Source organism: Syzygium oleosum, unplaced genomic scaffold (assembly GCF_021117445.2).
Source record: "Syzygium oleosum isolate NSW1041296 unplaced genomic scaffold, Sole_v2.1 Sole_v2.07, whole genome shotgun sequence".
Taxonomy (NCBI): Eukaryota; Viridiplantae; Streptophyta; class Magnoliopsida; order Myrtales; family Myrtaceae; genus Syzygium; species Syzygium oleosum.
This window is the reverse complement of record NW_026607491.1, coordinates 4,106,293-4,167,240: the sequence shown is the minus strand read 5'-3', so window position 1 is coordinate 4,167,240 and position 60,948 is coordinate 4,106,293. Positions and strand designations below refer to the sequence as shown.

The following is a 60,948-nucleotide window of genomic DNA, read 5'->3' as shown; positions in this document are numbered from 1 at the left end:
TCAGTTCCCGGTCCCATCCAGGAATTGGAATGACCGATTTTTAGTTTCAGGGATTGTGGACCGAATCGGCTGGCCTTGGGACTGAGGACTGGATCGACCGATCCGGTCTAGTCTGATCCAATGGAACTTGTCACTTCACAATGTTTCCAGCAAGAAAAACTACAGATGTTAATTTAAGCTTCAGAAATTTTTTTTTTTTTGGTCCAACAGAAGATTTGTCAAGTTAGAACACCATTTTCATCCACAAGAATCCGGGACAAAAGATTTAAGGAAAAGAAAATTTTCAAACCAATGATCTACTTTAAGCATCCCCTAACTAAACCCAAATGACCAACACAATACACTAATCCATAGGCTTAGAAGGCGAGAGGGAAAGCTGCGTCGGTCCGATTCCCACCTTGGAACGGGGAACCAGACCAAGGCCCCCTGGAACTGCCCAGAACTGGCCGGTGCGGGCGGTTCCCAATTTGTTCGGTTCATCTTGTTCACCCCTAATATAAACAAGGAAATCAGTGTATGTTCTAAACACTGTTAACACTGAAAAATATTTTGAACTTACCAAAACATTCAGCAAAAGTTACCTATCGATTCACAAGTCAGTAAATTTTTAACTTGAAAATTATGCGATCCACACTACGGAGCATATCAATCTCCATCCACTATTACTAAAGGCGATATGTGATTCATCGCCACATTTCGGATCTTCCGCGTACTAAAACGTTAAGAGTCCAACTAGCATTTCCACTTGTGTCGTTTATCGTTTACATTTTCTACATATTATAAATTGATGTAGGAATTTCCGAATGTCACATACATACCCGTGCTCTCTCAACCGAGCTTTCCTACCACCCTCCCCTGTTGCTAGCCACCACCTCCGTGGTCTTGGGAAGCCTCGCCGGCACCACTTGTGAGGTCGTGACCCCATGGCAGACTTCATATCAAGGCACCCATGGGTGGCGGTGCCTCCATCTGCAAGATATAGAGACGATCGGAGAGGACAACGGAGCTACAGCCATGAAACTTAGTTTAGCCGGCTTCATGCTTTGTCAATTGGGATTTGGATGTGGGTGGGCGTAAGAACACGGGGAGGGTCCTTTGTGGAAGGTGAAATGGCACTAATCTTGTCAATAAATGCACAAATGCAATTTTTCCTGTAACTAAACGTTACGGGACGTACTTTGACTTTTTTCTTTACGTTATACCTAAAACTTTCAAAATATGCAAATATCAACACGTATATTTACACATAAGTTTTTCCATGATTTTTTTAAAATCTAAATAACATCTTTAATTTTTGTGGGAAAATAAAATGTTGCTAATTTAACTTTTATAAAAAAAACCCAAACTTATATATCTATCCGTGAGTGCTGCCCTCCTTCGTTGGCGTATGTGGTGGACCGTCCATTTTTTGCGACTGAGCATTAAGCAGCGAGTTGAATTGCAAGAATGATGGCAAGCGAGGGTCGTCTGATCCTTCCGCAACCCGTTGATTAAGTCGTATGCTGCATTTTTTGTGCATTTCTCTGAGCTCATTTGCAAAACGGTTTGAAGATATAATTTGGGCCTGCAAGGAATCGAACAAAAATAGATTGCGTCTTGAGTACCGGCGGGACCCCCATCATGTGCGAAAGTGTAATTTGAAATATGTTATGCACAACATGCAACTTGAGACGGGACATGTACTGATCGAATGTAACATGTACCGGACGAAACGAAAATCAAACACGTGACATGTAGCGAACGATATGCTGTAATGACGTGGCAAATTAAATACGACACGTAGCGAACAGTATGGAAACGTATATGAATGACACGTGAAATGACAATGCAACCGATACCGCGATCATTCCAACTCGTGCGGCACGCGCAAAGAAGGAAACGAATTAATCGGTCGAGGGCGGACGGCGCACCGCCGTGTAGCACCCTCCACGCCCCTCCGTTAGGGGCGGCGGAGGAGGGGGATGCTGTTTCTTCTTGAGCACCGTGAAAACTCCCGAAGCAAAACTGGGCCAAGGCCAGCTCGAATTTGACCGGACGCAGGCCCAATCCATTACAGTCCCGAGACCCAACGAAGGGGAAAACGATTTCAGAAGCAGCACCAGCAGCAGCAGCAGCAGCGGAAGAAGAGGAACGATGCTGGGTTTCGCTTGTGCGTCTCGCTTCCACCCTCCAATTCCACAAGTTCCGTCGCCTCCTCTCGCAACCGCCCGCCGCAATCTCGCCTTCCCATCTTCCCTTTTCAGAGCCCCAGTCTCCACCCACGAAAACCCATCAAGATTCGCCGTCTTCGCCGGCGACGGCGACGTTCGCAACCAAGAACCGGGGAGCGTGGAGCGGCGAGAGAACGGGCCCGATGGAGGAGCGGGGGGCGACGGCGGCGGCGACGGCGACGTGAAGAGCGAACGGCGGCGGCCGCCCGTGTTCAATCTGAGGCTGGGGGATCTGCTGGACCCGGACCCGGACAACATCCTGGCGGTGGGGCTGACGGGTCTGCTGGCGTGGGCGAGCGTGCAGGTGCTGTGGCAGCTCTGCTTCATCTCGGCCGCCATCCTGGTGGCCGCCCTCAAGTACTCCTTCATCGCCGCGCTGCTGCTTGTCATCCTCATCACCCTTCTGTGACCCGAGCGAGCGAGCGAGCAAAACTCAAGCGTCGTCCAAGGCAGAACTGTACATCATAAGTTCTCTTTGCTTGATCTCTTTGCTTGTGTTACGACAGGATCATTATGCAAATCTAGGTTTGGATGTTTGAGTCAATGGGGGGGGGTCAACGAAATTGGGCTGGCTTTTTGCCTTTGGATGACAGAGCGAAACTCTGTGCCATGGCTAACAGGTCTTCTTACCTCCACCGGTGATCAGAGATGCCTGTTTCGAATTGGCACTTGCCCGCAATCATTACGAGTGGTTTCGAAATCGAAATGGAAGTTCTTTTAACATCTCATTCGAAGGTCATGTAAGATATTCACAATGTCCACGGCAGAAATTCCATAGTCTTGCACGTAATTTCGAAGTACGAAATTTTATGGATCTTTACTCGAATCACAAGTTCGAGAGAAGATATCTTATTGCCGACCGATCTAAATCGAGATGCAGGGGGACGCATAGCACAGCACGCGGGTAGAGGTGTCAAAATGGGGCATGGACCCATTATTATTCGATTCACATTTTTAGGATGAGGATGTACATGGGTTGTTTGAACATTTAAAGGGCTGGGTTAAAATGGGTTTTAAAAAAAATTAAGTTCAATTGGATTATTGGGTCTTGATGGGTTTCTAGAGAACCATTTTTGGCCCATTGTAAATACCAAGCTTTCACACCCGAAATGAACATCACTAAAACATATAGCGCAAATCTCGTTGAGGAGATCTTATTTTGATGTCTTCCAATCCATTAAGAAACAAAGTAAAACAATTAGATATTGTATCTCTAATAATTACATTATGATCTGTAAGAAAATCCGCTGTAATAGTTGAATCTAAAAAAGACTGCTGCAAAAAAAAAAAATTCGCATAGAACTTAGTTTGATGGCTTCGGTTATTCTTTTTAACATTGATATTCCCAGAAATGGTCTCTTTAGCTAAATTAGATCCAATTTATAATACGAGGAGAATTAACAGAATATGAGTTCTAGTCTCTTGATTTGTTAAATTTTTTATTAATTCTTAAATGCTAATTCTTTTCATGTATAATTTTTTTTAATTGATTAGTGCTTTTTTCAGTATGTTATTTTTGCATATTCAATGGGGAAAGTTGCTGAGAATTGGAGCCCCGGTTAGGTCCGGATCAGGTCGGGTCATTAAAATTGTATTGCATAAGAATGGATCAACACGGTAAAATGGGTCAATTTGGGTCGGACCCATTTTCAACTACTCAAACCTAACCGAACCCATGTGTGGGCAATAGTGATATAACTTGTTCTATATGACACTTCACTTACTTTTTTTTTTCTACTAATCTCCCTGATAGAATATTTAAATGTTAAACCACGCATTCATTTAACAACTTAAGTTTTTAGAACAGTTGATATTGTTCTCCGAAATCTCTCATCCTATCAGGGCATGAGATCTTGAATTTGAATCTTTTCAAGTCCTTCGTTATATAAAGTCTTTTGTTGCACGGCATTACAATGACAAGGTCACTGTCAGGGGACAATAGACGCATTCAAATACCTATGATATGGATTGTTCTGTATGTCCCACACAAAGCTGGAGCAATGCATCAACCACTTCATCTAATTCTCCCTCTCCTTTCTTCCTAATACTGTCACTCATTTCTTTTGCCTTCTTCCTCACACTGTCTCCATCTTTCTCCACCACCACATCTTTGATCACCTTCTCTATCTCCAATCTCTCACGCTCTCCACTCCTATTTCTCTTCACCTCCAATCCGATACCAACCTCCTCGACCATCTGGGTGTTCAACGGCTGATTGAGTTGTATCGGCATTGAGATGATCGAGACCCTAGACTTCATGTTCTCCATGATGGAGCTCCATCCACAATGACTCACAAACCCACCAATGCTTGGATGTGCCAGAATCTTTCCTTGTGCTTGATGGGGTATATCCTAAATAAAATCAAAACAATCACACAGATAATAGAAAAATTGACACACAAATTTATCCAGGTTCACTCCAGAATAGGACTACGTCCTGCAAAAGGATTCCACTATGATATTTAGTTTTTCAACCACAGCCTTTCGTTACAATGATCTCTCATACGAGTACAATATATATAGGACTTAAAATGGGCTCAAAGCCCAAGCCTATCTGAATCTCTTTGATCCCACAACAAACGGTTCAGCAAACCCGTTGTTGTTTCGGGGGCGCTGCCCCCGTCTGCTCATCGGGGAGCAGAACCTCCTCCCGTTGTCCGGGCAGCGGGAGCCCCGACATTCCATGCGTAAAGGTCACATGTCGTCCATTCATACTTTGGTTTCCCTAAACTCACATGGGCTTGTTTGATATGAGAAACAAGGGTCCCCAAAGTATTTGCCAACTCCAACAGTGGTGCCCATCCATCTATCACCAATCCTCTATCTCTCACTCTTTCTAAGAACCCCTTAGGCAATGCCTCTTCAAGCTCAATGCTCTCTCCTACAGGAAACCTAATGACCCAAATGAAGTTGAGATTGCTAAGCTCCAATCCATGAGCAATCTCCTCTTTCGTTCTTAATGAGAAAATATTCAGAATCAAATGACACAAAAATAGTAGACGATTTCTCTCTCTTGTCAAGCCACTCAATGATGCTATTATCTCCATCTTCCATGTTGCTAGGGTCTTCCACAGGTGGACCAACAGTTACCACTTTTTTCCCCATGAGACTTGAGAGATAATCCATGCACTTCCCATCCAGCTCTCTAAAGGTCTTCAATAAGATCAAGTTGGAGGACCTCTCAACACTTTGTAGAACACTATCTTTGTCCTTCACGCGGGCCGCAGAATCATCTGCCACCTTAATGATTTTTGCCAATTTGTAATCATGAAGATAAATTGCTTCAAACGGGAACTTACTGCCGGTGTTCTTGACCATATGGAACATAAAAGATGGCATCCCCGCACCAACACTGAAGAAGACGACCGATGGCAAGCCATGAGATTTTGCCGCTTCCGCCGCCCACGGTTGAAGAAATTCATGGATGAGCAAATCAGGGACCAGGCTCTTGACGGGAAAATTGTCAAATCAGTCCTAAACCTATTGTACGGCGGCCAATTCAGTCCTAAACCTTTTAAGTTTGCCAATTAAGTCCTAAACCTTTTAAATTTTTGCCAATTGAGTCCTTCCGGCCAATTTTGGCCGGCCGGCGCTGACATGGCCGCTGGCCGGCGCCGACCGTCCGATCGACGCCGACGTGACAATTTTTAATTATTTTTTTCCAAATTTTTAATCTTTTTTTTCTTTTTTTTTCTGCTTTCTTCCCTCTAGCTGGTCCGGCGGCCGGCCAGAGGGTAGGGCCGACAAGGTCGACCTTGCCGGCCTCTGGCAAAGCTCGCCTCGCCGGCCCCTGGCTGGGCGAGGCGAGGTCGGCCGCGCCTCGCCGTCGCAACCCAGGCGACGGCGAGGCTCGACCTCGCGGTCGCCTAGGTCGCGACAACGAGGCTCGACCTCGCCACGCCGTCGCCTGGGTCACGACGGCGAGGCGAGGTCGGCCTCGCCTCGCCAGATCTGGGTGAGGCGAGGTCGGCCTCGCCTCGCCCAACCAGGGGCCGGCGAGGCTCGCCCTCGCCGGTGGCCGACGGGGCGAGCTTCGCTAGAGGCCGGCGAGGTCGACCTCGCCGGCCCTTCCCTCTGGCCGGCCGCCGGTCGCCGGACCGGCCAGAGGGAAGAAAGCAGAAAAAAAAAAGAAAAAAAAAGATTAAAAAATTGGAAAAAAATAATTAAAAATTGCCACGTCAGCGTCGACCGGACGGGCGGCGGCCACGTCAGCGCTGGCAAGCCAAAATTGGCCGGAAGGACTCAATTGGCAAGAATTTAAAAGGTTTAGGACTGAATTGGCAAACTTAAAAGGTTTAAGACTGAATTGGCCGCCGTACAATAGGTTTAGGACTGATTTGACAATTTTCCCGGCTCTTGACGATATCACAGAAGCCGGGGCTCGGCATGTCGGAAGCCACTTTCAGGGTGTTCATAAGTTGAGAAGGCAAGCCTTTGGCTGTGTGGTAATGCGGAGGAAGGTCAGGCAGAGATGGGAGGTGAAGCTCGACAAGTTCAATGGAGGATGAATTTTTCTCGGAAATCTTGGGTTTGATGGAGCTAAGGTTGACAGGAGCGGAACACAAGTAAATGTCGAAGTTTCTCGTGGAAAGCCTTTTTTCTAGCTCTAGAAATGGTGATATGTGGCCATGAGCAAGCCATGGCAACATCAGAACTTTGATGGGTCTCTGCATATTGTCCATCTTGATCTCAAGTCTCTCTCTTGTTTCTTCTCTCTTAGCTATCCATCTCTAATGAGTATATATAGCAATGGAGAGAAAACACAAGAAACCACATGATAGAGAATTTGAGTGATCTTGAGAAGCCAGCGCAGGGTGAAGAGGAGAAACCTTGAGCTGCGACATAGATTTAGAATGTGTGCCGTCGGCTTCAAGTTCTGCCCCTGTTATCTAGAAGGTGTGGTTATACGTTTTAAGGGAAAAGCCTAGTTGAAGTTGGACTCCAAATTTGCATTTTTGGATTTGTCATCATGGATGACGCATATATGACCGAGGCCACAGCTGTGTTTTTGGAAAAATGTTTTGGCAGAATAAACGAATTTCTGATACAAAAGAGTACTCGGACTCGATAAAATTTTACAGAGCGAAATTCATATTTAATAAGTCATGGCTGATTCAAAACTGGCACGACTTAGCAAGTTCTCATTAGCTTAAATATATATTTTCAACCTTCTAAAATATTTTGGTCGTCGTACAAATCATAACACGAAAATATGACGGAATTGGAATAATAGAGCTTCATTACCTATTGGTTCAGTAATAGTAAAACAGTATGCTAGGAGAAGCGCAATAAAATTCTTATACTAACGAAAGAAAGAAATTTAACAAGGAGCTTAAAATATTCTGAACTATTGATGAGATTACCAATGGATTAAGACAAGTGAAACTGCTACGGGACCAACTTAGGAGAGAAACAATACAATGTGACCTCATGCGTCACCAACTTCAATTAGCTTTGTGATAGTTCATGAACCCCGTTTGGTTCAGCTTTGAGAATGGGCTTTCGACCTCGCAAGCGCCTTCCCAAAATGCTGAACCATTTGGTTCAGCATTCGGCCTAGCATTGGCCAAATGCTAGCATTTGTGGAATGCTGAACCCAAATTTTTTGTCTCCAAACTACCCTAACTTATTTTGGCTTATTTCGGTTTTGCCCCTCTTGGTACTGCTCATCTTCTTCGTGAGGTGGCCGGCGAGGGCGGCCGACACCGGATCGGACCAGCGAGAGGCCGGCAAGGTTGCACGACCCAGGCGACGGTCGCCTGGGTCGCGTAACCCTCACCGAGGGTCGCTTGGCCTCGAGCGACAACCGCCGCCGGCAGATCTAGCTCGCCGAGAGTTGCCCGACCTCGGGCGACAGCCGCCGATGCCAAATCTAGCTCGCCGACGGCCATAGGCCCTCGCCGGCGACCGTAGGCCTTCGCCGGCTCCGGCGAAGGGTAGGATAGGTTTTTTTTTTTTAATAAAAAAGATAATTCCCAAAGCCCTTTAGCAAAAAAAAAATTTACCAAACACTACTTGGGCCAAAGTAGCTTTACAAATGATTTTTTACCAAACGCCATTTGCATTTCCCCAAGAGACTTTAACCTAAAGTATTTGCATTCCCCCAAGTAGCATTTTAAAAGTTAAACCAAACGGGCCCGAATACTACGTTTGGTCGTCTTGTATTTCTAATTAAAATAGAATTAGTTATGATAAAGATATAAAATCCAAGAATTTTGTTATATTCTATCAACTGTTTGATGAATCACGGTAATAAAGTCAGATATTTTGATATCATATCCTATTTATTGTAAACGGCATATCAGTATAAATGAACCTTAAACTATACAAATGGAGATAGTAAGAATCTCTTATGATTCACTGCTAAAGAAATTATAAATGCACAAATGAAGATAATTTTCATCAATCAATCCAAGATTATTGTACGATCTAAATCTTAAACAGCAAATGAGCTCATGCAGCATTTTAGAGTCACGGGCTCGACTATGATAAGAAATGTAAATAGGCTACGGTAACATCAACAAGGTAGCTCAGTCAGCGAGTGTCAAATCTAGTAAGAGAAAGAAAACACAATCATTCACATTCACGATTCCGAAAAGTGTAGTGTTTCGACTCTCTCACCACTTTCATGAAATCTCAACGTGAACCACAGAGTTACGGAGGAGAAAGAGTTCCAACTCTCTTGATGCTTTCGCGAACTTCTAAAGTGAACCAAAGAGTTACGGAATAGAAGGAGCTTTGACTCTCTTGCCATTTTTGTGGAGTTTTTATATGAACCAAAAGACTCTAGGAGTTGTGTCATTTAAAATATGGGATCTTTTACTTCATTTTTATTTACTTATTTTTTTTATATTTTCCCTCTTTTTTATTTATTTTCTTTTTATTCTAATATACCTACAATATGTAGTAAATATAAATGCTGAATATATACACATATAAACATGATATATATAAAAATAATAATATAAATAATAAAAACGAAATTTGTTGTTATTTTTTTGTTATTTTGAATTTTTTTATATTAGATTCAAATATTATTTATATTTAATCATTATTCTAATTTATTAATCTAATCAATTTGTCATTCAAGAAAAATAGATTTTATATTATAGATATAAGAAATCGGCTTCACTTTTATCTCACCTCTTCATGTGATATTTTTATTTGAGTTATATTCCTTTTATATTCGACTTTATTCATTTTGGATAGGAACAAAATATAGGATTAGATAAAATTTTATCCTATCCTGACGCTACCAAACGTAGGACATTTCTTGGAGTTAAAGTATACACCAAACATTTCAAACTCACAAAAAGCATGTAACACGCTTGTGCATTTCATGTGAACCTCGCATCCGTTATGCCTTAGTTTGTCACTATCATAGAATTCACCAACCCCGATAGTAAGACGTATTTATCTAATAATAATATTATATCTATAAATGCCATAACGACCATCTAAGGAGACCATTCATGATCAAATTAGAAGCAATGACACTAGCATTTATTGAATGACATACATGCTACGTGTTTTTACTATGTTATAGCATTGTAAGAGGAATCTATACCTTCACTTCAAGAGATCGCCAAGGGAGAGCTCAGTCGGAGCCCGTCAACATATCCAGTTGGACCTATCTTCACTCTACATGACTCACACGAATATTTCAACAACACAATCTTCTTCTCGCATGTAAGTGTAGTGTTAGATATGCATCAATATATCTTAACTTATATCTCCATCAACACCCATCTCCAAACCGAACCATGAAGGCTACCTCCGGATATTCACCAAACACCGAAACAGATTTGGGGTGGAGCACAAATCAACTATCGATTCTAATACCTATTTGTTGGGAGTGCACAGAAGAAGTTGACATGTTCACTTAGCGAGATCTCCAAGAGGAGGCTCAAACCCAAACCCGTAAATATATCCAGCTAGATCCACATCTAGTCAAAAACTTAAGTCAATGAGTTATATGCTAACTATAATATATTAAATATTCCACATCACTTGTGGGACTTTTTCTAACATAATTCACACGTATTTCTCAATATTTAATGTCGCGGAAGATATTGCAATTAATGAATTGCCACTTCTAAGGTCGGCCATTGCATGATCTACAAATGTACACCCAGATGGATACATGCATGACAATTGTAAGGAGAGCTTGCTCGCGCAGGGCCACGTGTCATGCTTGTTAATGAAACGATGAATTCAAAAACCATATAAATAAGATCAACTAGAACTCCCTCAGTTTCTTGGGGGTGCCGTTGTTTCCGATTTTCCAATCTCTACCGCACCCTCCACCAATGTTTTCAGGTAACATCAGCAGATTCTTTGGTTCTTTATATGTCTAAAGAATTTTTATTTTACGTGCGCCGAAATATTTTGTTCAGATTTTGATCGACCATATAGAAAATCTTGCTTGTTTTGACATCTTGAATATTTTTTTTTATAGTAGTCTACTCATATCTCTTGTGCCAAACTCAACATTAGAATCTCATGTCAACTTCATCTCCGTCTTTTGGTCAGATCCGTAACTGACTCAATTTATGATGGCTCGTCTAGTTGAAGAAAAATTCAATTCGAAGGATTTCACCAAGAAACTTTAGGGATATCTTTCGGGAAAATAACCTGATCAGTCCTGAACTTATTGTACGCATACTCGTTCAGTCATAAACCGTTCAATTTTGCTAATATAGTTCTAAATCTTTACGCGAAATTTCAATGTAGTTATTTTGGCCATTTACCAGTGGAAATCGACGACGTGGCAGGCGGTGAGTCGACGCCTTCCACGTTAGTAATTTCTGGCGGCAACTGGTCGGAAAGATTACATCAGAATTTCGCGCAAAGATTTAGGACTATATTGGCAAAATTGAAAAGTTAAGGACTGAATTGACATTCGTACAATAGGTTTAAAACTGATTGAGTAATTATCCCGATTCTTTTCTTTTCCTTTATTGGCAATTCTTACTTGTGAAAGAATATATTTTTCAAGACTACCTTGCAAAAAAAAGTTTAAGGACTTTTAATCTTTTTCCAACATTAGGAAATATATTTTCCACAATGGCGTCAATATTTGACCGAGTTTATCTTAGGCTGGGACTATTATTTCCGCTTCCCACATGACTTAATCCACTTGACATTGACTAATAAGACCAAATTGCTGTTAATATCCAATTGAATTTGAAAGTGGTGAATAGTGATGACAAAATCGAAAACGATGGCACCCACAAAAAAACCGAAATGGTTAGGGTGGTTTAGGTATTCATCAATTTGGTAAGGACATAACACGCCATTCTAAACAGGCAAGCTCATCATGCAGAATTGTCATGTATACCCTTGTCAGTTTGCGCAATCGTAAAACTGCAAGGATCCATGGCCAATTCTGGCAATGACATACGCGATAACTATGCCGGATGAACTTGCCTGTTTAGAATCAAGTTTTATGTTGTTACCGAAAATGATGAATTGACAAGTTATATTTATACGAGCTCGAACTCTTTCAATCTCTTTTGGGGGTGGTCGCTGTTTTAGATTTTCCATCAATACTGCACCCCTCCGTCGACTTCCTCCATCGATTTCCAGGTAACAACAGCTCTTCTGTTCTTTGGCCAAAATACACATAAAATCACACTCTTTTTTTTCAGATGTCTCAAAATTCTCCATCTTATTCGTGATCATTGTTGTTGATGAGATCTCGTTCAAACTTAGGATATTCATCTCTATTTCATCTTATTTTATTCTCTTGTCATTTTGAATTTCGAAGTACCCTTTACGTGTCTTGCGCCGAAGGAGAATCTAATCCCATCTTCATCTTCGTCTTTGTTAGATCGTGAATGATCAGCTTCAGCTATGGAATCTGTGGATGGCTCGTCCAGTTGAAGAAGAATTCAATTCGAACGATTTCGGTAAGAGATTTCAGGAATTTCGTGATGGATCTCTTCTTTTATTTAGTGTTCTTTATCTTCTGAAAGAAAACGTTTTAGGGATAATTAGAAAAGAAAAGAAATTGTTTTGATCGCACATTGGTTTTTTATTTTTTGCTTTATCAAAGTCACATATGATTGACTAAGTGGTGTAGAGAACGAAATTTGTCTAGATCCAAAACACATGTTCAAATCGTTCCCATCATCGGAGTTTGATTCCCATCTTCTAGTTTCGGATATGAATTTTGACTCCCACGATCTGTAAAGAGGCGGAACAAACGATTGAAAGTGAGTTGAAAGTTAGAGAATGACAGATAAAAAAAAAAAATTATTTCCCATCATCGAATGTTTAACTAAATTATTGTAATGAAGTTGTAAATTGAAATTTAATGCAACGGAGGATATCGTAATTAATGAATTGCCAGCTTTTAGAGCCGGCCATTGCATGATTTACAAGTGTGGAAACTGACCAATACATGCACGACAGCTGTAGGGTGAGTCTGCTTGCGTGGAGCCACGTAACATGTTGTTAACGGAACAATGAATTAAAAAAGTCATATTACATCTTCATTTCCATCCCTTGGTTAGATCATAAGTGGCTTACTTTAAGGATGGAATCTATGGATGGCTCATCTAGTTGGAGAAGAATTCAATTCGACAGATTTAACTAAGGAACTTTAGGGATTTCTTTCTCTTCTCTTATTAGCAATTCTTAGTTCTGAAAAAAATAAAATCCTCCATGGCATTAAACTTCAATTGGGTAGTAATGGCAATTCGATCTTGTTAGTGAATATGTGGTGGATAAAGTCATGTAAGGAGTGGAAATAGTCCCGCCCTAAGGCTTTGTTTGTTTCGCGAAAAAGAATGATTTGAAAAATATTTTCTCAAAAACGATCTCTTGTATCACTTAAAAAAATAAATGAAAGAAAAATATTTCCATCGTCGCCAAAATGTTGAGACATATATATTTTGCCAATAATGAAAATATTTTTCATTGATTAATTATTTCAAGCGATACAAACGATCATTTTAAGGAAAATATTTTATAAATTATTCATTTTCCGCAAAACAAACGAAGACTTAGGTGAGACTATTTCCACTTCATATACGACTTAACCCATCACATATTCACTAACAAGACCGAATTGCCATTAATTCCCAATCGAAGTTTAAAATGGTGAATAGAGATTGAAAAAAATCAGAATACAACGGCACCCACAAAAAAAATCGAAAGAGTTTGGGTGGATATAAATATGGTTTTGGCATTCATCATTTTGGTAGCAACATAAATACGCGATTCTAAACAGGCAAGCTCATCGTGCAATTGTCATCCATATCTCTGTCGATTTGCAGAATTGGAAAACTACGGGATGCATAGCCAATTCTCGTAAGGACATGCATGACAACCGCAGGATGAACTTGCCCGTTTAGGATCAAGTTTTATGTTGTTACCCGAAAAAGATGGATTGACAGCTTATATTTATATCAACTCGAGCTCTTTCGATCTCTTTTGGGGGTATCGCTGTTTATGATTTTCCATCACTACTGCAGCCTCCCCCCTCCTCGACTTCCTTCATCGATTTCCAGGTAAAAACACAAGCTTTCTTCTTTACAAGTGTCTCAAAAATCTCCATTCGATTTGGGGTGGATCAATATTATCATTGAGATCTCGTTCAGTCTTAGGATATTCATCTCTATTTCATCTTATTTCTCTTGTCATTTTGAATTTTGAAGTACCCTTTTATGCCTCTTGTGCCAAAGGAGAATTTCATCCCATCTCCATCTACATCTTTGCTAGATCGCGGATGGCTTGATTCGACGATGGAATCTGTGGGGATGGCCGATATAGTTGAAGAACGAATTCGATTCGAAGGATTCCTGTAAGAGATTTCGTGAATATTGTTACGGATCTCTTATTTGTATTAGTGTTCTTTATCTTCGTAAAGAAAACGTCCTAGGTATTATAGAAAAGAAAATAAATTATTTTGATCACACGAATCTTTTCTTTTCCTTGCTCAAAATCCCAGATGATTGACTAATCAAATCCTTCAAATCATTGAATGTTAAAGTTGTATTTATTTAGAGTTTTTTGTCATATAAAGTGGTCTCAAAGGAGCATATTCATTTTGCTTCGTCCCAAAATGAATATGTTGTGTTTTGATTTCTGTTCCATCTTTAGCTTTCTAGGAATCTAATATTTATTATTTTATTGCAAAGTTTTTATTTGGTTCTCCAGTATGACAAGAAGTGATCGACCATGCGTCGCTTTTAAGAATTTATATGGGATTTATTTTCTTTCTAGGGTAAATACTTTTGTTTGATTGATTATTTTCGAAATCACATGTTCTGATGTAACTAAATAATAGCAGATTAGTCAAGTTGCCGAAGATTTAAAAAGAATTTTATGTAATCAATAAATTTTTTTTAAAAGTTTTGCAATTTGATTTTTGTTCTTGAAACCCCACCATAAAAGTGACCATCCTCCTTTTTTTTTTTTCAAATAATAAAGATGATTATTTATAATTAAAACCCATCTTTGAAAAGGTGTGATGTGAAATTTAATGCCATGGAAGATATTGTAATTAATGAATTGCCACTTTTAAAGTTGGCCATTGCATACTTTACAATTGTGGAAATTGGTGAATTGGGTGAGTTTGGGAGTGTAGATGGAGGGGGTGCGGCAGTGATGGAAAATAAGAAACAATTTTTTATTCAAAGGTTTTGAAATTCTGTCATTTTGGAAACAACATAACACATGATTCCATATAGGCAAGCTCATCCTACAGCTGTCGCTTACGCCTTCGTCAGTTTGCACGATTGTAAAACGGGCAATGGCCAACTTTAAAAAGAAGCAATTCATTAAATTAGAAGAGGTTTGGTTTGAATTTTAATGCCATGCCAGATGCTGTGATTAATGAATTGCTACTTTTTAAAGTTGGCCGTTGCATGTTTTACAATTGTGCAAACTGACAAAGGCATACATGATAACTGCAAGATGAGCTTTCAAATATTTTCCTAAAAATGATCGCTTATATCATTCATGAAAATAAATGAACGAAAAATATTTTCATCGTCTACAAAAAATATATAGACATAAATTGTTATTGATAACGAAAATATTTTCCATTGATTAATCATTTTAAGCAATGCAAACGATTATTTTTAGGAAATTTTTTTAAATTCATTCATTTTACGTGAAAAATCACTACTGCTCCCTCCATTGACTTCCCTGGTCGATTTCCAAGTAACATTAACTCTATCGTTCTTTGGCCAACTCTCGATACACACAAAATCACAAATTCATTTTTTTTTCATATGTCTCGAAAATTTCAATTCCATTTGTGGTGGATCTTTTTCGTTTGAGATCTCGTTCAAACTTAGGATACTCATCTCTAATTTATCTTATTTTCTCTTGTCATTTTGGAATTTTAATTACCCTATATGTCTCTTGTGTCAAAGGAGAATTCTATCTCATCTTCGTCTTCAATTTTTTGGTCAGATCATAAATGAGTTGCCTCGACGGTGAAATCCATGAATGGCTCATCTAGCGGAAGAAGAATTCAATTCGAAGGATTCCGGTAAGAGATTTCATGATTTTTGTTATGGATCTCTTCTTTTATTAATGTCCTTTATCTTCTGAAAGAAAATGTTTTAGCATCTATCTAAATCTTTTTTTCATCAACTAATTATTTCAAACGATACAAATGATTATTATGAGAAAAATATGCTTTAAATCATTTATTTTCCGCCAATGATGCGCTTGTTTCGAGGAAAATAAATGGTTTTTGTTCACGAAAATGTTTAGATATAAATTGTTATCGATAATGAAAATATTTTTAATTAACTAATTATTTCGAGCAATGCAAACGATTTTTTTAGGAATATTTTTCTAAATTATTCAATTTTTACGAAATAAACGGAGCCTGAGTATTGTGACGAAGTCGTCTATCTCAATTGCGACTCACACGTGGTTCGATGCATTTATTTATTTAGAGTCCTCCACTTATAAAGTGGTCTCAAAGTGGCATATTCATTTCACTTCGTGGCGGATTAAATATGTATCTTGTTTTGATCTCTCTTCCATCTTTAGATTTCTAGGCGTACAACGTTTATTATTTTATTCCTAAACTTTTGTATTTGGCACTCCATTATTGACTAAGAATTGATTGACCATGCGGGACAATGGAGTGATCTATGACGTTCGCCCTTTTTTAAATAAAAAAAAAATCTAGATGGGATTTATTTTCTTTATAGGGTACATACTTTCCTTCTTGTACGGTTTTCCTCGACATTCTTCAAATTTTTTCAAAATCAAATTGGACGTCACAAGCCCATTTAACTACGAAAAAGGCGAAAATGTTATAATAGGGAAACGAGCAATAGCATCGGCAAAACTAAATCGATTACTCACTAATAACTTTTAACTTAAAAAGATTCAAATTGCCTACCCGGAGATATAACTTTTAACTTATTAAAATTTAAATTGCCTACTCGGAAATAGCCAATCGAAATTGACGTGGTGTACACCTTCACCACTAAAGAGAATCCTAAATTTCCTCCATTTTTTTTCTTGAAAAGAGAGAATATGAAAAAAAAACTTATAGGGAGATCCCTTCATCATATCGGGGAATTCCTTTTCCCGTTTCTCCTTGAGCCTTTTAAGGTCCGGCTGAGGATCAAAACTCGAAAGATATTTATGTGATTTCACGGGAGGGTCGATATGGTCATTTTCTTTTATTTTTTTGGTCCGTTAGATGGAAATGCGTTTTATATTTATATTAAAATCCTAATAATATCGTGAGTGGGTTTATAACGAGATTTTTCCGACAAAAAGCTTTGTCCTCGTAATGCGCGGGCCTAATGTTCACCCCCTTTGAATCCCAAAATCCCGGACCGATCGACACGTGGCGGTCGAAAAGGCCGCGGCAATTACGAAACTGCCACCGGTGACCGGCCCCCCTTCCTCATTTTTTCCTCTCTCTTGCCGGGGCCCCAAAAAAAACAATAAGATAAATAAAAAAAAGGGGTGGAAAATATCAGCGAGGCCTAGAGATAGAGAGAGAGAGAGAGCGGGAGGGAAGAGAAGATCAAAAGGCGGCAACGCGAAAACCATTACGAACATTTTTTTGGAGCCCAAAGCCGCGGTGGGGCGAAGGCCCTCCCTCCCTCCAGAGGACCGGCGGCCGCCCTCCGCCTCCGCCGCGCCGCCCGCCGCCCGCCGCGGCGCCCTCCGCCTTCGTCCTCTCGCGCGGGCGCGGGGGGGGGCGCAGGCGGGCGCCGTTCCGCTCTCCTCCGATCAGTTCGCGGCCGCCCGTGCTCTCCTTCCCCCCCTTACTCTGTCCTCCGCGAGGATGTTCGAACTCGACGCGCCCCGCGAGCGGGCGGGTGCTCGCAACCCTAGGTGGCCGCTTCCAGTTCGATCGGCCGGCCGCCCTTCCCGCCCGGTGTTTTCTCGCGGTTGCATTGTGTGGGCTTTGGGGGGCGGGGGGGGGGGGGGGGAGCGGGTGGAAGAGCGTAGGGTCCCCCTGAGGAGTCGAGGCGGCGGAGGGGCGATCGGCGATTGGAAGAAGTGCGGCGTGGTAGGGAAACCTTCTTATCTCCGTTGTTTTGTTGTTATTTTTTTCTTTTGGTTTCGATGTTGGTGAGTGCCTCGATGAAGTGGAGCAGAGCGCGAGAGATTGGGTTGTGGTGAGAGGAGGCCGCGTCGAGGTTTAGTTCTGTTTTTTTTTTTTTTTTTTGTGGCGGCGATGAGCTTTGCTCTGCTCGTTGATTTGATTTTGACTGAAGTTTTGAGTTGTGATGCTTGCTTGTTTGAATGGGTTACGTTGAGGCTAATTGTTTTGATGTCTAGGAGAGAACGAGGTTCGGAGATTGATAGTAAAAACGGCTGTTCATGAATCACGGGGTGGTCTAGTGTCAATGCAGTGGAAGATGAGAATCAAAGATGATGTCTTTTTGCGTCGACAGAAACCGTTGGGTTCTTTGGTTGGATTTATTTGACCACAGTGGCACTAGTTGCTTGGCTGAGGCAATGCGCCGATCTTTCAAGTTATCTAGTGTTCGAACTGTGGGAGGCCCTCCTATCTGGCATGTGAAGTTGTACTTCCGTGTTTTGAAGGATTGTCGTTTTTCGAGTTCCTGAGTGGCACGGATGTTATATCTAATCAAGTGTTAGCAATTAATTTGTTAACCTGAGTCACATGCCTTTCTTGTCATATGTCTTCTGTGGCTTGGGTAAGCGTTCACCCCAGAGGCAGGTGTTCTTAAAAGGTACAAACAATGAATAAACTCAAGACACCTGATACATGTTGCGTCGAGAGGCGTATCTGATTTGTATTCGGACAACCATTTTCAATAACAAAGCCTATATAACAAATTGAATACATTGGAAGTTTTGTATTTTGTATGATTAACGCATCATCTAGGTGGATTACTTCCACATGATCTAATGGCTGCAGATTTTTGGAGAGGTTGAAATTCTCTTGGCTAGGAAAAGAAGGTTATGATTTAATGGCAATTTTCTCAAGCATGACCGTGGGAGTTACTGACCACCATTAAATCAATTTAGTTATTCTGTTACACAATGGACGGAGTTAACCATATGAAATTGAGAATGGATAGTGCTTTTATCTAGGTCATGAAAAGGCTTCAATGTTTACTTGGAAGGCTTGTCCATCGATTTATATCTAATTGTTTATACTTAAGTACCACAGTGATTTATTCAAGCTTTATTCAGCTCAGGTCAAGAGTGATGGATATAAGTTCTTGTTGTTTTGTGTTGAAGATTGTCTGCATAGACATTTCATCTTTGAATATTGACAGGTCAGTTCGTCCAGGGGATTACAAGTGGTCGTCAGTTCTTGATGTACATGCCAGGCGGATAGCAGAAAAAGAGAATCAGTTGCATCCTTATTTGTGGTCTTCGATTATGCCATGATGGTGTTGCGTGTTGTTCAGTCTGCCACTTGAATGATGCAGACTGTTTGGCAAGAATTTGGTAAGGAAAAGGATTCTAGGATTGGAAGTGGTTCTCTATGCATATGGTCAGAAAGGATTCGCGAGCTTATTTATGGAATCAAGGAACTTTTTTTCTCATGCCCACAAGGCTGTTTGTTGATTCTCTTTCTACCTGCTCTCATGGATGAGTTTCTTCTGCATTCTCTTCTTCGATGGATTTGTTGATCTTTCGCATTTAAGTGTTGCTAAGATGGTACTTGTATGGCTTCTGGCTACTTTTATTGCCATTATGATTTGTACCATTTTTCCACCGTTTAGAGTGGAAATATTAACATCACAAGCAAATATCTTCTTTCTTGATTTAGATTAAATGGACTTTTCAGTCATACCGAAGAGTGATATGATGATATACCAATGCACCAATTTTTATCTCACATGGTTGGCCGACTGCTTTTGAAAATGGCCCTCACTTCTTTTAATGTAATTTCACTGTTCAGCAGTTAACCTACATGCATGTATGAACAGTTGCATGGGAAATAGTAGTTGGCATCCGATAGCCTCGTCATTCAATTAATTGCTCACGACGCCTAATCTAAAGGTTCTTCTGTTTCTGTTTTTGCCTTTTTCTTTTTTACTCAGATGACCAGATTTATGACGTGATTATGCTTATCAAAGATAATAACTTTTCGAGAACAAAATAGGATTCTTCTTTCTTGATTAGGCTGGTTGACAAGGCAACTTAAGTATGGCTGACTATAAATTATGGCCAGGTGGATGAATGCAAAAGCCACTTGTGTTCTTTCTATCACCAATAGTATTGATTAATTAGTTTTGCGGTATATAGGATAACTACTAATTGCCATTATAATTGAGAACCCAAGTTTTTCTAGCGCGAATCCTTCGCATTCACAAACAAAATTTTCCTCTTAGCTATATGCTATTACTTTTGTTTTCTGGTAGCAAAGTTATTCCATTCCAAGGTATTCCTAATCATCATCTTCTTGGACATCTGTTGCGTTAAGAACCTTCAGACACACTTCACAACCTGAATGTACATTTGTCAATGAACAATAATTGGATTAACTTGCATGTGTGGCACATTCTCATTTTTCTCGCACCTAAAGTATCATAGTGGCTTCTTGAAATTCTCACTTGTAACATTGATTGTCCGGTGGGTTTTTCAACTAATGCGTTTTTCATTTTGCCAGCTGACTAATTTCCTAACCATCCACAACGGGCTACTGATGGATGCATCTTGGAAAATTTGAGTAGCTATCTTGCAAGGAACTCGTTGATGAGCTCAAGGATCGGGAACCAACTGATGCTTTGTTAATTTTTAGCGAGGATGGCATGAAATACACTTTCTGTTGGGATCATTTGATGATTAAGGCATGTATTCGTGTGCCTTGCATTTGACACTCGACTTTGATTCTAAATGAAGTTTTTTAGTGCGAGCGATTGTTTCCCCAAGTTCTGCTTTGCAAGATTACTACCTTTTGTTTATTGGAGATGAATCTTCTTATTTTAGGTAGACATGTACTATTAACTTGGCAGGTATAGCAGAAAATTTTTTTAACGGTTACTGGACACCTGTACTAGATATGAGTAATATCTAGCAGTATTTATCAGAGATACATGACCATCAGCTTTTTAGATGCATTTGATTTTTATCAACAGTTAGAATGGCAAATATCGTCCAAAGGGTGCTTAAATCTAAGCCATCGTGCCGTTAGACGACTTTAAATTCGGATCCTCACCGTGCTTTCTTCACTCGTTGCTTTCAAGTTATTAACATGGTATTAAATATTATGGTGCTGGGAGGCTTTTTCTTTTGACATCTTGCAATTATACTTTTGTCTTTTTTCAACCTCTTGAATTAACCAATTTACTACTTTGTTGGTGTCCTTCTAATGTCTTTCTAGTACTTTTTTCTACTTTATTTACGTTAATTTCAACCAATACGCTTTACGGGCTTATTTTTCTTCCTTACACCTACGCAAATTTGCAGCAAGGTTGTGGAAGATATAGTGGAGAAGTCCCGAGGAGGATCCAACATAGTATGTGGGTGAGGCTATGGAAGAGCAGATAAGTGCTTGGGTTTTGGAGAATCTCACATAGTGCGTGGGTGAGGCTAAGTTTGATACATTGTTTTGTAGTACATGTGTTAACTGATCAAGGTTACAGATTAACTTTCTTATGGTGTAAGATGATGTTGATTGAACTTTCAGTTTCTCTTTTTAACTTTTTAATGACTTCTCATTAACATCATGCTCATTTCGGGATGTGATGAAGATGATAATTATCAGTCAAATATGCTCTAAGTTTATTGATTAGGAGTTTTCTACGTATGATGTCAACTGAAATGCACGAGATCTTATTTTCCTTTGTATAGAACAATATCGTTGAGAAAGTCACTGAGGAGTTTACTTTATATGGGAAATAATATGGCACAAGGGGTCCTACTTTTGTCTTGCAATTTCATGTTTCCCTCTTAGATCTTTCTTAGGAAGTCCTCCATTCACTTGACACTGAAAGACATAATAAATGCACAGTACAATGTTCTCATAATTAGTTGAGGAGTTGCAGTAAAATTATATGAGCATATCGGAAAAAGCAATTAATTTCTTTGCAAAAACAATAGCCATATGATTTCAGTTACATGCAATGTATATTACATATACTTATTGACTATCATGTGCCATGTCTTGTGCAATATGTTCCTGCCTCAGCACGTCACAAGCAAAATCATGTTGTCCTAGTGCTTTTTTACTCTTAGGTTAAGCACTATTTCAACAATCTCGTATGTAGTCATCTAGAAGTAAAAGTATTAAAAAGGTGCATGATGTATAATATAACAAGCTTGTCTACACTTCATGCTATCTTCCTCGGTTAGGTGTAATCAAAACATTGGAAATCAAAACCTGTCTTTATTAAGTACGGTTATCAAGTGGCCCAGGGGCACTCGTTAACAAGATCCATTCCTTAAGTAACTAATCTTAAATTTTTTGAGGAAGTGATCTTAATATTTTGTACTAAAATAGGCTAATTTGTGTGTTTTCCGACAGAAGTATCTTGTATTTTGCAATCTCATATGTTCCTGTCGTCCTCGTGTTAGGAGTTTTGAGCATTGGAAATCAAAGCGGTCTTTATTAGGTATGGTTATCAAGTGGCCCGGGGGCACTCGTTAACAAGATCCATTCCTTAAAGAACTAATCTTAAATTTTCTGAGTAAGTGATCTTATAATATTCTTAATATTTTGTACTACAATAGGGTAATTTGTGTATTTTCCAAAAGAAGTATCCTGTATTGAGTATAATTAGAAGGAGATCTGCCAAATTATAGTAGAACTGATTGTCTTCCTATCTCTCGTGTACTGAACACTGTTACGTTGTGCTAAACTGTGGTAATTTGTCATATGGTGGAAAGAACTTTGTTCTTTTGGCGCATTTCTTTGGTAATTTGACTTCTATATCGTTAGCTACCATTCTTAAGTTTCTCTTTGCCATTTATTCCTTTCAGATATTGAAGAGAACATTGTTAAGAGTAGTATGATGAGCTGTTAGGAAGAAATTTTAGAAGCTAATTTCGTATGTCTGATTTTTAGGATTTTTACCTATGAGTTTTACTGGCTGAAAAACGAGTTTTACATAACTAATATGATAACCTGTCACGTGAGCATTACAATTGCGCATTTTGTGTGACTATGGTAATTTATTTCATAGGAGAGTTAAAGATTTTTTTCTGCTTTCCATTAATGTTCACATGGGAGGAATCTATATATAGATTTGATGTATTTTTTTCCGAGGTCTCTGTTTATATTTTGATCATGTCAGAAATGGTTGCTAACATGGATAAAATCTCGGGACAGTTTGTGCAATTTACATGTGAAAAGTAAATTGAGTCATTGCAAGAAAAGTAAATCTCGGAACATGCGCTCTTGGATAAAATCTCTGTTTATTTCTGCTGTGGGCCCTGAATCATGATGATTAACAGTTTGGAGACATAATAGTCCTCGTATGTAAGCTGAACTTTTATGTCATTGAATAGATCTGGTTATGAAATGAGACAAGGCTTCTCTGCACAAGTAAAAAGATAATGCTAGTTATTTAATTGTAGCTGCTAATTTAATTGTCTTCAATTCTTAGAAAGATAGCTCAGGAAACTATTTAATAATAGTTGTAAGGAAATTCCTGAGAGATTTATTGATGCTTGAAGTTTTTTACGTGTTAGATATTCTTAGTTGTCTACTGATTTTAGATATCTGCATGTCTTCCTTTTATTCTGCACGCCCTTTTCTAAATCCAGCTTGCAATTGAATATTCATATACTGGAGGATAATCCTCAGGTAGAACTTACTGTTTGTTGGTCCTCTGTAATTGTCGTACTTTCTTAAAGAATGTTGTCGCTTTTGCTTGCTGCTTCTCCGTTTAGCCAATGAATTAGAAGAAACTGTTTCTGGGGGCATGGTCAGTGCAAATAAGTGCTGCTTTGAGGAACAAATTTCCCCTTTCTAAGCTGCCTTTCCTATAAATTTTGTTTCTCCACCGTATCTTGCTGGGGTATTGGCACCTGACTGGAAGTTTGTTTGGACTACTCCGTTGTTAACTTGGTTTAGAATATCAGAATGATTAACACTGCCAGTGACATTACAGTGATAGAAATTTTGATACTAAAGATGAGAAAAGTATTTATCTGTAAGAATAGCTTATGGATTTTTTTTCAGATTGTAATTTAGTATAGATCCAAAATTAAATCATCAGATCATCCTGGTTTTAACAGTTAGAAATTCAGCTGGCTGTGATTTTTATGAACCAGCATTTGACGATATTGTTTGCTGGTTGAGACAGGAGATGGAAAATGTGGTGGCATGTCAATCTCAAGCTTCAGGTAACATCCATTGACCTTATGGCTGGAAATCAGTCATGTATACATCATTATAACTTAGCAATGTGGATATCATTCTACTTTGCATTCATAGGTGTTAGATCTGTCTTTGAATTAATGACAGCCCGTGCTACAGAGATTTCAACTTCTAGTTGTGTTTCTTGCATGACTTTTGTTGAAATATCACTTCTGAAGGTATACCAGCTGTAAGCTTATATGATGAGAAGTTTGGTAGCTACAAATAACAACATAGAGAGGATAGTTGATTTTTTCCTTAGACAATTTGATCTTTTCCTTGATGTAATTGGAAGGCAAAAGCATTTTGAAAGTTTCCTGAATATAGAATAAATGATAAGAAAAAGATGACGGTTGCGATCGACTGATGCTTTAAGAACATGCGCTCTTGGTTAAGAAACAGATCGGTGTGAATTTTGGAAGGTTCGCAACCCGTATCAACTCCTCTGGGGAATCTGTACCACTGTATGAAGTACCATAAAAGTAACCAGTGATGAGAACTTTAGGATTAAACTATAGATGGCTTGATGAGATTTGCTTTATTTGCAACAGTTTAAGAAAGATACGAATTACTTTCAACATTGTGAAGAAAGGAAATGGAAAGTCATCTTGGCTCACTCATTTTAACTCTCCGGCTAAGGAATGTAAATTGCACTTGGCACATGGTAGATGTATCTGATATTATCAGAAGGTTTGAAGCTACTTAATATTGCATGACCTGTTGAAAGCTTGTTTTGTCATTGCATTGATACTTTCATGACATATAATGATGAATTTTTATGAACCGTCCCAGCACTGTCTATGGTGCTACACCATACTTTTTCCATGTCACAATATAATTGCTTTCACGATTGACAGAGCTAGCTCTTGAAGAATGGCTCATTTGTGAGCAAGAATGAATAAATGACAGCAATTATATGTACAGGCTACACTGCACTTGTTATTTCTCTGGTAGTTAGTTGAGATCTTCTCTGTGCCATGTGATGACCATATCTCTCCCGTTAGAGGAAGATTGAACTTGAAATCTTTTTCTGCCGACCCTTTGGCAGTTAGATGAAGAAAAGCTGCATTTTGTTAAGGAGAATTCTGTTTTTCCTGGCTTTATCAGCGTTATCTGGTCTTCTGTGAAAAAATCCTGTTAGTTGGCTAGAGGCCTCCATTCATTGCTTGCTTTTCTTTTACTTTTTCCCTTCTCATTTTCTGGTCTTGGCCTTGCTTGCGGGGAAGTGCAACCTAGCCACCAGTGGTCGAGGTGCTCGGAATTTGCGGTCAAATCCTCTCACACAAACAAATCCTGCATTTGAACTTTCATTTGTCAAAAAATGGCTCTATCAAATAGATGTATGCATGTGCAATCAAGTGAGGAAATTGATTGGAACCATAATCGTCTTTTTATCATTTTCTGTCACTTTTGTAATATTATATCTGAAGTATGGGTTTCTCCTTTTGAACCGCTGTCTTCTCCCCAGATATAGACAAGTACGGGGTAGAACCGGTTTGTTGCAATGTCAAAGGGAATCCTCATTATTTTTAGATGATGTCTCCTATAGTATCTTCTTATTCTAACAGAGCGTTTGTTTTAAAACAGAATTTTACATTTGCAGGTTAACAGGAAATTGATGATGATGATATTGATGGAAACATGACTTACCTCTCCAGAAGCAAAATTGAATTTCCTCAGTTGACAGGCCTAGAAGACATAATTTCTTGGTAAGAAACATTCTTTCATGTTGCTGTTGAAAGTGCAAAAAATGGGTTTTTGTATCTTTGTTTACCTTTGAATATTGTTGTAACAGAAGTTCCAAAGTATACGGTTCGTCTTCTCAAACTCCATATAGAATCTCTTGGAACACATATTGGATTGATGCTTGATTCATGATCTGCAAACATCTGCATGATGAAGGTATCAATGTTATTACTGCTGAGAGTATCGAAATCTATGATATAATTTTGAAAACTAGTTGCTTTTTCATTTATTTGTCTTGAATAAGTACAAGATACGTAGCCTATTTACCTCATTTACTTGGAAGTATGTTCCATTCAATGGGAAGCTTCCTCTCATTGCTGTTCTGCAAGGTATCTATAAATGCGTTGCTTGAATGTCAGCAAATCACCATTTCTACACATTGCATCTTGCTTATAGGAAAAGCTAATAAGTTGGAAAAATGTATTATCTCATGCTGAAGGTTGGAAGGAATGTATTATCTAACCAGAAGTGTCCCTCTGACAGTTTGTGAATTAGCTTCTCGAATGCTATTGCATGAAAAGCATGTCGTCTCCTCACACAACTTTCCTGTCTTTTGGATTTCACAACCTTCTTGAGATTGTTGGACTGAGTTGGCAGTTTCACCTGGTGTGTGTTATCTCGGAATTGTCAAATTTGAAATAGAACGATCAACTTCTCAGGAAGAATGACTTGCATTTAGTCTATTTTGTGGCATCATTTCTATGGTAATAGGCAGTCACACGCAGATAGCTCATTTTTTTACTTAAAGCTGTACACTTACCTGGTGTCCATATAGCAAGTAGGTAAGGGCTTGGGTCATCCAGCTCTCTCTTTTCCAGCTGTCGATATATAGAGTTTCTAGTCAGAAGTGATGCTTTGTATGCATATATCTGTAGTCTATATAAAGTCAGAAAGAAGTTTTCTCAAAAAACAGGAAACAAACCCCTTCTAGGAGAGGATGATCATCAGGAAGTTCGTATCTGCAAGATATAAAGGCAGTGAACCTTAGAGGTTTATGGGGAAAAGACCCAGCAAATAGGAGAGAAGATAAACGTGTGTAAAAAAGACAAGTTTTGAGAATTTTGGATAAGAGTCATTATTCAAATGCTGGCAGTTATAAGTCCTAATGTTCCAATCTTCTAGTAGCAGTTATTTCCCACTTGGTCACAATATATATCTTATGCATCATGATTAAGTATGATTATAAGAATCTTTACTATAATAAAGAAGCTTTTGTCCCATGCTTTTTAATAGTGCTTTGAGAAGAATTCGACTTACACTTGGTGCTCTGTCCGTAGTCTGCTCACGTTCTTGAGTTTTCGAGCTGGAATAGAAGCAGCTTCTGGATTCAGAGCAACTAAGGCCTTGGACATGTCAGCTTCCTGGAGTTCCATGTTGTTCGCTTGCATAAATTGCTGAAGGTTTTCGGTGAACTCTTGGATATTCAATCTGATGGTGGGGATTTCTTCATCACCATCCTTCAATACATCCTCAATGTCGCTTTCCAACGCTACTGCACGCTCTTCATCTGGAGTGGCTGGCTCTTCAATGATGGGTTCACAGTTACGAACTTGAAACAATTCTTCATGTGAGTAGGGTGGAGGTAGCGACATGAGATTGATGACTGTTGCGGGCTTGCTCTCAGCCAAAGGAACTGTCGAAGAAACAAGATTCTTCTCCTCTGGTCCTGGAAGGGCAAGTCTCGCGCTGCAAAAGACAGGTGTGGCTTTAGTTTTATTATGACATCCTTTCAAAACAGTGAAATATGAGCTTAATCTTTTTTCAAATATTTGCTGTGATCACTCTTACTCTCACTCTCATTCTCACGCTGTGTGTCTTTTCCCCTTAAATAGTTGCATCTAGCAACTAGGGATGGTTGAGTTGTGTCAGACTGCTGTCAAACTTGTTGGACTGCAAGGCTTGATAATAGATGTCATAGATTCTTTAATATTTAGGCGCTGTATCTAGTATCTTTTGAGGATTTTCTCTACCTTAATGAATTTAATAAGAAGCTCGTTAGGCTTATTTTCTGGCTTAATGGTACCATAAATGTAGCATGCAAGAGATAATAAGTGGCAAACCTTGCAAAAGCACTAGCGAAATGCCTACATTCTCCTCTCATTGGGCAGGCATTACAATTTGGTTTACTCTTGGTACAGAAAACCTGCATGACAATCAAATATGAGAAACATCAAAATTCATGTGATTAATCTAATGGCAATACAGAGAGTTTATCTGAAGTACCTTTCCAAATGTGATTAGCTGGTAATGTAGTTCATAGCTGTAACAACACATATATCGACATTTTTAGAAATTGGAGGTAACATGATACACTAATTTATCTGAGGAGAACATGCTAAGAACTTTAAGAAATTAAAGGTAGAAGGTCCGGTACAGTGTTCGTTGATCAAGCTTGCACAATCTTGGCCACAGATATTTCTGAATTGACTCCAGCACTGGGTACCTGAGGATTTAATTATTGTTGTTAAAATATGAATAGTCTGAGGCTTTGCTTATGATAGTAGGCCAAAGAATTTACAGTTCTAAGAGGTGCAATTGCAGTGACTCTGGCAGTGGTTGGAGAGGTACCCATCCAAGTCGAACTGCTATACGTCCTACATTGGTGTCCACCTGTGGAAGATGATAAACAAAGCCAAAAGTCATCCTTAATTTCTTAATTTTCATCTCTTCAGAAAGGTTATATAGCTAGTATTTTCATGTAGTAACTCTTACTGGAAAGGCAAGATGATGAAGCGTTAAAAGCCTCACACATTCTACACTTTTCAGTCCTAGCCCTCGTATGCTCAGTAGGTAGTCCCTGCAATTTGCCACATGTAGGTGTCAGATAATGTTTATGGCAAATTTTATGCTGCATATTTGTGTTAAACCTTTTTGGTCTGCAGTGCACATATGCTATGTGATATTGCAGCTAGATGTCAATATGTATGTGCGTTGGGTATGGATGTGTTGGATGATGCTAAATGTGAGATCTGATTACGATGCTCATGGTGTTACATTAGCAATATATTAAATTGCTTACTTTGCTTTGTCGGGTGGGACATCTCTCAACCACTCAAGGTCAATGCTTCCATGTTTTTGGACCAACCGGTCGAGGAATCCCTGCAGAATGTGCCATTGTCAAATACCATTCCCCTTTACATTCTCTGTTCTTTTTTGCCTTTTCGTTTTTTAAAGAGGATATCATGTATGCTGCTCTTAAAGTACACGTGGCTGTAGAGCTTGATGGAAATACCTTAATTCTTTCTGCTAGCATGTTGTTCATCCCTCTTTCTTTAATACAATTTGATATCTCACTAACACTGGCTTGCCTTATTGCTTCATAATCTAGTGAGTCCATTGCATCTTGGCTTCTTTCTTTTCTTCTTCCATTAGGTTGCACCTCTCTCCTTAAAATATCCCAATCAATCTCATTGCTCTTCCCAATCTTAGCCTTTCCTCTTTTGGTTTTTCCTGGCTCAATATTTGTCTCCTTGCGTGACTTAGCAGATGAAGACAACTGCTCCTCAATATGTGGCTCGGCAGCTTTATTTTCCATGTGGCTTTGATTAACAACTGTCGAGATTCCGTCCCTAACATCGATAACTTGCTGAGGACTCTGTGAAGCATTCTCCACGTTATTGCACTGTCTTCGAGAAAATGATTCTCCAAGAGTATCCGCTTCTGTAGCCAAACTACCCTCCAAGTGAAAGAACTTCTCATCTGCATGTTGATGGGAGATGCAAGAAGGTTGGCTAATTGTGAGATCAGGGCCAGAGTTGGGACTCTGAGGGCATGCATAATTTGAGCCCAAAGATGCATGATAGCTCATCATCGATATTTCTCGAGTGCGTAGTGACGATTGGTGGTTGACTGCGTATATATGTTGACTTTCCTCCTGTTGCTCCATCAGTTTAGATATATGATTTGCTGCTACTGCAGTGCTGAATTTAGATGCTGTTGGCCATGAACATATGCTTTCATCACCAAGCATGTCATCCTCCGCTCTCGATATTCTGGAATCTGGATTAATTTGTGCGTGCTGCGGAATGAAAGCAACTGGTGGAAAGTGCGCAGGCTGAACATCCGAATTTATCAACTGAGTGTACGATGAAGAGCCATTAATGCTATTGGTAGCGTTGAACGCTGAGTTTTGGTGGTTGTCTGCATTATCTTTTGATTGTTGATCCCGAGATCCCACTGTGCTCCTGCTTTGATGGTTGAATAGATCCTGGAAAAGGGCTTTTTCCTTCTGGAAAGAAGATTCGAACATTGAACGACGAATTTCTTCAGGTCTGTGGCCAATGACCAAATCTTCTGATTCAGAATTGGAGCCCGAATAGGATCTGATTCCTCCAATACTTTCATTGATTGAGCAATCAAAAGATTCTTGGGAAGAGAGGACTTCCTCCTCTGAGCTATGAGTTTGTCCCCCTAACAAGTTTATGGTTTCTGTCCCAGGTATTTCTGCGGCTTGCCAAGACACTGTTGATTCATGGTCAGTCACTGAGTTTTGGCTGTAGATTGGGTGCCTTTTTGCATGCAAACTGATAGTGTCAGTTGGGCTCAACAGGATTATTTCTGGTTCCTTGGAGAATATGTTTGTGTTATCCTTGCTATAATCTCTTCCAGGGCAAGTTGACTTCAGTGGAAACTTTGCCGCCAGTGACATGAAGGCAGAACTGCATTATCGACAAAATCAGAGATATGGTCAGTTTTACTGGATGTGTTCTGTTGGCAATAGTTCGGAATTGTCCTAAAACTTTTGCTTACCTTGAAAGATGATCAGAGACATTCTGAGTCAGGAATACTCCAATCACCGAGTCAACAACCGATCCTTTCCATCGAGAAAAGCGTCTGTCACCTGCGAGAGGTAATATAGGCATGCTCAGTAGCTCTTGATGCAGTTATTTGGGCTGTCAATTGGTCTTTTGTTCATTTTAGTTGAAGGGCAATACTTAGGGGAAACTTATAATGAAATGAACTTTTGAAATATGGAGACTTTGCATATAACTGAAACTCGAATGCAAAATTGATTTCTGCAGGACTCGTCTGTTTTTTAATTCTGAACATAAATGCCTGATCCATGATGCATGCACTTTTACTGAGATAGTAATTTTGATCTTTGCATATTGACTTTGAGAGGGTCAATACTTCAGGGTCTTATAAATGATTGATGTTTTCTGATTGTATGTTCTTTGTTTTAAAAAGATTTTGCCGGGTGAAATGTAAGCTATTTAGTACTTTTTGTTCTATCTCTAAATTGATCAGATGATATAGGGACATCTCATGATGATTGTCGAGAAGATTACAGCAGCAGCATTGGCCTTTCTGCTCTGGTGCAACTAGAAGTGCCTATTAACATTTGCGCGATGGATCAAGAATCTACAGGAACTATGCAAAGCACTTAACCTTGAACGAGATGCATTCTGGCGATGAATGAATTTGCTCGTCCATGGAACACTTCCCTCTCTTCTTCCCACCATTTTTCCTTGTCCTTGTGATTTTCTTCAAGTCCACTTCCTTCCTTACCCATTAGAAGATTCCATACCCTGTTAGTTTCTGGGTCAAGGTCTACTTTCGGCCGTGGTTTGCGTTTCCTGCCTTCATAGGGAACAATCATGCCAGCTCCAGTATAGGGCACAATTGCATTTTGCTCTGCTTCCTTCAGTTTGCTGCCTTCTCCATTGAGATTGAGCACCTCCAATCTGTATATGATCTCGTCAAGAACATTGGGGTCTTTTTCCATCGATGAGCTGGAACCTGAATAGCATGAAGAGACTGATAATTGTGATGGACTCTAGCAAAATATACTGGCTTTGCAAGCGCTTACAGTTTGGGATCCGGGAAATACCTCTTGTCATTGCACCAGTCTGTTGATTTTCATGGCATGGATCCTTCTGCTCCTTTTGGAACTTCTCCGCGGAAGGACTCTGCTTGGTGGGAGCTGCAGTCTTCTTTGTTAAATGATTTGCCTGCTGCTTTTTTGGCCTTCCTTTCTTTACTGGTTGAACAGTATGTTCTGGAGCTTTTTGGCTTTGATGATACTCCTGACAAGCTGTTTTTGGCATGTCTTTCACTTGCAATCTGCTGGTTTCCTCCTCCCTCTGTTTGTGAGAATGCTGTTCAGCAGAAATTTGATGCTCTCTTGAAACATTACCCAAAGCAAGAGACGGTAGATTCCATCCAATGGTACGTTTCTGCAGCCCATCTTTTTCATTGTGGTAAATGCTTCCAGAAGCAATGCAGGGGTTCAACATCTCATTGTTCATCTGTAACGGTCTTCTGCATGTGGCTTGACCACATACACCTCCTACATGCACTTGGCTTGAAGAATCTAAGATCGCTGGAGCACAAGATGAGAGACTGTTAATATCAAGTGTTTTCTCTGCTTTCTTCCTCTTCTGGGTCTCTGAGTAAGGCGAACTGAGAATATTACTGTTGCAGAATTCCCCAGTCCGGACCATTTGTTGCAGCCATGTGGGCATTGAATTTGCACGAGGAAGATATGTCTGCTCGTTGTTTTGATGATAAACCCTCTTTAGTCCCCTTGCCTCACTGGAGTTGGCAAAAATTAATGGTGCTGATTGAGGTACTGCTTGCCTAGACAGCTCAAGGTTGCGAAGTCCTGGAATGTTCACTTCTCTTGGTTCTGCAAATACAAATTGCTGCTGCTTGAGAAGCTGTCCATCTTTCGAACCCATCTGGCAAGTAATTGCAATGGCCCTATCCATGTTTTCTCGAGTGGCTATTCTATGTTCCAGTTGGTCTGTTGTTCTGGCTGGCAGGCACTGACCGGCCTGCCTTTGTAGCAATGGAAAAAAAGTAGCGCGCCTTTGATTTGTTCCAAACAAACTCACAGCTTCCAGTTGATTCATCATGGTTGATCTGTCATGGTGACCTATCTGCTGAGCTGATGTTATTCCAGACAGAATGTTTACTCTCCTGCTGAGTTCTGAGGCTTGTGAATCTACAGGCAAGCGAAAACCCTCCATATTCCTCAACTCCTCTGGTCCAGCTACTGTGCTTGCCTCAGCTTTCTTTTCTAAGTCAAAATTCAAAGCTCTCCTACAGGATTTTACAGCAGTTCCGTCATTGCCAACTGCAGTCTCCTGTGCAGCATCTGCCTGTTGACTTGCTGATTCTTTCAGGCCTTTCTTGCGTACGTACTTCCGCTTTCCAGATGGATTCTCATTTCCCTTTTGTTTTACCTGAGCTTCAGGTTTTCTAGTGCTCTTTGGCTTACCTTCTACAATCACCTTCGGTCTGTGCTTTTTTCGCTTGGGTGCTTTCTGCTGGGGTGTTGTATTAAGGTCAATGCCTTGGTTGCTTTCTACGATGGCATCCTTCTTCTGCTTGAAAGATTCCACAATATTCTCCAAGAGTTCGTCTGAATGGTTTGTTTCACTTGTCAATGAGAACAGCTTTCCCTGCTTGTCCTTCTCTTGGATTGTGCTTTCATATGGTGAGGATTCAAGTAATGCAGAAAACTGGCTGTCCTCATATGGTGTTGCTGGTGCAAACAATAAGTTGGTCATCCTTGGTGGGGAGCTGACTTCTGGTGGAGTGGAGTTTAGATCATAGGTCGGTCGCGAAGGCAAAGGGAATTCATCTGTAGAAAACATAGTTCAATCTTCACTGTTAGCGGATGCACAGTAGAATCTTTGACGGAATGATATTCTTAAGCTCATAAAATACCAGGCACGAACAAATAAGGCAGCAACCAAGCTTCGTCCTACTGAGTCAGCTAAACGAATTTTTTATGGTATTGCACTGTCTGGAGCAACATAGCATACACAACTTCAAAATTTTCAGTGTCACTGCATTCTTGTTAGCGAATTCTGAGGTAGAATAGCATAAAACAGAAAAAAAGACGGTTGTATCTGTTGACACCAAAGGATGCATAGCCAGGAGAACCTCTACTGTGGGGAGGATGCTACTCAGTCCAGAGGATGCAAGTTTCCTCGGTTTCAGTTGATTTATGAAGGTAAGGATTCTTTTCGTAATCCGACAAGCGGCCTTTATATTTGGTCTAGAGCTATTTGTTTCCGTCATCTCTCATGGTGTCTTAACCTAATTTTAAAATGAAGACTTGTATTAGAATGATCTATTCTTTATTTCTTGATGTATTTCAAATATTTGGTTCATTGCAGTAACTATCTCGATGGAGTGACTTATATGTTTCTCTACAGAAGCATATCCTGATGAAATACCTTACGAAGTCTAATATTTTCAGTCCGGGAGGAAAGTCTTCGGCACTGGCAATTGATAATCTTTAGTCGCGCTACTGAGAAAGAATCCCGAGACAAATATTTATACTTACATTCGGTTGTCTGAGTAGATGTGTAATCTCTTATGAATGCACTTGTGCTTGCAGCATTCATCTGGCTGCCGATCAAGTTTGTGGTGAAATCTCCACTGCTACTGGAAATCGGCTGGAAATTGGAAGACCAAGGTCTCTGATCCCCGTTGGCACCACTGCTCGAAGCTCCTTCAATTGATGCATCAAAAGCAGAAGCGTCGAGTCCCAGCAAACCCATCATTGGTCCACTAGTCCAACCTGTTCGATCCATATCGAAGATAGGCGTCGATTGTCCAGCAATCCGATTGATCAGCTGGTTCGTCCGGGCTAAATCCACATCATACCCGAGGTAGCTCTGAATCTCCTCTGCTGGTGCTCTAAAGTTGAGATCTTGGACCGACCCACCATTACAGTGAGGCATCTCCTGCATATAACCATGGCCATTGGGCAGGCCAGTAAATATAGGGCAATTCGTTCTGCCCTGTGTGCTCTCGATTTGATCAACTGGAGTCGCACGAGGTCTTACTGGGATTGGTCTCTGTGGGGTGTGTACTTCCCAATTGCCAATCTCGAAGTCTCCTCCTTGCGGCATTGGGAACCCACCGCCCGAATTCCACCCGGAATTCATGCGGCCTTCTCGTTATTCAATCCCTTGTACAATTCCTTCTCCAGTCGGCTGGAATCTCGAATGCCTTCTATTTTCTTCTGGTAGCCAAATGCGGCTACCGAAAGAACAAGAAGTAAAAAAGACAGCAAATTCTCCAGAATCCTAGTGTTTCGCTCCAAAACCCGATCTTTTTTCCTGCCACATTTCCTCAAAATTCACCGAGCTTCCGAAATCCCGCAATCGAATTCTCGCTGAACCGCAACCTCCTCCACTGAGAGTGCCGTGCACACCCAGTGAAATCGTCTGCTGTTGGAGATGCCTCCCCAACCTGATTGAGCCCAAATTGTACATTAATGGTTTTTACCCAGATGTTTCCCAACAGAACTAAATCCAGCTAGCGATGCCCCCAGCTCCTTAAAACACGGTCAAAAAACACGAGCAGAAATGGAAACAAATTGCAGAAAAAACCAGCAAGTATCTGAAGGAAAAAAAAAATGATGGAAAACTCCTGAATCAGCAGGAATTGGTAACGAATTGATTCAGCTCCTAAATGCGGCGAAATCGATATCCACGAAAACAGCGAAAAACGGGGAAGGAAATCTCCTCGGAATCTTCGGAGATGCAGGGGAAGAAATGAAGGAGACGAAGAGCAGCAGAAGAGAAACAGCTCGCCGGTGGCCCGGTCAATGTCCGAAGCAAATTCAAGCGAAATTAGGAGGAGATGGAGAATGGGATTCAATTTCGAGCTCAGCTCACCGATCTGGTCGCGGCCCCTCGGACGGCCGCCGCCTGGTGGGTCGCTTCAGGAAGCGAATCAATGCCGGAAGCAAAAAGCCCAGTCAGTCTTCGCCGCGGTAAACAAGCTCTAGAGAGAGGAGAGAGAGAGGAGAGAGAGGAGAGAAGAGAGAGGAGAGAGAGAGAATAGACCGAATAGATAGAGAAATATATAATATTTGGATAAAAAGAAATTCAACTTTTATAAATATAATAATACAAGGGAGGAGGGAGAGAGAGAGAGAGAGAGAGAGAGAGAGGGGGGTATGAATGGGGGGGTACACCTTTGGTATCTTCAGACTGGCCACACCAACCAACCTGTTAAATGACTCGCAAAATCTGAAAATTACCTTTCTTGGCTGTTGCCAAATTTCTTGACATACAAAAAAAAAAGAGGAAACACCCAGAATAGACCTGCTCTGGCCCCCTTCCCTCAAGGGCAAAAAAAAAAAAATTCCGAGAAAAGGTATGCAAAATGTAAAAAAAAAAAGAAAGTGATTTGACATGCCAATCTAGGTAGTTCTTGACTGCTGCTGACGACCTATTGGGATCGCGGATCCGAGGCCTCGCGCGCGGGGCTAGTCGATGTCTATGTGAGTGATCCGATCCGATCCTATCCGACTCATCAAGTGTCGTCGCGTCCTTTACTGTTGTTTGGCCCGGTCATTACCGAGAAATTCCGATAGTTTCTCTTTTATGCAAATTCTTTCCAAAGTGCTGCAACCTTTATAAAGTGGATATAGTTTTGCCCAACATATGCTTAGTTCCTAAGAAAATGCTTGCAAATACTAAAAGAAAAAAAATTCTCAAATTTTCTTGCAAACTTTTTCGTGAAGCGTGACTTTTTCCCACAAAAAAAATGACATTTCCCACCTAACCCTAGTACATAGTTTCTACATCGTACCACCGAGGGACTTCGACTTTCATTCGTAAGCCACATTCATGAACGAGAAAAATCGTAAACCTGGTCGAATTCGTCGGACGAGCTCGGGGGGGCGAGCGTGGTCCACGAAACTAGTTTTGCGCCACCTATATTTTGATGCCATATCTTGGACGAGTAAATACTCATGTGTACTATCGGAAAATCAAGTTTTTTTTATTTTTTATTTTTGGGTGTGCGAACATTAAATGCTTGGGGGATCTTGTAAAATTAAACGCGAGGACAGCAGGTGTAGCCCCACCCCATATGCTGGCCAAACCACACGAGAGACCTTAAAGGCCAAATTCGCCCCCCTCCGCTCCCCACCTAAAATCTCCAATTGGACAAATCAACCCTTTTGATGAATGATTCTCGTACGACCAAGAAGGGAGTGGGGAGTATGTTAGGCCATATGGTAAGTAATTAGAAACACCAACACCCCCCCTCCCCAAAAAAAAAAAAAATCAAATTTTTTTTTTTTGAATAAGTAAAGAAGCATTTGCAATTTCTTCCTCTTTTTTTTTTTTTTTTGTGTGGGGGATAACTTAACATACATGAATGTGAAAGTGGCTATATATGACAAAGTAACGTCCGTGGGGGGCAAACCTTTTGTCTCTCTCTCTTTTTTCTTTTACAAATGTGGTCGGGTTTAAGCTAAAAAAATTGGGAGAGATACGGTTCTTTTAAAGCGGGGTAAAAAAAAAAAAAAAGTTAAATGCCCCGAGGGGTCCCCCCCTCGCCCCCTCCCCCCTTCCTTCCTTTAGGGGAAAAACCAAAAACGCCTCCGCGTTTTCAAAAAACGAAATCATCCCCTGAGGGGCATTCGCGTAAAAATCCGAGTCCGACGAAGGGGGAGGGGCCGCGGGGGGAGGGGGCGTGGGGGTTCCGTCGTCGTTTCTGGCCTGTCCGAAGCACCGGATTCGGCCAATGGCGGAGCCACCTTTTCGTCACGGCTCGCTTTTAAGCGGGGGACTGACTGACTTTGAATATAAAAAGGCTTTTCTGATAATTTTAAATATAATTAATCGATTTTTTTATTTGTTTTTTTTATTTATTTATGAAGGAGCCAGTTAAAATTAATTTTAAGTAAATGCAGCGGAAAGTTCGAAAAAGGAGGAAAAGGAATTTTGAAGGAGGAGGAGGAGGAGCAATTGATTAATTGATTATATTGGGAAAAAGGTCAAAAAGGAAGGAGAAGGGGGGCGTCGCTCACGATCTTCATGCACGGAAATAGTTTTTTTCCTCTTTTTTGGGGCTCTACGAGGTGGAGGTGACTACGTCGCGCTCTGCATGACTGCGGCCGGACCTAGCGCCCGCCGCCACCTGTCGGCGGGGTCGAGCTCGAGTCCAAATGAAAAAAATTTCGAAAAAAAAAAGGGGTTGATCTCGTGAAAAATTATGAGTTTTCTCTTCTTCTTCTTTTTTTTTTCCGCCGCGGGACACTGGTACCCTAGAATACCTTCCGTCCATGTGGCCGTCGAAAGTCCGACGTGGCTGAACGTGACGGTGTCCGTCCAGTGCCACGTCGGATCCGTTTGTCCGGCATTGTTCGTGAATATTGTCGCGCCGGACTTTTCAGGGTCCTTGTAAAGAGAAACCTAATAAAAGGGAATTTTTCTTGTCACTGGTGCAGAGGGTATTTGCGAGACGAAAAAAATATTCGGAGTATTATGGATCACGAGGAAAGGTTTAGGATTTTTTTTTATGGGAAAAGGAAGAAGGTTTGATCCGAATAAATTGATTTGATGTAGTTTATTATCGGGATAGTTACCTAAATGGTCCCTGAACTTTTGTCAAATGTGCAATGTGGGTCCTTGAAGTTTTAATTCGTTCAATATGATCCCTGAACTTGAGCGCAATGTGCAATCTTGAACTTTTAATTTATCCAATATGGTCCCTGAACTTTTGATAAATGTTCTATCTAATTTATGTATTATTATATCCTTGGATTATCTAGTCCAGGGTCTTAATTGAACACGTACGAAAAGTTGACCGGCCGTACTGAACAAATTTAAAAGTTCGAATACAACATTGTACGTTCGGCCAAAGCTCAGAAATCGTTTGTCATTATCTGAAAGCCGGACTTCAAACTCAAGCTTGTCGAAGCGAGCTTCTATCATTCCGTGACTTTAGCATTGAGTCGCTTCCATCAGTCATTCTCCGTCCCACTTTCGTGAAGGCTGTAGTAGTACCAAAAAGGAAAAGGCGAGAAACATGGGGAGGGGGGTTGTGGTGTGTTCCATGCGCGGCTTCTTCACGGTCTTCATGTGGTGAAAAATCTTTAGGTCTCACGAGTCGCCCACCTTTGCACTTCCACGCCAGGGAGGGTCACAGATCATCTATAGAGCCGTTCTCGAGGTTGGGCCGATCTGATCGCCGTACCTCACGAGCGATTCTGTGCACTCGAGCTTAGGCTCAATCGTTAGAAATCGAGTGGCCATTGGTACGCTAGGTTCTGAAAATGTGTCTCGAATTTTGGCCCGTGATGGGTCGGCGCACCGGAACTCTTGTTAGGAGCTCCTGGGTCGATCACTTACCATTCGCACTCGGCTATATCAATTTGGGCTTCTAGAGCATGTGATTACACGTTATACTCCGATTAGCATAGCAACGGAGCCAAAGGTTTCGAGCCCAATCTCCTATAGCGGGATTTCACCCGTCCGTATGGAAGGGTTCTCCTTCTAATACGTGGGACCGCTGCTATTGTTCCAAGCTCGTATTCCGGTTCGCATGTTTAAGCTTTCTTTCGTTATCATATCAGCCGTCCTATGTTGGATAATAACTCCTGTATCTAAATTTTTCTCTAACAGTTTAAATTTTTAGAACGACCATTATCCACTCAAGTTTAATTCAACCAAAAACTTTTAGAGCCGGCCGAAGCGAAGAGCATAATGAAAATTGAAAGCAATATCAATTTCATTTTTGCTAATTTTACAAACGAATTCATATGTTTAATGTAAATATGATTTGACACTAAATTGGGCTTGCCATATTAGCTTCAATCAAGTATTGCGAGTTCGAGCTCAATCTTAATTAAATTAAAGGGGCACAGCTAATTTCAATGTCGAATTTGACTTTTCTAATTCTCGAAATTACTCAAATTCAACCCAAACTTCGATGAGAACGGAGTCGCCTCCACCAGTCAACAAGTCTCGAGCAGTCAATCTTTGAGTGGTTGCTGCTTCACAACCTTTCGCACCAGTGACCCCAAAACTGGTAGGTATTGTACTTGGTTACTGCATAACATATATATATAAATTGCCATGGATATGCATAAAGGTTGAATTTCCAATTTGAAAGGAGTCAAATTTAGGCCGGCAATTCGTGACGTAATCGTATCATGCCGAATTTGGGGAAATCGTCCAATCCGTTCGAAATCTATTGTACGGATGTTAATTTAGTCCTAAATGTTTTAATTTTGCCAACCTCTGTGCCGAATTTCAATGTAGCCATTCCGATCAATTTTTGCTAGAAATCTCTGATGTGGTGGGGTGCCCGGCGATGACTAAACCTCTATGTCGGCGAAAATTGGTTGGAATGACTATATTGGGGTTTCGCATAAAGTTTTAGGACTAGATCGATAAGATTGAAAAGTTTAGAACTGTATTGGCCTAAGTGCAACAAATTTAGGATTAATTGGGTGATTTTTCTTATCAAATTTCGATTCAACCCGAATTTGACACGACTATCAGTCCTGACTATCCTTGCAATCCAAATGCGATAAATTTATCAAACGAGCGGACATGACATGGCATGTCGAACACATTTATCATGATGTAATCTCCAATATATATAAACGTGCAGTAATTAATTTAAATGTTAGCTTGTCTGAACGTACATAAACGTGTTGTGCGGACATGAATGAAATGTTGACCCGTTTAACTCACATGTCTGAATGCACCATGAGCGGATCTAAATGTCAAACTCATGCGCAATTTATTCATTATATGTCTAAGAATTCGGCGACCCGTCACGACACGAACACGATTAGCCTCGATTAGAACGCGCTTTACACCGAGAAAGTCTCGTGAAAGTGGATCGCGCCAAAAAATTTGTCAAACGTAAGTCGCACTAACGAATTAGTGGAGTCAAATTAATATGGAATTATTACATCAACGTGTGACGAAAACAAAAAAGTAAATACTAATTTTTTTTAAAGTTTGGCCCGTTGCATGACACATGTAATGTTCTCTTTGTTTAGTTTTAAAAATTTCCGGAATTATTCGTTGTTCTATCTAAGATTCTGAAGAAAGCAAGATGCTACGGCGGGTCCGAGGAAAGAAATAAACAATTTCTTTTTAATATCTGTCCTTGTAATTTTTGTGAATTTCCAAAGTCGCCTGGATAAGTGTGCTTAGCAACTTGTTAATAAAAACTTTAGAAAGAGATTTAAAAAAATTATCACGAACTTAAACTTGCTTAATATTTAAATTCGTACGAATCTGACCTTCGCAACTTTCTATAATATAGCCGGTGTTGGCTTAATATATATAAAATACATTTGCCAACTGATAATACAAGTCCTCTTGTCATATTTAAAAAAAAAAAAAACGAATCGAGACTGACGATCGACACATGATGCCTGCGGAGATCGATTCTACTCCGTGCAATAATGACATTCTCATTTCTCGATTTTCAAAAGCGCAACATGTCTAAATATTCATACGGACATAAAAATTTATGCGCCGATTGTTTTTATAAATTAATCGCGGAAGATGCTCGATCTTGACATGGTTCGCCTTCGATTGCACTAGAGAGGTGGAATTAGTTTGGCGTGCGAAAACCGGCTCATGATACTACCCGATCTCATTGCTACACCAATGAGGCAAAAGAATTAGTTACGAATCGCGAATCCCAATGATCGGTAAAAAAGAAAGAAAGAAATAACAACACGAAATTACGGATGAGCTGTCAAATGCCAAGGTCAAATTAAGCTAGAAGGTGAATAGTGATGGGTTATATTCTAAACAGAATCAGAACAATCACACAGATAATAGAAAAATTGACATACAAATTTATTCAGGTTCACCCCAGAATAGGGCTACGCCTTGTAAAGGGATTCCACTATAATATTTAGGTTTACAACCACAACAACTCGTCACAATGATCTCTCATACGAGTACAATATATAGGACTTAAAATGGGTTCAAAGCCCAAACCTATCCGAATCCCTTTAATTCCACAACAAATGGGTCAGCTAAAAACACAAGCCTAAAAGAAAAAAAAAAAACCCGATGTTGTTTCGGGAACGCTGCCCCCGAGCTCCCACTCGCTCACCGGCGAGCAGGCCCGCCGTCTGCTCACCAGGGAGTGGAACCCCTGCCCGCTATCCGGGCAGCGGGACCTCCGACATTCCGTGCGTAGAAGTCACATGTCGTCGGTTCATACTTCGGTTTCTCTAAGCTCACGTGAGCGTGCCTGGTATAAGAAACAAGGGTCTCCGAAATATTCACCAACTCCAACAATTATACGACAAGTTACAAAGGTTTTAGGGATAACGCCACTAGAGTCCCGTAACTTTTGTAATTTGTTGTGTGCCGTCTTTGGATTTTTGTCTATATAATCAGGTTCTTGAATTATACATTTCTTCGTTCGAATTAATCTGTCCATCAAAGGGTTAGACTAAAATGTCGACATGGCCGTTCACGTCAACGCCGCGTCAGCGTCCTTCTCCAACAAATTTCTTAAGTGAATTAACATAACTAGAAATTAGAAAATGAAAATGTGCGAACCCGATGGAGAGAAAGAGAGAGAGTGGGGAGGGGAAGGGCGGCCTGGCGAGTGGTGGCAGAGCCGCTCAGCCACCGTCCAAGATCCATATATCGGCCGTTGCCGGCAGCTCGCCGCTCGCCGCTCGCCGCCGAGACGACATCGAACAAATCGTCCCACTGATTTTGAGGACCCGATTGACACAAATAATTTCTGGGGCTTTTTTCCATCTGTTGGGGTCAAGGTTCGTGGAAGGATCAGCTGATTAAGCTTTAGTGATGAAGAGCTTAAAGTAGCTGAAGACGAAGGGAAAGGTCCTGCAGACGTGAAGATCATCATAGATAGGACCCATAATTGCTCCGTCGAAGATGGATGGGGGGCGGCGCTGCCGCTGCCGCCGCCTGAGCCAGACGAGGGTCCCCTCCCCCTTGCTGGGTGGCGCCGCCCAATGGCACACCGAGGATTAAAGTTAGGGCGAAGGGACTTGCGGTACCTCAAATTGCGTGAGGCACTTTCCTAAAAGTTTTAGGTTGTCGCAGTTGGGAGTAGCTTATCGAATGCCTTGAAAGGAAGAAAATTGTTAAAAAAAGGTCGTAAATTTATTGTGCCTTTTTTCGATTCAATCCCAAATCTTTCATTTTTGTCAATTTTGGCCGAAAATTATTTACATGAATGTCGATTGTTTTACGTGATACGGCTGGCGCTGACGTGGATAATTTTTAATAATGATTTTATAATTTTTTCGAATTTGTTTTTTATAATTTTCTTTTCTCTTTTTTGTCTTTTTTTGGTTCGGAGGGCCGACGGGGCCACCGGCTACTGGTCGAGGGCTAACGACCTCCGCCAGCCATTGGGCGAGGGCCGGCAGCCCCCGTCAGCCCTTGGACAAGGGCCACAAAACCCTCACCAGCCGGGGGTGAGGGTCGCAACCCTCGCCGTATCACGTCGGCCCCTAGGTGGGGGCGGCACCACCGGCCCTTTGAACAAAAAAAGTGAAAAAAAGAAAAGGGAAAATTAAAAAATCGAAAAAACATAAAAAAATTAAATTTTGTCCATATCAGCGTCGGTCGGTTGTGATTGGACTCCCACGTTAGCGATTTCCGGCAAAAATTGGCTGGATAGATTCAATTGACAAGACGTGAAAATGTTTAGGGTTTAATTGATAAAATTAAAAAAATTCAGGACTGAATTGAAATACGTTTAAGACTCTTTGGACAATTTTTCCCCTTATAAGCAACACTTTGTACTTTTGTCTCAAACGTGACACATGGTCACACCAAATGAGACATTGGGGGGGAAATTGCATGGTCTACAAATCATACTGACCCATATAATTTCGATTATCAATAACGTAATTTTCACGGATGTATTAATGTATAATTATATGTAATTATATAATTATACATTAATAGGATGGAACCTACGTGATCAGCGATGAAGATGAACACGATTCACATGATTGGTACATCATATAATATATTTTGGAATACCTAGCCCGTAGTTCATACGTGCACGTACATCCGCATGCTGTCATTTTCAAAATTCCCCAATTTGAATTCAACAACTTTTGGTCACGAGATACGACTATTTAACTGTTACACCGTCAAAGCGGCTTGTCGTCGGAGAGACGGATTTAACGCTGTCCTAAAGCTGAATTTCAAAGGAGGGAGAGACCAGCCGGCGGCTACATATGTATATTTAATGGTAGGGTTAGGTAGGGTGGAGCTGTAATAGGGTGATCGGTCACCATCAGCTTATGTTTCTTTCTCCCCTCCTCTCCAACTCATCTTGTTGTTTTCTCCCCCGACTGGGTCTCTGCGTTTGCTGTATTCTCCTTGGAAAATTCTACGGGGTCCAGTCCGACGGATGGGTCGAATGGAAAAAAAAATAAAAAAGAGGAAAAGATTTCGACCGCCGGATGATTTTAGAACGGTAGTAATTTACAGACAATTAAGGGAAATTACGGGGTGTAATTTTTTATGTTACTTTTGATTGACGAAAGTTACGGCGCGGGAGGATGATTACTCGATGGTAGGGTCTTCGAGTTTACGAATTGGGAAGGAATGTCACGATCGTGAAGGTAAGTTACTGAGAATAGAAAAAAAGAGTTAGGATATAGTTAGGTTGATTAGGATTTTTCATGAAGAATTATCGGACGCTCGTGACTTTATGGTAAATTATTGTATGTGAAGGATGGTTACTTAACTTGTCATTTTACAAAGGTTTATACGAAAATTACGATTATTGAGGACAATTACTAAACACAGGTACCATCGCTTGCGTCAATTTGAGACATTTAGCAATGCTATCGGTCAATTACTTAAGTATTAGCATTTTCATGGTACGAGCTCTACGGATAGATTTACCATAGGCAAACTTCCGGTTACAAATGCAAATGGGTTACGACCGTTATATGTAAGTTAGGGCCCATAAAGTAAAATTACTATCTACAAGTACAATCAACCGTACGACGGTGTTAGGTAGATTACAATATATTCAAGAAATTTACTGTTAAAAAACGGGACTTGCCTGTAGGAGCACCCTGATTCTCTAGTGCCTTTGGACCATCTTGCTGCTGCTGCTCTTTTTCAACATTTCACACGAACTTTAATCATTGACATACAACGTTTTCCGTTAAAGGAAGGATGCATCCACGGGGACGGTGCTGATTTTTAGGATAAAATCATGAGATCCATGCGTCACAGTGGACAATGCCTCGTGACGGAAGACATAGAGATCCATAAATCAATATTTTTTTTTTTGGGTTGAAAAAGAAGTACACATTCGATCCATAAACTTGTGCTCTTCTTCTTCCAATGTGATCTTCTAACTTATAACTTATGCAGCCAAGTTCCAAATTAATATAATAATCTTTTCTACTAGCTAGTTCCTCCGTCTCGTATTTAAAGTTTACACAATTTGTCGATCGGGGGAATTGATTGGAAATATTTTACGAGTCCAAAGAGTTGATTGCACAAGTTTTAAGTTTCAGGGCGGTCAAACCAAAAAGCAATACAGTTCAAGGACCAAATCCGTAGTTTCGCCGTTTCAATTAGTAAGACTGGTCTTTAACTAATAGCGGCGGGCAAGACAACTTGTGGAACCTGCAAAACCGGCATAGCCTGGTAGGTTCTAGAGAGCATATTAGAGCTTTGCAAGGTAGGTTTAAACTTCCAAAATTTCAGAACCAATGAGTACATACTTGTACCCTGTGTAAGGTAGCCTGTATAAAGATACAGGGTATTCTACGTAAGGTTTGAGAAAAGACATTTCTATTGAACTATCTATGATGTTTTCTATTCTTTACAAATTTTTTCCATGCTTTAATATGTGAAATGATGGGAGGAAGCATATTTATGTTTTGTATTTAACTTCGAGGTGTTATTCTGTCTTACGATTATAGCACTAACAGTGATGGGGCAAAACGCTGTCCAATTTGTACGCCTTCTTTTCTGTTGATGCCATTAAGTATCATAGACATTTAGATTATTCAATAAGTCCTACATGAAAGATCTCAATTGGTCTTCCACTGTAGTTTGCTAAGTTATAAATATCTTGCGCACCGCATTCTAATAGTTTATGGTTTTTAAGCAAAATATCTTTCAATAAATATCTTGCGCACCATTTTGTGCACAAAATGGGTGTTTATTCTATTTTTGTCATAGGACGATTATTCGATTCTTTTTCCTCTTTTGATCATAATTCAAATCAAAACTTATCAAATTATCTTAATCTGTAGGACAAATTCTTTTATTCTTCCATGTTGATGGAATTGGAATAGCTCCCCCTATACATTATTATACTACTCGATTTGTATGAAATCGAATATTTTATTTGGATGAAATCCGATCGGATTTCAATATTTCTTATTATTGATTCCAACCAAAAAGAAAGAACTTGAGTAGAAGGTCATATCTTTCTTTTTATGAGTTATTTTTTTAATGGGTCTGTTTTTTGTGTTATTTCGTACTATACAATCCCGTTGCTTGTGGGATCATTTTCTCACAAGAGGTGATGAAAAGAATTAGGTTAAGCCATGCATATCGGATTGCATGCTTTAGGTTTTTTTTCTCACCGTATTAGCCTTCACATGACGGAGAGTGCCAAGCTATGAAAAATAATGCAATCCATACTTAAACAATTTAAACTTTTGGAATAAATGGTTGCACATTATTATCAATGAAACGACATAGAAGCATTTCTAAGTCACCTTTTAATGCGGTACTTGTTAGAAAAAAGCAATTTGCTGCAACTTGCAATTCAATACACAGAGATGATAACGTGTATCCTAATGTGTAGCCGGCACTTTGCACTAGTAGATTATAATAAGAAGTTCTTGGCTTTGGTAATTGGACATCCTAAACAATCCTTATTTAACCTATTGTTGCATGTCCATGCTAAGGAAAAGCTAATCCTGGGACGAGTTGTCCTTGAGGCACTATCTAACCTCAAATCTTTTATTAAAAGTTGGGAGGAGAGTTAGTTGAGGCTTGCTTTCTCGTGTTTTTCTGTGTATAGGCACGGGACACGACAAACAGCTATGTCAGCAACACAACTTATGGTCCAACGGGTTATTGGTTGCATCCAATGTAGTTAGTCCAACATATGAGATACGTGCGAGCGTGTGTGAAATCTTAAAGACTACTTTATGGAAAACATATGCATTGTCTTAATACTTTTATTCCTGACAAGAAGAAAAAGTCTCAGGAGCCAAAATACAAAAGGAATGTACACGGGAAAAAATGCCACAAAAGTTCTAAACCTAGTGCGCTGGTACCAATTCATTCTAAACCTTTCAATTGGACCAATTTAGTCCTAAACTTTTTTCACATTAGTTTTAATTCAGTCCATCCGGCCAATTTAGGCCGGAAATCACTGACATGGATGCCGACCGTGCCAACGTGGCATGGCCAGCGCTGCATGGACATTTTTCATAATAATTTTTAGTTTTTTAAATATTTTTCTTTTTTTTCCTTCTCTTTCCTTTGGCCTGTGGCTGGTACCTAGCCGTGGCTGGCAACCGGCCACAGGCAGGCAACTGGTCACAGGCGAGGGCCGACGAGGGCGTCACAGACCTCGCCTGATCAAGGGAGGGTGACCCTCGCCTGTGGCCGGTCGCTGGCCATGGTTGAGTACCGGCCAAAAGCCAAAAGAAAGAGAAGGAAAAAAAAAAGAAAAAAAAGGGAAATTCTTTTTAAAATATTATTAAAAATATCAACGTCAGTGCCGCCCATCTGTTGATCGTGCTACATAGGACGGTTGGCATTCACATAAGCTATTATTGGCCTAAATTAGCATGATGGATTGAATTAGTACAAATGTAAAAATATTTAGGACTAAATTAGTCCAATTGAAAGATTTAGAACTTAATTAATACCAATGTAATAAGTTTAGGATTTGATACTTTTCCCATTTACATGAGATAAAAGAATTCGACCTTATCGAGCAATACTCCACCCTACTCAAGAAATTTCGATTGGATTTGGTAATAGAATAACATTTTTTTGTTAATAATAAAGTGTTTGATGCGAAGGTTCTTTATTAGATGTGGCAATGTCCTGTCACTCACATATCGAGTAATTTATTAGAGATATAAATATTTATTTTCTAAAAAGTAATCTCGAAAGAATAAACTCAAACCCATTAGAATAAATTCATACATTTGGTGATTATCAACATATTTTACGTCGGATTGGGAAAAGAGTAAAATAATTAACTTGTGATTAAATGGTTCCATGCGACAAATATTTTGGATGGCGACACGTGAACAGTTACTTATCCAAGACCATAAAATAGGAAAAGCAAGGCGATTGGACGGAAACTTCAATAGTGATTGGCGAACCCAAAGCAATAGTAAGTTCTCGAAGACAGTTCCGGCACTATTCATTTATCAGGTGACATGACTAGTATCCATTCTAGCAAATACAGTCAATCATTAAAGAATCATGTTCAATGATGAATGATTTGACAGCATCTAAACAAATCATCCCTATTCAGATGGATCAAGCTCGCTTTTTAAAATGACATTCAAGCAATGACATTAAGGTTAAAGCCTCTCCTTTTTTGTCAGAAGAGTTAAAGTCTCTTTATATAAAGAGAAAAGGACACTAAAAATATTATAATTTTCATCAGCGAAAAACGATAATGTCAATATTTTTTATTGTATCACTTAAGTGTCATATCAAAGAGAAAACGATTACTTAGGTGTCTTTAGCAACAGTTTCCGACAAAAAGTTTTATGCAACTTGTTTTAATAAAAATTTTAATCATAGTGATTTTTTTTTTTATAAAAGAAGTCCAACGTGGACGATGAGATGGCCATTCCATACCTATACGACACCGCAACTGTATCTCTATCTGTCTCTCTCTTTTTCTCTCTCAGCGTCGTCCTCTCCCATTCACTCACTCAATTGGTACGGGGAAAATTAGGGCTTGGCTTGGTGGTTGGAGGGGAAAAAAGTTGGGACTTGATGTCAACCAGATCTTGATTCTCACCTTTGTCTTGGCTTTGTTGACATGAACTTGAGCCGATCTTGCTTATTCTTCTCTCTATTATAAGATTCAGCTTTTAATTTTGTCTCAAAATTGTCAATTTGAATTAAGGTTTCAAGGAGAGGTGACTTTTGGGACAAATCGAAAAGCATTCTCTTAGGGCTTGAAGCACAGAAAAAAACTTGGGGTTTTTCATGTGTACCAACGCCGTTTAAGAGAGATTTGGAACAAGGTTTGGGGCAGAAAATTCTCCTTCTCTAGTTCGTAGAAGCTTGCTTTTTTGGAAAGGACAAAAAGGTCTTTGTCACTGGTCTGGATCAAAGAGCGGGCGACTTGTGGGCCCGCTCACAAAATGGGTGGGTTTGGTTGAATATTTTAGGCCTCTTGGGCGGATCTAGATAAAAATTCCAAGTCCGCCCTTATATTTATTAAAAGAAATAACAAAATATGTTTTATTAATAATTTTACTTTCATATTTAATACTTGTAAACACTAACAAGATAAAGAAGCCCAAGTTTCTAATGTAGTGGATAAAAATAGTACAGAACTCATAGGTAAAGTAATAAAATAAAACACAAAACCCTAAAATTTTGTTTCATTTTTTCTATTCTATTTATTTTCAGTTGAAAATCTTGAAAATAGAAAAAAAAAGGTGGTCCGTTGGGCGGACTTGGCTTGCCCCTTTTTATTTTACCTTGGGCGAGCATGTGCACTTGCCCAAGCTCGCGAGTACGGGTCTAAGAAGGACCTTAGGAGGTTCAAACCCGCCTAATGGGCATGTCTACTCATCATTATCCCTTGTGCTTATCTCGTGTCACCACTTATTGAGTTGTTTTACTCGTGCCATGTGTCCATTCTTTAATTAATAAAAAAAGTTATGTTTTCCTCCGTTCATGATTGAAAGAAATTTCCTTCACAAGTATACCTCTAATTGATAGGTTATAAGCTACAAGTATCACTCCATCAATCTTAACGAAAACAATACCAGTTGTTTTATAACTCACCAGTCAGTGGCATATTGGAGGAGAACGTAACCTTAAAGAGAAACCTTGTTTAATCTTAATCTCTCTTCACCTCCTTTCATGCCAACACACAACCTCGACTGCTAAAGTCTTTGCTACCACAATCTCCAAGAACTTAAGCCCTATAAGCCACCATGTCAATAGTCTCATCCACTCCCATACCTCTCTCTTTGCCGCTCTGACATCTTCCTACTCTCAATCTTCAGCTCCATCGACTAGATCTGGGATGGCGACATGTTGTGGACTCTATACGTGATCCACCTCAAGCTCTTGTGCCCTCGATGAATCTTGTTCACGGGGGTCAAAGTGGTGCCGAGCTCCATCAATGGTGAGAAGCAAAGGAGTGTGTGTGTGTGTGTGTGTGTGTGTGTGTGTGTGTGTGTGAGGGAGAGAGAGAGAGAGAGAGAGAGAGAGAGAGAGAGAGGTTGGCACCACTAAGAGAGGTGGCTACAGTCACGATTGATAAAGGTGTTGTCCCTTGATGCAATGGAGAAAAAACTTGACTTATCTCTATACTTTATATTCCTTCAAGAGAAATTTCTCGGTAATAGTATGTTGCTTTGTGCAAAGAGATGCATTAGAGGCATTGCATTAGAGGCACTGCCTGTTGAAATGTTTTTCTATCATGAAAAAATGTGATTGTTGGACATGAAAAGAGGTGATTGTTGGATATGAAAACATGTGATTTTTGCATTGAAAAGAAGTGATGGTTGATAATGAAAAGTGGTGATGGTAAGGATACAGTACCTATTCCCAAGAGATGTGTTAATTGGTTGTCTGTAAATACGATCAAATCATATATTGTTCAACACACTTGTTCATAAACAACAACATTCTCTTCTTTATAACTCTCTCTTCTTCACAATATTCTCTCTAATTTTCTCTTTTCACACACAAATTCGATAGCACATTCAAAGTGAAATTTCAAGAGAAAAATTGAGTAATTGTCGAACTCATTTATCCGTGGCTTTGATGTATATCCCGGAGGTATTTTGTTTTAAACTGGCAGCAAAAATCTTGAGAGCAATACCTTAACGACAGTGATCACCATCACAATTAAAGTATCAAAGAACTATAAATTACTGCTCTATCTCCATCAGCAATCAATTTTCCCCAACAATCTTAAGGTATTATTTTCATGGAGATTGAGACAGTGGCTATATCAAGTGCTCGCAATCTTGACAAGTATGTATTATTGAAACTTTTATTAATGTTTACATGCTTGAGTCGTCTTCTTCATGGAAAAATATATTATCTCACGTTGGCAATAGTACTTTGAAATTTATGAACAAAAGTGGTATGTATAATCTTGATAAGAAAAGGATGATGAAAGTAGGTGTCATGGAAGAATTCTCAATGCTCTGCCATATCGTCTATATGAAAATTTTCGATCTTACACAAATCCCAAAGACACTTGAAATCCCTTGGAGACCAAATACTATTTGGAGCGTGCAACGAGAGTTTGATAACTTCACCTAGGGAGATCACCAAGAGGGAGCCGAAGTTCGAGCATGTCAATATATCTAGTTAGACCCACTTTCACTTAAAAACTTAAGTCAATGAGTTATGAGCCAACTAGAATATATTAAATGCTCCACACTATACCACTTTTTTCGATGTGGGACTTTTCTAACACAACCCACACGAGCATATCAATAATCTCCACCTCACATGTGAGCAAAGTGGGGGATACGCTTTAAGTCAAGGCCATTATGTGTAGGAAATCATTCAAAGATGTTAGTAATTGGAAATTAATGAGTCAAATGTACCATATAATGTGCCAATTAAATTAATGAAAAATATTGGGCAACCTTTAGCACAATTAAAATATGATAGTGCAATTGGAAGTTTGTGTATGCTATGCATTGCACTAGACTGGATATAACATTTATTGTGTTTAAATTGTCTAGATTTATGTGGATTGGAAAGCCATGAGTAGAATTCTTGGATACTTAAAGAAAAAAATACAGTGTGGTCTATGTTATGGAAGATAACTAGCAATACTAGAAGGGAATTTATATGCTAGTTGGATAATTAGCACAATTGATAATAAGTCGACATCTAGATGGGTTTTCAAGCTTGCAAATGACGCAGTCTCTAGGGCATCGAAGAACCAAACATGTATAGCTTATTTAGTGATGGAACTTGAATTTATATCACTATTGATGGCCAGTAAAAAGGCTGAATGGCTATGGAAATATTATTGTTATAGAGTTGTGGCCACGACCAATGATAACAATATCTTTACATTTTGATAGCGAGGCAACTATGTCTAAGGCTTACAATAAAATATACAATGAAAAACCTGGAAATTGGCTTGTGACATGAGTATGGTTGACAATTAATTACCGATGGAATTATTTCAGTAATTTATGTTCGGATAAATAATAACTTGGCCAATCCATTTACTAAGGGGACTCTCAAGACGTTTAGTTAGTAGTAATGTCAAAGGAATAGGTCTTAGACCAATTGATAATAGTCAAGTATAGTGGAAACCCAACTTTATAATTTCTACGAAATTGTTTAAGTTCAATGGGTAACAATGAGCTATTGTATCTTGAAATTGATTGAGTACTGGGGCCCAAGGTTAGTACTCATGTAAATTTAGGAAGGTGGATGTAAGAAAACACTCTTAATGAAGTTCAAGATTTTAGCAAGTCAATGCTAAGGTAATAAGTTAGGAACTTCACCTATATAAACCTGAGAAGCGGTTTCTCTTTAAACAAATGTTGGATGAACTTTTGTAATTATTCACGAATGCAAGAGGAAGCAAGGCCATAAAAGTGCTAAGGCATAGGAAGTTTCTAACTGAATGTGTATAAATTAATATGTGATAATTCGATTAACAAATAGAATCATGATTCCAAGTTTTATCTACCATTGATTTTGTTAAGTGGGGGTTTGTTGAAATAGCTTGTTATTATGCAAAGAGGTAATCGTTGGACACGAAAAGATGTGATTATTGGATATAAAAAGAAGTGATTGTTAACATAAAGAGAAGTGATAATCGATCATGAAAAGTGGTGAATTGTGACGATAAGGTCCCTATTCCCAAGAGATGTGTTAATTGATTGTCTGTAAATATGACCAAATCATACATTGTTCAACACACCTGTTCAAGAATAGTAACCTTCTCTTTTTCATAACTTTCTCTTCTTCACAATATTCTCTCTTATTTTCTCTTTTCACATACAAGTGTGATAACACATTCAAGGTGAAATTCCAAGAGAAAAATAATTGTTGAACTCATTTCTATGTGACTTTTGTGTATATCCTAGAAGTATATTTGTTCTAAACCCGGTAATAACAATAGTGGGAGTAAATAATACATTAAGGACAATGATCATCACGCATCAAAGCATTAAAGAACTATAAACTACTATTCTATTTTCATTAGCAATCAAATTTCTCTAATACTACGTTACCTTGAGGGGACGAGGATGGAGGTGTCTCGCCTATTTGATAAATATTAGGAGCTGAATACAAAATATTGTCTAACACCTGTTTGTGCAATAATGTTATCCCTATGGTTTTATCTTATTTCATAAGTCGAGTTTGAAAATAGAGATACATTATCTAGGGAAAAAGAAAAAATTAATTAACAAATTAGGGGCACCATATGAGATCTTTCCAGGTTGACGTTGCTCATCATTTTTGTGACAAAAGTTCCTTCTCTTACCTCAATCAAATCTCTTTTGTGACCCTCAAGCTCATAAGGGTATTTATTCCAAGGCACACGTCATTGCCGGTTCCTTTCTCTCTTTTTTAAGCATGAGTTACGGGATAAAATATTAAGTAATGATTGATTATATCCATCACGTCATCTCACTAAGTGACATGTCAACGATAATAGATGTTTGATTACGTCATATGCAATCTAAAACATCTCTCAAAAGTGTCATCGTCCTAGAAGTGGATCGCACCATTGTCGACATTGAAGTATCTACCAATTAAGGTTTCATTTTTACCCCCTTCAAGAAGGAAAGGAGCAGACAAAAAATTCACTTCGGCAATTCCATTGCAGACTTTTTTTTGGCTGTGGTCTTTTAAATTTTATTTGTGAAACTTTTTAAGATGTTCTGGTACGTCCTACTAACTTACTAAGTCACAATCTTTCCCCACTTGATTGTGAAATACTTGTACTACATATTACAATGTTATTGATACCAAAAAATGACCAACTTTCAACTATTCTTGATAAGTGACAAATTTAGTAGATGAGAGCAGAGTCTGAGAAATTGGCAACTCGCCGGTGAAGTCCTTGGCAACACACAATGTGAAAGTTACTAACGAAAGCCTTCGTTGAGACTTTAGAAATTGATCGACAGGGTCATCAACAACGAGCAATCAATACAAAAACATAACTACTTAGTGGTTATGTCTATTGTCTTTAATTTAGGAATTTTTATAACTTGTTGTGGATAAGTGTTATTAGATAATAAGAGATTATGGATAATGTAACTTCATGTATCGTTGATAGAATAAGCAAGTTATTTCTTTATCAAATTTAGTAATTGTGTAGCCGTCTATAAAAGGTCATAAATACCTAAGTGTATTCATTGTAAAGGACCCCCTAATCAATCAAAGAACTCAACGTTTTTCTGCAAATTTATCTTTTATTTTTAGTTTCATGCATTTTCATCACCGGCAACGATTGTTTCCAGTGTCGTACTTTTAAATTCCTTATCGTTTACTTTCCTGTCCAAAATTAACAAATAATCCTTCAAAAACCTTGTCAATTTTTATCTATCTATTCATATTCTTAGAAGATATTTCATATTTTTTCCGTAAAATAGATATACTTTCACTAAACTATGATGAGGTGTTGTAAAATTGTACGGTATGTTAGTTTTACCGAAGGAAGTGCCGGCATGCTTGATTTTTTATTTGGAAAGCTGATTTTGCTTGACATAACTCAAAGGTTGATGTCTCCCGTGTACATCAGGAAAATTCCAATAGCTGCAGGAATAATTTGTCTCCCTCCGAAAAAAAGTTTCGAGACTTTTATTATTTAATTTCAGTCAAAGCCGACGAGGTCTGAAAAATGTTTCTAGTAAATGGGTATTCTATTAATTTTGGATCACACAATTGATTTTGCCAGAATACTTTTGTGCGAATTAGGATTAGACAGTGTAGCTGCATAGCAATCTTCCTTTGTTGATCAGAGCGAGCAAAAGAAACCGCCCGGAACTGACCGATTTTGGGTAGTTTCCAAGGGTACCGGTCCGGTTCTCGGTTTCAATGGAACTGGTGAATTTCGATCCTATTTCCGGTTTCAAATGTGAAACCGCCCACCCGGACCAGACTGAATTTATTTTATTTCTTGCAAACCTAAAAAAAAAAATCCCTAATCCCATTCTTGAATCTTCACAAATCCTTAGTAGACACGCTCGCTCTTTCACACCTCTCATCCAATTCCAACAACTCAAGCCTATGCCGTTACTCTCATCCCATTCCAACAAAAATGAAAAATCACGTAATCATTAGGCAGGAGCAGCTAGAGCTTGGCCTATGCTTAGGCAAACTTTTACCCTGAAACCGTACACCACTATCTCGCATTTCTTCTAGGAAAAATATCACAAAAAACTCTAAACCATGTTACTTATGATAAATTTATCCTGAACTTTTTTTGTGACACGAAAAATCTCAAACTATGCTACTTGTGACACATTTACCCCACTATTTTTGCCAAATGGCATTTTCGTCTTTTTCCTTTTTCTGTTTTTTTTTCTTTCTTCTCTCTTCCCCTCTGCCGTGGCCGGCGGAGGGAAGCCGGCGAGGGTAGCCCTCGCCGGCATCGGGCGAGGGCTGCCCTGATCCGGCGAGGGTAGCCCTCGCTCGCCCCGGCGAGGGCTGCCCTTGCCTGACGCCGGCGGAGGGAAGAGAGAAGAAAGAAAAAAAAATAGAAAAAAGAAAAAGACGAAAATTCCCTTGGACAAAAGTATTGTGGAGTAAATGTGTACAAGTGGTATAGTTTGGGGATTTTCATGTCACAAAAAAAAAGTTCAGGGTAAATTTATCACAAGTGGCATAGTTCAAGATTTTTGGTGGTGTTTTGCCTTTCTTTTAATAAGAAGAAGACAATCTTATTGATAATAAGATGCATGGGGGTAAGGACTCGGCTACTTGGAGGTCAAACGGAACACCCTGTGCTCCACGAGCCGATTAAGTCCGGGTGTTTAGCATGTACAAGTGGTCCTAATCTAAAGCAATCTTTATGTGGTTAATGCTATTTGAATAGGAAAACCTTTAGTTCCTAAGTTTGAAAATCCCCTAACGTTCTAACCAACCATACCAATGTCGGGAATTAATTAAAAGACAATTTACTGAGAGGCACTAGTCAAAAGGGGTGTGTATGCAAGATAAAGGTTCCTATGTTGTTCCAATATTATCATGATTAGCTCTATCTTCTATCAAATTAAGTTCTCATGCCCAACCGACCCCGCCTGTCTGCTCATTCACCACTATATGCTCCTGAGAAATTAAGTTCTTCTGTGTGTGTGTGTGTGTGTGTGTGTCTGTGGGGGCTCAAACTTTCACGCTCTTTTATCTCTTGCCACCTCTTTTCAGTCCTAGTGCTAGCCTCAGCGGCGGACATCGTGTCCACCATGTTTTTCAACGGGAAAAGTGCCAAAAAAGTCTTAAACCTTTTGCATTTGTGTCAATTTAGTTATAAATCTTTTTTTGGTGCCAATTCAGTCCTAAATCTTTTACATTGGTGCCAATTCAATCTTAAACCTTTTGTCTTTGTGCCAATTCAGTCCTTCCGGTCAATTTTGGCAGGATTTTGCTGACATGGACACCGACCGGCCGGCGGCCGGTCACCAACGCTGACGTGGACAACTTTAATAATATTTTAATATTTTTTTGAATTTTTTTCTTTTCTTTTTTTTTCTCTCCCCTCCTCCAGCCGGTCACCGGACTGGCGACCGGCCGGTGGCCAGAGGAAGACCACTGGCGAGGGCAGCCTTGCACTGGACGAGGCTCGACCTCGCCAGATCCGGCGACGTCGGGCCTCACCCAGCCATGGCGAGGCTCGAGCCCTCGCCGGAGGCCGCTGGCGAGGGCTCGAGCCTCGTCATGGCTGGGCGAGGCCCGACCTTGCCGGATCTGGCGAGGTCGAGCCTCGCCGGCAGCTGGGTGAGGCACGACCTCGCCGGATCTGGCGAGGTCGGGCCTCGCCGAATCTGGCGAGGTCGGGCCTCGCCTAGCCATGGCGAGGCTCGCCTTCGCCGTCGCTGGCGAGGGCGAGCCTCGCCGACGGCTGGGCGAGGCTCGCCTTCGCCGTTGTTGGCGAGGTCGAGCCTCGCCGGCGGCTGGGCGAGGCACAACCTCGCCGGATCTGGCGAGGCTCTCCTTCGCCGTCGCTAGCGAGGTCGGGCCTTGCCCAGCCATGGGGAGGCTCGCCTTCGCCGTCGCTGGCGAGGTCGAGCCTCGCCGGCGGCTGGGTGAGGCACGACCTCGCTGGATCTGGTGAGGTCGGGCTTCGCCCAGCGCGAGGCTGCCCTTGCCAGTGGCCGGCGAGGGCGAGCCTCGCCGGCGCCGACCTCTGGCCTCTGGCCACCGACCAGTCGCCGGTCTGGCGACCGGCTGGAGGAGGGGAGAGAAAAAAGAAGAAAAGAAAAAAATTCAAAAAAATATTAAGATATTATTAAAGTTGTCCACGTCAGCGCCGGTGACCGGCCGATCGGCGTCCACGTCAGCAAAATCCGGTCAAAATTAATCGGAAAGACTAAATTAGCACAAAGACAAAAGGTTTAGGACTGAATTGGCACAAATGCAAAAGGTTTAGGACTCAATTGGCACTAAAAAAAAGTTTAGGACTAAATTGACACTAATACAAAAGGTTTAGGACTAAATTGGCATCAATGCAAAAGGTTTAGGACTTTTTTGGCACTTTCCCGTTTTTCAACAACTCAAGCCTTACGCAATTTCCTCCGCACAGTCCCTCCCTCCCTCCCTCTCCCTTCTAGGCTCGATCTCAAAACTCCATCTACTAGATTTGGGATAGTAACATATGGTGAGCTCTAAGCATGAGATCCACCTCAAGCTCATGTGCTCTTCATGATATCATGCATTGAGGCTTGAAGCGACATCGAGCTTCGTCAACGGTAAGGAGCGAAGCATCGATTTTGAGAGAGAAAGAGAGGGGGCGGGGGGGAGCAATGCACTGCCTTACCTCAATGGAATTTGGGAGGGTAGGGCGGAGGGAATAGATATACATATATATATATATATATATATATATATATAAATCATAAAATCCCAATACGACAGACAAGTTTGGAATAGATATGTCTTGTCTAGGTGAAAAAGAAACAATAAACAAAAATAGAGAAAGTCCTATAAAATACTTTTAGCCTGACATTTAATTATCATTTTTGGGGGTAAAACTGCTTGTATCTTACTCCCCTGAAATCTTCTTTGTGATCACCTTACAAATAGACCATGAATTCCAAGGCACGAAAAATGAGGCAAGAAATGATGAGGGTCATATTCATCTACACCCTCGTCCAAAAAAATAGCCAATTTCGATTGACAACAGATATGACAATTTGTTATCGAAAGTTCCTTTTCAAAGTGATTTTCTTTTTTGAAGCTAGAGTGGGTTAAATGTCGGAAGATCAAAAAGTGACGGTAATGATTGGTTACATCCATCACATCATCGTAATGAAAAATAAAAAAACGCGTCGGGCGACCTCGACAGGGATGTCCGCCGACGTCACGCGCAATCGGAGCAAACAAGCGGGGACAGCCATCATAATAGGAGTGGATCCCACGGATTGTCAACGTTGGAGTCTCCGCCATTTAAGGTTTCATTTTCTAGAAGGAAGAAATTTCCCCTTCGGCAATTCCGAGGCGACTTTTTCTTCTGGCCGTGTGCTTTGGAATCACTCCATATTTTTTTGCGTTTTTTGTTTTTTGGCAAGAGTGGTTTTGCTTGACCAAGTCAAGGTCAACGTTCCCCCTTTGAAAAGCTACCCAAAATTTGCGTCCCTCTCAAAAAAAAAGTAGCCTAGACTTTTATTACCAAATTTCGGTCAGAGCCGACGGGCAAGGAAAAAGGGTTTTCTAGCGATTGGGTATTTTTATTAATTTTATTTTCGCACGACTTTCCAAAATTATAAACCTATTGAATCGCACTATCGATTTTCCAAATATCGTTCTGGGAGCGAGGATTATGCCGTGGAGATACAAAGAAGTCTTATCGTCCCTTCATAACAAAATTGAAAGTGACGGTTGTGGAAATAACGTTTGAATTGATTGATGTAAAGTGGACGCATTTGGATTGGCCCGGGCTTACGAAAAAGTTGTTTGCGCAAACCCGCCCATACGTTATTTTCTTGCCCTTTTCTTGGTATAAACTTGGGAGGAATTATTTCCGTAATTTTCCTACTCTTTTTGTAAGTCCTGTCTATCACATTAAGCTAATCCCGTGGTCCCTATGCACTAGGGCAATACGTGAGTAGCGTGACTCATGGGGCACAAATTTTGGGTCCAATCAAAGCAAGACTTGGGTTAGTTTGAAATAGACAAAAGAAAGGTAATAAAATAAACTAATCAGCAAGGAAGATTATTCTATTTTGGCGAATATTTCTTTAGGTTGATTCATATCGAGGCTATCAAAAAAGAAAAAGGGGCGGCTATCTAACGGATGCCTAGGGATGGATCCAATTTGGTTAACTATTATAAAGAAGTTGCAACAAAAAGTAAATTATTATAGCAAAGATTATTTTATCTTGGCGGTGTCAAGATGATCTAAGCCAAGGATAATTCGTTTCACATTTTAATAAAAGGTAGTAAATGACATCTAGATATTATTCATGTTAGAAGAAAAGAAGGAAACTACAAGATGATACAGGAATGACAAGCTCGTGCTTACAAGACAGAATGTAGGCACACGCGCAGCTTCTGGGATTAACTACTGCTGGTGTGAGCGCAATCAAGATGGTCGTACATTTGAAATCGGCGATGGTAACGAGCGGTTATGGAGGCAACGGAATGGATAATCGACCGCAATCATTGGAAGCAATGTAGGGAAATAATTCCACCGGGTTAAAAGGTGCGACATCTCGAAGCCAAATCGACTTAGTGAGGAAGGTGAAGGAAGTTTACTGGATCATCCATCATGTTCGGCGAACACAACCTCCTGCACTTCCTTCGGCTGGCGAACGAGTCTTAATTGAAGTTAAAGTTAACGTGATGCTCTCCTAGCAAACTCCTAATGAACCACAAGATGCAGCTGGTTCCTTGTATCTTGACCCCTTCGCCCTAGGATCCTCCTACTGTGTAGATAATATACAAACCGCCACAATTACGGTCCGAAATCCTACAAGAAGAAATGGAGATTGCATTATTTCTCATAAGTGTTGGGAGCACGTAGCAAAAGTCTGATAACTTCGCTGAAGGAGATCGCTAAAGGGAGGCTAAGTCCGAGCTTGTCAATATATTCAGTTGAACTCACTTTCACTCAAAAGTTTAAATCAATAAGTTATGAACAACTAAGATGTTTTAACTAACACGACTCACACATATGTCTTACTAATCTCCCCCATATGTGTGAGCTCAGTGTTAGGTCCGTTTCGCCTTAATTTAGATATCTTTTGCAATCAACATGTTTCAACTTGAATCTCCAACGTCCATGGGGATCAAATCGAACCATGAAAGCTACTTAGAAAACGTGTTGCTCACGAGATTCCTTTAGACATTGGGAGCGGGCCACCAATCAACCATCGGCTTTGATACTAATTGTTAGGAGCGTGTAACAGAAGACTAACACCTTCACTTGGAGAATATCACCAAGGGGAGCTCAAGTCCGAACCTGTCAGTATATTCAGTTGAATACACATTCTCTCAAAAGTTTAATCTAATGAGTTGTGAATCAAATATGATATATAACTATCCTACACCACACCAATTCTCCGATAAGAGATTTTTCTAACACACCTGCATCTCAGTAGAAGGGATGAGACTCAAGGTGAATGCCAATTACATGTTGTATTCGATGAGCAAAGATGGAAATTGATAAGATAAGAACGAAATCTCTCAAATCTAAAATATGCTCTTTCACTTCTAAGTTTTAAAATAGAAACCTTTAGATTTTCTTTCTCTAAATATATGCAAATGTTTTGTTTTTTTTTTTATGGCGCATACAAGGAGTGTGCGTTTTTTTCGAGTTTTGAATAGATTAAAATAACAATAACTAAAAAAATTATTTTCCATATAAAACTTGCATACAATCCATTTAGAAGTTGTGAAAAAATAATTACTATATTGGAAAGATGCAAATCAAATAATGAACCCAAGTTGCATCTATCACGTGCTTAGTAAGTAGTATAATTTTTCGACAAAAAAAGTAGTATCATTTAATATTATATCCTCTTAAAATCTTATCTTATATGTA

At 40.0% G+C, this 60,948-nt stretch overlaps 3 protein-coding genes, 1 long non-coding RNA gene and 1 pseudogene across 4 annotated transcripts; 3 read left to right on the top strand and 2 right to left on the bottom strand.

The window, feature by feature from the left end:
* Positions 1–2,085: 2,085 nt before the first annotated feature.
* LOC115676144 (uncharacterized) lies at positions 2,086–2,938 on the top strand. The gene has a single exon (XM_030599030.2). It carries the CDS (start codon positions 2,134–2,136, stop codon positions 2,617–2,619), a length of 486 nt encoding a protein of 161 aa, XP_030454890.1. The 5' UTR covers positions 2,086–2,133; the 3' UTR covers positions 2,620–2,938.
* A 1,151-nt stretch (positions 2,939–4,089) lies between these two features.
* LOC115673966 (UDP-glucosyltransferase 29-like) lies at positions 4,090–7,063 on the bottom strand (annotated as a pseudogene).
* A 7,642-nt stretch (positions 7,064–14,705) lies between these two features.
* Positions 14,706–19,467, top strand: LOC115673505 (uncharacterized). Its single transcript, XM_056313102.1, has 3 exons — positions 14,706–14,787; positions 17,180–17,718; positions 18,962–19,467. The coding sequence occupies exons 1-3, from the start codon at positions 14,706–14,708 to the stop codon at positions 19,001–19,003; spliced, it is 663 nt and encodes a 220-aa protein (XP_056169077.1). The 3' UTR covers positions 19,004–19,467.
* A 5,248-nt stretch (positions 19,468–24,715) lies between these two features.
* LOC115673497 (transcriptional activator DEMETER-like) lies at positions 24,716–34,649 on the bottom strand. Its single transcript, XM_030595690.2, has 19 exons — positions 34,043–34,649; positions 31,574–33,331; positions 31,132–31,482; positions 30,493–30,583; positions 28,976–30,401; positions 28,763–28,842; positions 28,456–28,540; positions 28,262–28,353; positions 28,118–28,186; positions 27,967–28,003; positions 27,804–27,886; positions 27,001–27,429; positions 26,666–26,702; positions 26,504–26,561; positions 26,207–26,346; positions 26,011–26,076; positions 25,772–25,886; positions 25,648–25,686; positions 24,716–25,290 (listed from the first exon to the last, which is right to left on the bottom strand). The coding sequence occupies exons 1-19, from the start codon at positions 34,647–34,649 to the stop codon at positions 25,190–25,192; spliced, it is 5,664 nt and encodes a 1,887-aa protein (XP_030451550.1). The 3' UTR covers positions 24,716–25,189.
* Positions 30,397–33,929, top strand: LOC130138663 (uncharacterized). The gene is made up of 3 exons (XR_008817002.1): positions 30,397–30,592; positions 31,000–33,706; positions 33,873–33,929. It is a non-coding gene; the product is annotated as an uncharacterized LOC130138663 (long non-coding RNA).
* Positions 34,650–60,948: the final 26,299 nt, after the last annotated feature.

Bases quoted from the DNA above. Each gene is read 5' to 3' on its own strand.
- LOC115673497 (XM_030595690.2), bottom strand. From the start codon at position 34,649: ATGAATTCCGGGTGGAATTCGGGCGGTGGGTTCCCAATGCCGCAAGGA. The intron at 28,843-28,975 runs GTATTTCCATCA...CACATTCTGCAG, and splicing joins TGCTAGCAGAAAGAATTAAG to GGATTCCTCGACCGGTTGGT. The intron at 27,430-27,803 runs GTTTGCCACTTA...TGTCTTTTGCAG, and splicing joins TTCGCTAGTGCTTTTGCAAG to CGCGAGACTTGCCCTTCCAG.
- LOC115676144 (XM_030599030.2), top strand. From the start codon at position 2,134: ATGCTGGGTTTCGCTTGTGCGTCTCGCTTCCACCCTCCAATTCCACAA.
- LOC115673505 (XM_056313102.1), top strand. From the start codon at position 14,706: ATGGAAGATATTGTAATTAATGAATTGCCACTTTTAAAGTTGGCCATT. The intron at 14,788-17,179 runs GTGAGTTTGGGA...GGAAAATATCAG, and splicing joins TGTGGAAATTGGTGAATTGG to CGAGGCCTAGAGATAGAGAG. The intron at 17,719-18,961 runs GTAGGGAAACCT...GAATATTGACAG, and splicing joins ATTGGAAGAAGTGCGGCGTG to GTCAGTTCGTCCAGGGGATT.